Source organism: Solanum verrucosum, unplaced genomic scaffold (genome assembly GCF_900185275.1).
Source record: "Solanum verrucosum unplaced genomic scaffold, falcon-dt-bn FXZP01000153.1, whole genome shotgun sequence".
Lineage (NCBI taxonomy): Eukaryota > Viridiplantae > Streptophyta > Magnoliopsida > Solanales > Solanaceae > Solanum > Solanum verrucosum.
The window spans coordinates 2,015,653-2,087,741 of NW_026020426.1; the positions used below are offsets into that span (position 1 = coordinate 2,015,653).

A 72,089-nucleotide genomic window follows, 5' to 3' on the forward strand; every position below is an offset into this window, starting at 1 on the left:
TCCTAATTTTGATTCTAGCATGGGTTCTTGCATTAAATGATTTCTAATGATGATTTATGTTATTATTGATGTTTATAGATGGTTTTAAGAAATAAAATTTCATGAACCCATGTCTTTGCAAATTTCCTAAAGTTGGCTTATGAAGTGGGGTTATTGTTTATGATTGAATGATGATAGAATTATGCTTAAATTGAGTTGAATAGTTGATTTCTATTATTACCTATGTTTATCTATTGTGAATTATTGGAGAGTTGAGGAATGATGATTGTAGCTTTGGAAAAGGGTAAGTTGGCCTAACTTCATTGTTAATGTAGAATTGATATAGAATTGTGATAGATTGATGTGTGATCCACTTATGGTGGAGGTGTCTACTTATGGAATGTATTATGATTATGGCCTTGAATGAATTATATGAGGAATTGAAGTGTTGACATGATATCATATATGTGAATGTGATGCAAAGGATTGTGATGAGGTGTTTAGGTAATATTCTAATTGGAATTACGTATAACTTTAAAATGAGATGAGGGATATATATATATATATATATATATATATATATATATATATATATATATATATATATATAGGTGTATATATATATATATATAGGTGTATATGTATGCATTTTGGGCAGCACACAAATTTTTTGGGCAGCACCTTTGAAGGACAGTTGCCCAAGGGATAAACATCACTTGTTTGACTATATATTTTCACCCCTCCTTTAGTAATTTCGTTTTCCTTAAGCCTTTAGAACCTTAGAAACTTATCTAAATAGATTGTTCTTCAAAATCACAAGAGAAAACTTGGTTCTTTTGGCTGGAATTCGAGACACACACTTCTTTTTTGGTAAATGACAAAATCTGTTTTCGAGCTGGGTAGTGTTTGGTATTTTATGCATATCTCGCGATGGAGAACTTAGTTTGCAATGAACAAATATGATTTGGAAAGCTAACTCGTATACCTACAACTCTTAGGTTTATGTAAAATGATAATTTAACTGTTATGGATACGAAATATGGGACGCAACACAGGGCAAGTTCTGCCCAGATTTCGAAAACTGAAATCCTGCATGTTCAGCTGTAGTGTTTTGAATATATCTTTTTGTACAAAATGTATTTTGTGGTGATTCTTGTTTGTTTGCAACCTTAAGAGATGTAGTTACATCTTTCATGAAGGTTATAAAGTCTAATTTTACCGTTTTCCTGTTCAAATCTAACTTGCGACTTGGGGTACCAGGCTGGACAGATTCACTGTTTTGGGAGCATATTTGTATTTGTACATGCTAGACTTACTTGCGATGATGATCCTGTTTTACGTCGACATTACTGAGCTAATAGAAGTTAAATAAGTTATGTAATTATATTTTTAAGGTTATATATACTCGTGTACAAGCTGAGAACCTTGATACGTTGGTCGGGCTACGGTTTGAATTCTTGATGTTTTGTCGGACTGTTTCTATGCTAAAGCCCGAGGTTTGTGTATAAACTTGTACTTGTACTCCTGTTATTTTCTTGTATATTTGAAGGGTTATCTTGATACCTTGGCTACTTTTCTCACTTGGCATTGTCATGTTGGTATCCCTTAAGGCATTAAAGATGCCTGTGTAACTCGCCCACTTGTACGGATTGTTTGATCACCTAGCACTCTTGTTGGGACCTTGTCCTTCTTGTGGCTGTGACTTTGTCACGCTTGGCATGCCTCTTGATTCGGATCACTTGCCATCTTGACTCTGGATTTTTAGTCCGTCTTATGAATGGAAGCTGTCCATTTTAAGTACGAACTAGAAAGCCATTTTTAATATGGTTCTTGGTTCTCTTGATTATTGGGCTTTGACCTTTCTTGATATAGGGCGTCGACCCTTGTTGATACTTGCTCGTGCTTGGTGTGACGACATGATGTATATATTGGGCGAGTCTTGTTATTGAATCTCTTGGAAATTGGTGCTATGAGCATTCTTGACACTTGGATCTTTAAGTGTAGAACTTGATGCCCTTAATGTGAACTCTAGTTTACTTGATAGGTTCTACACTGTGTAGGTAGTAGTATGGGATGCTATCTACACATGACACGAGTAGCCTTTGATGGTGCTAAAGTGAGTTCTCTAAGTCTATATGACTAAAGTGTGAAGTCCCTTAAATGCATGAATATGTCCTAAATGACTTTAAATAAGAATGTTGACTTATTGTCTAAATGATTTGTTGAATGAATAGCTTATGTTAATGAAGTGAGTTACTTGGTATGTTACCTTGAAGCATGATGGTTCTTGTCTATAGTAGCCTTGAGGAACACTTAGGTGTGTATGAAGAGGTTGTATGGGAGGCCATTTCATGTCTCACTCAAGTGTGTCTTAGGGTAACTTTAGATAAGGGTCCTTGGATGATGAAATGAGTTACGTGGTGAAAATGTTGAGTATGTCTATAATGTGGTTAATGTCTTATATGTTGGTTGTGTTCTATAATATGTCTAATATGTCAATGTTCATAAAGTTTTACTAAAATGGCATAAGGCATGACTTTCAACCAAATGTCCTTTTTAGCATGTTTTTGCATGGTTTCCATACTTAGTACTTAATTGTGCTAACCCCTTTCTTTCCTTTTGACTAAAGTGTAGGGATTTGGAGATGTTGATATTCCATGGTGGATGGATAGGTTTCTAAGATGTTTGAAGATGAAGACTTGGTGAGTCCTTATACATTCGAGGACAATAACCAGCATGTTCCTTTTTGTCTTGTAGTTTTGTTATAGTTTTGAGTGGGCTTAGTCCCAATGTTGTATTCAAGTATTAGATGGTTTTGAGACATCATGTATAAAGTCTAGAAAGTCTTCCGTTTGCTATATTTTTTTTTTATGAAATGTTTTCTTGGTAAAGAAAGTTTTTAATTCCTTATGGTTTTAGTGTCTATGCGATGAATGAATGTTAAGAGGCTTGTATTAGACCTCTTCGAGGTCGAGTACGCCGGTTACGACTAGGGGGTGCTCCCGGATCGTGACAGAGCACCCCAAGGCGATACACTAGGTCTGATGAATCCCTTACCCAAGAGATCCTGAAGCTGAACACTAAGCTCTTTGAGCTCTACAGGAGCTATCCGATATGGCGGAATAGAAATAGGTCGAGTACCCGACTCAAGCTCAATCGGAAAATCAATATTACGATCTGGGGGTAGGCCAGGTAGGTCGGTAAGAAACACATCTAAGAAGTCACGAACAATAGGAACTAACTCAACCGGAGGGACCTCCCTACTCACTTCACGCACATAGAGCAATATGATAAGTATCCGCTAGCCACTAGCCTCCGAGCTCGAATAAAAGAGATAACCCCAACTGGTGTGCTACTACGAGATCCATGCCACACCACCAGAGGAATACCAAGAATGGCTAATGTAACAGTCTTAGAGAAGCAATCTAAAATATCGTGATAAGGGGATAACAGTCCATACCCAAAATCAAGTCGAAATCAACCATGTCAAGTAATATAAGGTCAGCCCGGGTGTCACACCCCTAGATAGTAACTAAGCAAGATCAAAATACCTGATCCACTACTAAAGACTCACCCACGGGGGTCGACACACTCAATGACGCTACCAGAGGCCCAGAAATCTTACTCAAGAGAGAAGCATAGTAAACAGAAACATGCGAAAAGTATAGCCCGAATCAAATAAAGCCAAGGCAGGCTGCTAGCATAAAAGAATCGTACATGTGATAACATCGTCTGATGGCTCAGCCTCCGCCCTCGCTGGAGCTGCATATAAATGGCTATGTATGCCTCTGCCCTAACCATCAAACCTACCTCCTCGGGGACCACCTCATATACCCTGATGACCACCTTTACGGTCTTGACACTGACTACGGCCTCTAGCTGGAGGTGCTGGTAAAGTTGGGGGAACTGCCTGAGGAGCGGGAGCAATCCGACCATGCTGAGGGCAGTCCTTGGTCCAATTACCCATCTCACCAAACTCGAAGCAACCCTGTCGAGGGCGAATCCCAAAAGAATGACCATTATTGCCTGAAGAACCCGACCGAAACACGTCGCGGCCCTAACTCAAACTGGCCTCACTCCGACCACCATCTAATGCCTGAAGAGAGGACTGGGTAGGCCTGCTAGACTGACCCTATCGAAACCGTCGTCTGGTCCTGTCATGATAATCCCTAGACCTGGGGCGAAAGTCATTGTAGCTTCCCTCATGCCTAGCCCTCTTCTCGCTACCCCCTTGGGCCTCGCGACGAAGATGCTTCATAGTACTGGCATGGTCAACTACGTCTAAAAAAGATCGACCCGAAGAAACTAAGGACTAGATCTCAAGCCGAAACTGTAATCTCAACCCACAGACAAAGCACTTAACCCTCTCCTCCTCTATAGGTAATATTATCTTTGCATGACGGGATAACTCGTGGAACCTAGTCTTGTACTCTGCCACTAATATGGAGCCCTGCTCCAACCTGTAGAACTGATCTCTGGGGAAGTCTCTGACACTACGAGAGATGAACTTGGCCAAGAAGGCCTCAGAAAACTCATCACATGACACCGGTGGAGACCTGACTATCCTGGTCTAAATAAATGTGTGCCACCACTACCTGGCTAGCCAATATAGCTGGTAAGAGATGAAGTCGGGCCCTCTAGACTCCACTAGACCCAAAGTGCGAAGCCTCTCATAACAAGTAGTAAGAAACTCGTGGGCACCCTCATCCACAGCCCCAGAAAACCTCGGTGGTGTCAACCTGAGAAACACACCAAATATCTTCTAGTCCTCGAATGGCATAGGTATGTCCGCTTCCAAGGGTTGTACTCTTTTAGGTGGTACCTGGATCTGAGGTGCTCTCACTGGAGGCTGATCCTGCGGTACTGGTGCTGGTGTAGCTGGGGAAGGTTGCTGCTGCATACCCCAAGTAAAACTAAGAGCTGTGAAATAGCGGCTTGGAGATCTGGAGTCAGAACTGGTCCGGGTGGCGGCTGGGTAGGCCCTAACCCCACCGACAGAGCTGGTATATGAGCTACTGGAGGTCCGCTACTGCTATGGATCCTTTTCTCTCACTTGGGTTGGTGCCCGAACCAGCATTGGAGATCAACCCCTACCCTGTGACGATCTACCGTGCGTACGAGCCATCTTGTGAAAAGATTGAAACAAGAGAGATATTAAGGAACTGATAATTGACATGATGCACGATATGATATAAAAAAAATAGAGAAATCTCCTTAGGGCACCCTATAGCCTCCTAAAGATAAAACACGGACGTTATCACGTCTATCCGTAGGACTCTACTAGGTCTAGCTCTGTACAAGTGAGACCGATGAACCTAGGACTCTGATACAAACTTGTCACGACCCGATTTCTCGAGTCATGATGGCACCTACTATATCTCACCAGTAGGTAAGCCAACCCGTAACCCAGATCATCAAATAATGAGCGTAAGGGCAGAAACTAGCGAAAACAATAATCTAAACAAGAACAACAGGGTGGAAGCAAACCAAAATAAATATATACAAAAATCTCTCCTAGAAAGACACTAGTACAGAGCTATCTAATAAAGAGTACAAGTCTCAAAAGTGGACGACAACGAAGTGTGTCTCAAAAGCAACAAAACTAGCTAAAATAAAATAAGGATACATGACAAACCCAAAACGTCAAGTGCTCACCCTCGTCTCCAAGTCACAACTACAAAAGAAGGCTAAAACTAATCACCGATGATAAATGGTACTGGGACCTGCATCACGAAATAGATGCAGAGTGTAGCTGAGTACCAAAACAACAGGCATTCAGTAAGCATCAAAGGTCGACTGAGCAAAAGGGGTAAAAACAATAAGAAATGATAGAATCTAGACACAGAGAGGTCAAAGCGGATATGAAAAGAAAGCACACAAACATACCAGAAATAAACTAAGTACAGGTAAACTAAACCTAACTAGACCCCATAAGCCCAGAAGGTACACTCGTGCGCAAGTTTAAAAACCTAAACGAACCCCCATAAGCCCGACAGGTACACAAAATAACTAAGTCTACTGAGAAAGAAGAAAATCGGGCTCCTAGCCCAAAATAACCAAGATAACCCATCAGACTCCACCCAGCCAGCAATGCACTCCCAGCCCAGCTAGAAAGAGTGACCCAGGGGCACCCAATAAAACAGTCCACTCCCATCCCAGCTAGAAAAAGGGACTCGTGGGTAAGGTAGATATCGCGAGTCGTCCTACCATGCAGTCAGCTCCAACCCCACCTAGAAAAAGCAACCCGAGGATACCCAGCCAGCAGCACACTCCCAACCAAGCTAGAAAGAGAGACCCGGGGGCGATCACCGAGTCTACCCAGTCAGTGATACGCTCCCAGCCCAGCTAGAAAGAACGACCCCAAGGGTAATGGTATCTCCAATAGGATCCAATCCAGCAACAGCACCGTGGAACGCCGTCCACTCCCAAAAATCACAAAAAAGGCCCCAAGCCTATACAATCTCAATCTCACGCCTCTAGTGATGCATCGAACCTTTAATAACGCATAAGAACAACAAAATTAGATGGAGAAGATACAGAAGTGCAACAACCAACGATAGCGCCTAATCTAAGGCTCAAACTATTAGACTCAAGTCTGCTACTCCAGTCTACAAAGAGCTAAGTCATTCGAACGAAGTCGGCAAAAAGTCAAGGCTATCCGGCCCATACGGGTCATAAGTCTAAGGGAACACTAGCCTAACCTAGACTAAGGACATAATGCTTACAGTTGACAATGAACAAAGCATGCAACACATAACATACAAGCATACAATAACATTTAACACTTAAGCATGTGATTCTACTAACCCGACTAACATGGTACTACGCCCAAAATATGGTCAATCAATCCTAGCACATGGTATCTAATCAAAGTAAACTAAGAAGTTGGTACCCACCCTAATTCACTCCAATCCATATGCTTTTATACAATTAAGCTCAATCTAATCGAAAGAAAGATGTGGCCTACCTTAAGACCGATCGACCGCGCTCCACATCACTTTGTCGAAGCTTTTCCTTCCCGAACGACCTTTCAATGTTGTCACTCTATCAAATAAAGGATCATAACATTAGTACGGTCGTTTAGACACAAAAATCACAACAAACGGAGACGGGTTAATTTTGGAGTCAAAACAGGAATCATGGGACCCGCACCAAACTTTTCGTATTTGACTCCGCTAAGAGACCCAAAATAGTACCTCCAAACTTGTGTTCCGAAATGGAACACAATTCAAAGCTCAAAAACCAGCAAAACCCAACATGCAAGAAAACCACACTTTAATCAACTTAAAAGAAAATGTGCAGCAATCTAAACTCAGAATTTAAGAGAATCGAATGATGCCCAACACTCCATGACGTATCCACGATAATTCCCAACTTGTGGGACTTCAAATCACCCAAAATCGAGCTAAAATGACCAAGATTTCACCAATTCAAGAAAGCCAAAAATAAGAACTCAAAAAGGGTACAACAGTCTAGGAAATCATGAATTTTACCTCGAACAACGTAAACCCAACAACTTTCGATCGATCAACAACAAAGACACTGAAAAAGCGAATCTTTTGTACTTCGAATCACCTTATTCGGTTGAGAGATGAGGGAGATATGAGGTTTTAAAGTTTGGAAAAAGCTGCTGATTTTTCTGCACTAAATACACCAGATTTCAGCCTATTTTTCAAAAATTTAAAAACTCCGATGGGGTGCTCTGAACTCGTTCAGAACCCCGTGCACGCGAACAAGATATGCAACCGTACCAAATTCGATATTCTGAACTCAATTGCACTATCAAAATTTCCATACGAAGTCATCTTGACAAAAAGTGGGTCTCACACCCAATCGTCATTTTAAGTCAAAAATCACAAAAGGGCTCGAAAAATATTGGAAACCTCGGGACACTAACGAAGGGTCAATCTAGACAAAAATTGACATTCCAGAGCTAACCGCGTGACGAAATTCTCATCCGAGTGTGTTTACTCAGAATGTTGACTAAAGTCAAACTTAGACTTAAACTTAAAGTTAAAACGCCAAATCGCACCAACTCACACTGAAAACCTCAGGAGTCATGCCAACCATGATACTAGCCTAAAATGACACTTCTGGAGTTGATGGAATCATTATAATTGGATTTTGATGTCATCTTCTTAAACTTTTGATCGAAAAGGATCGTTCAAGGTTCAAAAGCTCCAAAAACACTAAAACTCACACAATAACCAAACAAACGACCAGGTGACCGAATTGTCAGTCCCAGCAAGTCATAAATGACTTGGGGTCGCTACTGGAATGCTCTAAACGACACACAGAAGGTAAAACACAAAAATGACCAGGAGGATCATTACAGTTTTTACCGTAAAGATTTAGAGGCATTATTTGTATGGTGTTCATGTAGATGCATTTACAGACCACAAGAGTTTGTTATATGTGTTTAACCAGAAGGATCTAAATCTTCATCAAAGAAGGTGACTTGACTTATTGAAAGATTATGACATAAATGTTGTCTATCACCCCGGTAAAGCAAATGTGGTGGTGGATGCTCTTAGTCAGTTATCGATGGGTAGTATTGCTCACATTGAAGATAATAAAAAGGATTTTGTTCGAGATGTTCATAGATTGGCCCGATTGGGTGTTCGTTAGTTGACTCTGCGGTGGTGTTATGGTTCACAATGGTTCAGAATCATCTTTTGTGGCGGATGTGAAGGTCAAGCAAGGTCTTGATCCAACTTTGGTAGAATTGAAGGAAGTGGGGATTAAAAAATACATAGAGGCTTTCTCCCAAGGGGGGATTATGTACTTAGATATCAAGGTTATTTGTGCGTCCCAAATATTGATGACTTGAGAGAGAAAATCTTGTCAAAAGCCCATAGTTCTCGATATTTCATTCACCCGGGAGCCACCAAGATGTAATGTGACTTGTGGGAGATCTATTGGTGGAATGGGATGAAGAGAGATATTGTGGAATTTATGGCTAAGTGTCCTAACTGTCAACAAGTGAAAGTTGAGCATCAAAAGTTGAGAGGTTTATCTCAAGATATTAGCGTTCCTACTTGGAAGTGGGAAGATTTGAACATGGACTTCATTGTTGGTTTGCCTAGCTCTCACCCAGCGACAACATGAATCAATTTGGGTTATTATAGATCGGATGATGAAATTGGCTCATTTTATTCCTGTCAAAGTCTATTATTCGGCGGAGGACTATGCTAAGTTGTATTTGAAGGAAATTGTGAGTTTGCATGGAGTGCCCTTATCCATTTTCTCAATTCGTAGTACTCAATTCACCTCTTAGTTTTGAAAATCTTTTCAAAAGGGTCTTGGCACTCATTTTAAGCTTAATATTGCCTTTCACCCACAAATTGATGGGCAAGCGGAGCGTACAATTCAAACTTTCAAAGATATGTTAAGGAATGTGTAATTGACTTCAAGGGTAATTGGGATGATCACTTGTCTTTGATCGAGTTCGCATACAACAATAGATATCATTCAAGCATCAATATGACTCCATTTGAGCCTTTATAAGGTAGGAGGTGTATATCTCCTATAGATTGGTTTGAGATGGGTGAAGTTGCCTTGATAGGTCGCAAATTGGTACATGAGGCTATGGAGAAAGTTAGTCTTATTTGAGAGAGGTTGAAAACAGCTTAAAGTTGACAAAATTCCTATGCCGATGTGAGGATAAGAGATCTTGAGTTCAAGGTAGATGACTGGGTCTACTTGAAAATTTCATCCATGAAGGGTGTGATGAGATTTGGGAAGAATGGAAAGCTTACTCCCCGATATGTGGGCCCATATCAGATTTTGAGGCGAATTAGCAAGGTTGCTTATGAACTTGATTTGCCTAATGAGTTGGCATCGGTGTATCCAGTCTTCCATGTCTCCATGTTGGAGATCCTACATCTATAGTTCCCTTAGAAGGTTTGGGAGTTAAGGAGAATTTTTTTTATGAGGAAGTTCCGGTTGAGATTTTAGACCGGCAATTTAAGAGGTTGAGAAATAAAGAAGTTGCTTCTGTGAAAGTTCTTTCGAGGAATTGGTTAGTTGAGGGTGCTACTTGGGAGGCCGAGGCCGATATGATGTCCCGTTATCCTCATCTCTTTCCTTCCAATCCTCCTCTAGCTTGAGGTATTGAGTTCCTCATGGTTTACTCTTTTGGTATCATGTGTCTTAGATATTCCCATGATTTCTTCATTTAAGCATGATTCATGAAAATATTAAATTTTGAGAAAATGAGTTTACTTGATTGATTTGTACATGTTTATATGCATTTGCATATGAGTTGCATATAGACTTAATGATATGATGCCTTGAACATGCTTTAGCTTGGAGTTGATGTTTCCTCCTCGGATATGTGTATTATTGTAATTGCATTCATGTTGGGTTGTTAGATTAAGTTCCCACCCTCCATACGATATCTTGAATATCATTCGAGGATAAATGTTTCCAAGGGGGAGATAATGTAACACCTCGTATTCTAGAAGGGGAAAATTTCAATTTTTTCCACAAACCTGGTGCCAGCACAGACGACACCACCCACGACTTTAAGGTGGGACGACGGTCCGTTGGTGGTGGCGTGGGTGGTGAGTTATAATTTTTTCAAAATGTCAAGTTTTAGAAGTTTTTCGATTGTTCACCAGGACGGTCTGTCGTTCCATGTACGAGTCGTAGGTAGGGTTCATAGGTGAGTCCTGAAAGTAAAAAGATTTTTAGAAAAAGAGTTGGGACCTACGATTGTGGTCCACTGTCAATCGAAGGACCCGCGTGCCGTAGGTGGGCCCGTGGTTTGGGGGTCCCAAAGACGAAGTCTATGACCCCAAACGACAACCAACCAGAACGGTCTGTGGTCTAACCAATAGACCGTCGGTCTGGTCGTCGATGGGTGTCGACAATTATTTTCTTAGGGGCTTTTGGGTCTTTTCCTAATTATTCTAGCCTAATACTCTGTTGTTTTATCCTTCACCTAAAACCCTATATAAGTGTTTTTAACCCCAAATTTCCCCAATTGAAATCATTCTCTCAAATTCCTAAAAGAAGAACAAATTTTCCTCTCCAAAATATTTCTCTCTAGAAAGCTTGAAGAAGGAGTCAACCTAGGGTTTCAAGTCAAGCCTCCAATTCCACCATTGAAGGTAAGCTCTTGGCATTGAGGTATGATAATTTTTATCTATGGAGCTCTTTCCTCCATGGAGTTCCTAAATTCTCCCATTTACAAAGTTAGAAATTCCTAATTGAGTTAGGATTTTTTTCCATGTCACGGGTTCCTTTCAATGTTGACTTATTTAATTGATTTATGAACTTTTATGCATGAATTGATATAATCTCATGATTTTAAGATGGCTCATCATGAACCCATGATTAACCCATATTTTCTAGATATTGATGATTGAAAGTGGATTTTGAACTATGAAAGGTGAATTATGGAAATATGCATGTTCTTATGGAATTGATGAGATATGATGTAAATTGCTTTGAGAGTATAATCATATATGTTGTTGGTGTGGTTAATTTTTGTAAAAGGATTTCTCACATAACTACCTCATGCATGAATATGAAAGGTTTTCTCACATAAAGGATTCCAAGGTTGAAAGGTCTTCTCAGCTAAAATGAATCAAAGTTAAAGAGTTATTCTAATGAAACCTAGCTTGGATTGTTTACTTAATTGTACCTTTCCATGGATGACATATGACTTAGCTTGGATTGACAATATGACGTTCCCTTTCATGGATAATAAGGACAAGTTAAGAAAATGACTATTCCGTGGGATTTATGCTTAGCAGAGGATATTGAGATGGAAGCTCTCTCGTTAGTAGAGGTCGGGTTTCTAGTAGCAGTCTCCTTATCCCATACCTATGTGCCCCAATAGGATGATTGTCTTAGATAAACATTAGCTAGTGGATCCACATAAGTTAGAAGTTCATGGTCTTACCTTGGCAAGTAGGACACCTCTTTTTGGTGTGGGGTAGACACCGAATTTCGTGTTGATAGCTCACATGGTCTTATATGTCGGTTAAAGATAAATCTCCCACAATAATGAACTAAGGTTACTTCAAGAAGTATCTCACTTGTGATTTAAGATGATGTCAATTGGCATTGACCTTGTTTTATGACTTATATCTTCTAGCCCTTTTTATATCATTTTTAGTTTGGTCATTGCATACCATGAAGATATCCCCTTTTTAAGCATGTTTTCAAATATTTTATGCATTGCTATCATACTTGGTACATGTTTGTACTAACACATACTCTTGCCTACATTTCCCCAAATGTAGGGACCGACCTTACAGATTCACACTTCCGTGGCTAGGGATCTCATATAGAAGCTTGAAGATTGGTGAGTCCTTATGTTTCGAGGACCGAGCTTTGGTTTTCCTTTTGTCTTTACTTTCAGTCTTGAACTTGATGTACAGGCTACGCCCCGATCATTTCTTATATACTAGATGTTTTTGAGACGGTGTTTAGACTTCCGCTTTTCTCTATAAAACTTACCTATGTTGAAACTGTCTTTTAAATCTCTTATATTCTATTATCTTGTATGATGAATGCTAAGTGGCTTGTATGGGGCCTCTCCGGGTCTTATACGTCATGTTACGCCTAGGGGTTACCTTGTGTCGTGACATAGACTTTGGATAAAAACCCTAACTTTGATCTTATTAAATAAAATTGTAGATATAGGGCGTGAAGAACTAAGTTCCTCACTATGATAGCCTTACATGCCTTGAACGCTCTAAATTCTTAAGAATCTTTAGAGAAAAAGATATCTAAGAACTTTTTCTTGAACCTTAGAGGTGGATTTTCTTGAAAAGATATGGATTTCACGAGTAAAAAGGTATTAATTGGTGTTAAGATAAATAAAATTATGAAATTCTATGGTCAAATCTTACATTGGAGGAAGTTAGTTTCTTGAGAATTTCTCTTCTAGGGTAAACTTTTGAACTAGAAATGTGAACTACGTCTTTGGGGGAGTTATTAAGAGTCTTTTGATGCACACTATCGCGCTAAAAACGTGGCAAGCACTTAGCCAGGTAGCAAGAAGGCAATAGCCACTGCCTCAGTGCGATATCGTGCAGAAGATGCCTCTGACACTCAACTGATGCGTAGCTCGACAATGTACATTAAAATGGGCATAACTTCGTGTACAAATATTAGGTAGATGAAAGGTTTATTGTGTTAGAAAGAAGACTCAAATACCTTTAAATCGATAGGTATATCCTCCAAATATCCAATCTAGAATCTAATTCACAAAGAGTAAAAATGAAAAAAAGAGAGATTTCATTCCATAATTTTTCTTAACTTGGATCACTTGAGAAAGTGAGGACTAATCAATCCAGCGATCTCAAGGAATCCAACCCGATCTCTACCTCCGAAAATCTTCTTCAACTTGTCATCACAGATTATGACCTTCTTGTCCTCCGGATCCTACAAAGATAATCCACATAAGTTATATATATACTGGGTCTGCCTCCAACTATCAACCTGACCTATGTTGCTCGGACACTTCAACAATAATGTGTGCTGGATCCTCCAAAAGTTATGCATTTTGGAGGGTCTAAGCAACATAGAACTTGACTATGTTCTGGTAAACAGTTTGACCAACCGAATATGAAAACAAATATCATAAAAATTGCAGATAGATTACTCAACAACTGTGTTAAATGTCAAGGTTGAAGTTGTACAAAGGACATAGTCACACAACATCACCAGGATTGGGTTTAAGAGGGAAGTGGAAATAGATAATAGATAGATGCAGAATAATAAGCTTGGCACTTTCTTGATTAGGGGAAGTTGACTGCACGAATGAATTCCAGGCATCACGCTCAATTCATAACGGATATTGAATGAACCCAATGCATAATAAACAGACAGCATAAAAATGGTTCACATGGAACAGCACATAGCCTCTCTTTGATTAACCAAGGCAACACCATTGATGACAAATTGAGACGTCACTTCATCTTTTCATTTAATGTGTATATCATTTGGAAACCCACGTACAAAAACAAAGAGAGAGAGAGAAAGAGAGAGATCATGAACATAACTATTGTCTTGTCTCAGGCAAACTAGGCTCTGGGCTAGAAAGAAAAGAGCTACAAATTCATAAACAGTTAAAAAGTCAGTGATTCATCCTCAGCAACTACAGAACGAAACGTAAATGATGCAGACATTATCTTTTAGGAAAATATAACCCGACAACATGTTACTGAATCAAGGGACAGAATTACCGATGTCAATTACACTAAAGTAAAAAAGGAGTTACTATGATTCTACTTGAGAGTAAGAAGATGCATATCACATATTCACGCAATAACCAACTTCGGAAGACTCATTTCATAAGCACCAACATAAATTAAAAGAGGTTAAGAAATCATGTGAGTGGGCATTTAACAAATAAGCCATAGCAGAAGTACGATATATGCAGTTACGTGAAAAATGCAAATGAAAAGAACCTCATGAGCACAATCTGTGTGAACCCCATGTGATAGATAATCAACATACCATTTGGGAACCCTCTTATGTGTGCACCTAGCCTGGGCTCAGATTTTGTAAATGATTTGTCCGAATTATTCAGGATTTGCATAACAGACACCAATCAAAAACTAAGAAGCGTCTCATTCTTTCTAAGTGTCAAGGAGGCATAATCAAGTAAAATCCCCTTAGGCTACTGCTAACCACCAGAACGAAATAATTTACAGCACATATGTTCCAAATAAAATCCAAAAGATGCCCATTAATGCAACAATAACAAGAAGATACATACATATCGAATTATCAATCATTCAATCAACTACAGTCAATCCAAAACTTGTAGCAGTCAATTATATTAGATTCACTCTAATTGGACGCCTTTCATTCCAATAAGGACAATCAACTTATCATTCCAATACTGATATTTATCTTTACTTGTTATTTAATAATCTTATTTTATCTTTTACCTGCCTTTCAATATAGCATCTCTACCCGGCACACTACTTTCGTGTAGATTTATCTTTCAAATTGTTGGGTTAAGATGTAAAACATTATGTTACGACAAAAAACGATAGAGTTATCCAAATATTATATTTATTAAAGCAATACAATACGATACACTATGAAAAATGAAAAATGTGTAACAACCATCCAAAAACAGAGAGTAATTGGTATACCTGAAGGTTGTGTTGTTTGATGTGAGCCCAAATGAACTTGAGTGCTTGAGTCCGAGGAATCTCCGGAAGTCCGCCGAGGAAGGCCTGCATTTCCGGCGAAACTCGACCTGGCTTCATTATGCCTCTGGGTTCTCTCTTCTTTGACTCCGTTGTAGCTGGCTTCGCAGAGCCGGCGAATGTCGCCACCCGTAGATTACCGGCAAGTCTAACAGAAGAAGAAGACGACGACTTCAAAAATAAGGCCGTTTGTACAGTCGAGAAAGCTGAGAAAAGTCCTAAAGACACCGCCATTTTTTTCTTGTTTACTGAAACTGTGGCTTTTGGGAGTTTGCAGAGAGGAGTGTGCTCTTCAAAATTGAAAATGGGGGTTTTCTTTTGAGAGTAGATAAGAGAGGCCAGGGTTTTCAAAATCTCAACTGTATAAAAAAAAGAAAAAAAAAAAGGAATATTTATTTAGATATATATTTTCTCTATTCAATTTTACTTGTCACTATTTAATTTGGCACACCCATTAAAAAAATAATTATTGATATATATGTTTTATCAAACTAATCAAACTATATCTATTAATTGGTGTTTAGTACTACCTCTTAGGAAATAATTTGGAGAATAGTATTTAATGCTAAAAGTAAAACATGAAAAAAAAAATTGTCTTGTTTTTATATGTCAAAAGTGACAAATAAAAATGAAAATTTATTTTAGAAAAGACATAGATAACTAGTAAAAGTGAACGAAGGGAGTAGTACTAATAAATTACATCCAATATTAATAAATATATATACTAGATAATTTTTTCTTTATACTTAATATAATAAAATTATACTCCCTTCATTCATTTTTACTTGTTATATTTGGATTTGGTATACATATTAAGAATTTGTATACTGTAAAAATATTGTTTAAATTTTAAAGCATTTTTAAGAAAATAGCATTTCAGAAAAGTGTTATTGAAAAAGAAAGTGCTTTGATAGCAAATTGTTGTTGACTAATATTTTTTTAAAATATTTTGAGAGTTAAATTATGAAAAATAACAAGTATCAATGTACTTTTAATATTAAGATTACTTTATAGAGAGAAATTATTTTAAATAATTATTATTAAAAAATATTTTTATGAAATTAAAATGTACATATTTAAAATTTTAATCAATATTATACATGATAAATAAAAAAACAAATAAAATATTGATATAATATAAATATGATGATTTAAATATAATTAGAAATATTAAGTAAAATAAATTCAAAACCCCTGCCATAAATTAAATCATTACATATGAAAAAATCATCACAAAATCCAAATCACAAAAATTCACAACGAATTTCATCCTTAATTTATCACACAATATTTTCATAATAGTAAAAATCTGTCTTGTAATTCTGAAGGTATAACTAGAGGCTCATTTTCTTTCTTTGTGATAAGCTTCATTAGCATGATATTAATGCCTTCATCCTACAAAATATTTTTGTTACCAATTTTTTCTAATCCGACAAAATAATACGCAAAATAATATATAAGATTGGGTTATTGGTGGCTCCGATAAGGGCTTTAGGTTGAGATTTATGTATGACGTTATTGTTGAAAGTGAAAAAAAGTTGTGGGAGTTGATAAAGAGCAAAGGAGAAAGTGTAGAAGGATTTCTTCATTATTTTTTTTTCATTTTTTTCTTGTTCATCTTTTTCTGATACCTATGAGTTCAAATTTTTAATGTATACAGTTGTTTTTGTTTCTTAAATTAATGTATAATGCCTCTGTTTTAGCATTATGATACATTACAATTTCATCAGGCACAATGTATTGTTTAAATATTAGTTTTGATACATAACCTTTATTGAAACACAAATTAATATGTATCATGTTCATAGTTATGTATTTGGTACATAACCATTATAAATGTCGTTAGCTTTTACTATCAGATACATACACCAAACTTATTCAACTAGAAGGTTATGTATCTGTAGACATTATCAAATATTATTGTGGATACATCAACACTAATATTTTTGTAAGAATATCAATTTGTATCATAATAATAGTTACGTATATGACACAACATTGGTAAAACAATTGGTTGATTTTTTTTATTTTTTGTTGTTTATCAAATTTGTGTGTCTCATGTCTTTAATTATTTATCTGATACATAATTATTACCAATTGTATAATCTACCATGTATCAGTTGTTATGTATCTGCAATCTTTAATTTTTGTACAGACTTATTCAAATTAGAAGGTTATATATATGTACACATTACTCAATAAATACACTTGATACATAAACCATAATGTTCTATAGCTAAAACATTGTGTATCAAATTAATTGATATATATATATATATATATATATATATATATATCAAATTCAACAGTTTTCAAACTTTAATACATGTATCATATACATATCAACTCATCACTGTGTTATGTATCACACACACAAAAATGGAGTTAATATCTTAAAATGTCACTCAACTTTGAGAATTTATCTAGCAAAGTCATTAAACTTTATTTTGTATCAATAAAATCACTCAATTTAGGTCTTTGTATCACTAAAATTACTCTACTAAATTTATCATTAAAAAAATTGACATAGCAAAATAAATTATTTTATGCCATTTAAATATAAGCTCCATGAATAAATAATTTTTTTTTAAAAATATCATCATGATTTTTTTATGGACGAATTTAATTAGTGAAAATTACATAATGAAATTACTATATATTTAAAATTTGAAATGTATTATGATGAGAGTTTTCCTAAATAGAAAAATAAGAGAAAAGACCCATAAAAAAATTGTCATGACATATAAGAAAATGATATAGTCATTGGCGAGTAAAGGATCAAAATTGTCCTTTATGTTTGAGCAAAGGATCAAAGTAATCCTTGTGTTTTAACATGGAGCACAAATAGTCCTCCATGTTTCAACAATTGGTACACTTTTGATACTTTTGCAAACAGCCGTCAAAATCTTAACGGTGCTTTTCTTTTTACACGTGAGAAAGGTTTCCCGCCAAAACTCACTTTTTCTTGTCTCTTCGTTTTCCTTGTTAAACCAAACTTCTCTTCCCTTTTTGCTTCAAATCAAACCCTATAATCTCAATTTTGTTCTGAATTTCATTAAAAGGTTGATCCATTTTGTGAAGCAACTATGTTGTTAAGTCACAACAATGATAGAGAATCAACTCCTACTTATGGTGAGAATTTTTTTCATCTCTAGATCATTGTTATTGCTTTTGAAAATTATCTATTCTAGATTTGAAACAAAAACGTGGTAGGTTGATTATTATATCATTGCTCTAGTACAGTTGCTCTTCATAATTGGAGTTAAAGTAAGTGTTTGTTCTTCTGCATCACTTTCTAGTCACAATTTTTTCATGAGATGTTGTAAAAATAAAAGAAAAGCTTGATCAGACGTTCAACTGAAACTATATACCATTAAAAACTATGGGGAATGGTTCAATTCTTTCGATCTTTAACCTGATGTCTCGATAAAAAAGTTTTTTTTGTAGAATACACTTTAACCCTCTTATTGATCCTGAATCTAGAGATTAGGATATTGAATGGTTAGATTCAAAAAAGAAACTACAAAGTATTAAGTGGTAAGAAACTCATGATAGTCTTACTATTCACAAATAGTATTAGGATCAATGGTGAAACAAAAAAAAAAACACTACAGAAATCAACCAGAGTGGCAATGGCAATAGAATTTGGGTTGTAAGAAGTAATAAGATCCTCCTGCATCTGCAAACGAACTATCGAATCTCAATGCCAGTGAAGGCATGGAGCTAGCTACGTTGCTAAGGGTCGTTATAGCAACACAAGATGGTGCACCTAGAATGGAATCTGTAGTGTCATAGTTCACAAAGCTAGCGCACACCGATTTCACTGTGATCAGTGATGCATTCTTCAGTAGCTCTAGCTTTGTGAATTATTAAGGCGACCCCAAAAATCATCATTATATATCTATTGGAGAACCTTCAAGATTAAGAGAATGATTTTACTTGAACAAATTTATCGATTATAATTTTTTTAAAAGTAAAAATCAAATTCCCGAGATCTCTGATTTGATGTACTATTTTCTGTTTATATAATTACGAGCATTAAATTTCTTTATTTTGAATGCAACAGTATTATATTTGATTATTAAGTTGAAGCATTTTCCATTCGTTAGTTTGTTTTATACTTTTGTAAACTACAACACCTTATGTAATATATTCTTGTTTTTTTTTTATTTCAGACCCAGTACTCGAAGATTCATTTGTTAGTACAAAAATATATCATGGGGGTGTCATGAGACGTATTTCAGACAAACATTACATAAATGGCAGCATAGACTATATTGATTACATTAATGTGAACACGTTGAATCTTCAAGAGTTTAAAATGATGGCGGAGATTTGTGGATATGCATCTGATTCAATAACCTTTTGGTACAAGTGTGGGAAGTATGGTAGAAGATGGAGACTGATTTCTATCGATTTTGAAGCCTATGCAGTTAGCATAAGTCTTCGAAAAGAGGATGTGAATGAGATTTACTTCAAGCACTTGGACTCTTATTTTAAAATGAGGGATTATACCATATCAAGAAACCATTGAAGATAATGACAAGGAACAACTTACACATGAAAATTCATCTGGTGATGATTTTTGTAATTTAGAGGCTGATTTATCTGACGATGAGTTAGTCAATGGCCATGAGAAGACAAAACATAGTATTCTTGGTGAAATAGAGCCTCTTAGTGTTGAAGTAAATAAAAAGATGGCAGTTGTAGAGGGAGATTCTGATTGTTGTGATTCTAGTGACACAAGAAGTTTGCATAGTGATTCTGAAACTGAGAGCAACAATTATCCTCAATTTAATCCAAAAATTGATGGAGATAATCCCATATTAGCTCTAGAGTTGACTTTTGGAAGCAAAAGAGAGTTCAAGGATGTTGTAGCAATACATGAGATAAAAAAAAGGAAAGTATATCAAGTGGAACAAGAATGACAAAGAAAGAATCAGGACAAAATGTATACATAAAGAGTGCAAATAGAAAATTATGGCATCCAAAATGCAACGGGACAAATCTTTCCAGATAAAAACATACGATTCTACACATACTTGCAAAGAGTGGCACCATGAAAATAGAACAATCACATCATCCTTCACTGCGAGAAAATACCTTAATGAAATTGGATCAAATAGAAATGGTAGCTTGGATGATTTTAGAGATAGAATGAGTGTTGATCTAAGAGCTAAAGTGACTTTATCATAAGTTAAAAGAGCAAAGAGGAAGGCCATTTCGCTTCTCGATGGTGATAGTAAAGATCAATTCAAAATGATGTGGGACTATTGCAATGAAATGGATAGGACAAATCCAGGAAGTACTATTCGTATGAAGTTCACTGATAATGAGGTTCCTGGACAACCATACATATTTCAGAGAATATACATTTGTTTTGCTGCTTGCAAGTTCGGTTTCAAGGCTGGTTGTAGAAAAATAATAGGAGTGGATGGTTGTTGGTTGAAGGGTCCAATGTACGGAACTCAATTGTTATCTGCAGTTGGAATTGATGGTAACAATAATATATTTCCCATTTCCCACGCCATTGTTGAGAAAGAAAATAAAAAGACATGGACTTGGTTCTTGACTTATTTGGCTAGCGATTTGGATATACATGAGGATGAGGCTAGTTGGACCGTTATGTCCGACAAATTAAAAGGTCTCATTGAAGCTTTTAATGATATTTTACCATATGTTAGTCATAGATTTTGTGTGAGACACCTTCATAACAACTTTAAAAGGGCAGGTTTTGGTAGCTTCTCATTAAAAAAGGCACTCTGGGCTGCTACAAAGGCTACTATTGTGCAACAAGCTATTGTATGCATGAATCATATGTTTGAGTTAGATCCAAATGTTGTTGCTTGGTGTAATGAAAAAGAACCTAGTCAATGGACAATGGCTTATTTCTCCTCAAATGCTAAATCAGACATGTTGTTGAATAACGTGTGTGAAGTATACAATAGCATGATACTTGATGCTAGAGACAAATCAATTTTAACACTTTTGGAGAAATTGAGATATCTACTCATGGCTAGAGTGCTAGCTAACAGGGAGAAAGTAGAACAATGGAATCTAGGTGATGTTTGTCCCAAGATTAAAGATATATTGCTTACAAATCAAAAGGCAGACGGAGAATATATTCCTAAAAAGTCAATTCAATGGAACTGTGAAATTACAAGGGCTAGTATCATGGATAATTGGGCAGTGGACTTGGATAAGAGAACATGTAGTTGTAGAAAATGGAGTCTCACTGGAATCCCTTGCAAGCACGCAATTGCAGCTATTTGGGCATCGAGAAGACACTCTTGATTATGTCCATGATTCCTACAAGGTGGAAACGTATCGAAAAATATATGAGAATGCAATTTTTTCGATGAATGGCCCGCAAATGTGGCCAAAATCTAACAAACTTCCTCCGTTGCCTCCAAGGAGGCGTCAAACCATTTAGCCGGGTTGGGGGTTGGTGAAGTCGGTATTCGCGAAGGAAGAATGCTCTTCATCTCCCATCGCCGTAATTATCTCTGGAAGTCGCCCCTACAACCCCTTGACTCCTGCGGGCTACGTTCGAACGAAACGAGAGTAAGGCTTTCTCCACGAGAGAACAGACTGACTACTTGGAGAGGGGCGCCTAGTTAACGGAGTTCACGAGGAAGCGACGTTTGACAAGTACAAAGAGAGGAAGAAAGCAGAAGAAGATAAGAAAAGAAGTTGATGAAGTAGGAGCAAGTCGAACAACGATGAAAAGGAAATACTAATCTCTAATTGTAGTACTTGCCACAAGTATGGTCACAACAAAAGGACTTGCAAAACTAAAGATGTGCAGCCTGAAACTACTTCTTCTGTTCGTGATAAACTACCTGTACTATCTTTTAACATCATTTTTGAATTATTTCATCATTTAATTATCTTTAGCTAATATAAAGTATATATAAAAATTTATATATATTGTGCATTCAGGTTAGACGGAGATGTTCAGAAGTTCAACAAGAAAATATGAAACGGAGAGAAGTAGGACAAGGAGAAGAAATGAATTCTTCTTGGGAAAATTCACAACAAACCCAACAAAGTGGAGTTACATTATAAGAAAATACAACTTTTTTGGGTAAAAAAATGGATCATTATGTGCTTTTCATGTTTAAACTATATTTTGCTATTGTTTTTCAATTTCTTTTATTTTTTGGTGTAGTTTCTGCGCGAATATGGTGCTATTTGGTGCAATTTTTGTGTTGTTTTAGTGCGAATATGGTGCTGCTATTTTGGTGCAATTTTGGAGTCTGTTGTTGGAGCTTTTCTCGTGCAGTTTTGGAGTTGTTTTGATGTTGTTACAGTTGTTGTTTTTGGTGCAGTTCTAGTGCTTTCTGGTGGTGGTGTTGATGCAAGTTTAATGCTGATTTAGAGGCTATTGTGATGCTGCTGTTTTGGTGTAATTCAAATGTTGTTTTGATATTTTTCTGGTGTAATTTTGGATCTTTTCTGCTACTATGTTGGTGCAACCATAGTGTTGTATTAGTGTGAATTTCGTCCAGCTATTTTGGTTCATTGTCAATACTATTTAGGTGCAATTCTAATGTTATTTTGATGAACTTTTGGAGCTATTTTGACGCATTGTTGGTGCTCTGCTGCGATTTTGGTAAAGGTTTACTAAAATTTTAGTGTTGTTCGTTCTAGTACAAATCCGATGTAGTTTTCAGCATCAACACATATAATATCAAAAATTTCAAGCCAACTTCTCAACAAATTGAAGCCAAACATACATTACGTATCAAATCCATTACATCGCAAAAGTAAAAAGATACATTTTCCTATACTACGAGAAAAACATATGCTTCTTCGAGCTTACTAATTACATTGCAAACAAGAAAAGATAGAATATTGAATTTTTCCTAATCGTTTTCTCTTCAACTTTCAGGCTTTTCTAAATTCTCGCGTGCTTCTTCGAGCTTACTAATATTTAGAATGCATCCGTCATAATTGGAACAAGTAGAATGGACCAAAGCTAAATTATCACTGGGACAATTGATCGAGCACCTCGTGTGCAAGAAAGTTGCTTGCAGATAAACAAGACACCAATATGCATAGCACCTTCCTCGAGTTTAAACAATCTATCACAGAGGACATAGAAGAAGACTCGATGACCATAAAGACTGATTTTACTCTTACTCTTGTCGTAGACTGATACATTCTTCAAAAACAACAGATGCAACTGAATAAGTTTTACTTCTCCAAATAACAGTCTTTATTTTGATTTTATTTGTTTCACAGGGGAATCAAAGTTATGGAATTATGGATATCTGAAGGAAAAGAAAGGGAAGATTTAGTTGACAATGGTGGAAACTTTTCTCACGTGTAAAAGAAAGCACCGTTAGATTTTTGACGGTTATTTGCAAGAGTATAAAAAATGTACCAATTATTGAAACATGAAGAACTATTAGTGCTCCATGTTAAAACACAGGGATTACTTTGATCCTTTACTCAAACATAAAGGACAATTTTGATCCTTTACTTGTCATTGGCTTAATAACTGCAACTATAAAATTGTTGCGATCCTTCAATTATAAAACTTTTGACGTCTTAATTAAAAAAAATTGCAGAATGATAATATCAATAATAATAATTATTAGGGTAGCGTCCGTCGTGATACATTTTAAATTTTCAATACATAATAATATTATAATATTTATTTCACTTATTAAATTCATTCATAATTTTTTTTGATGAATTTTCTTTAATTTTATTTATATGTGGAGTTAACATTGACAAATTATTTTTCTATGTCAATATTTTTTAAATAATAAATATAGTTGAGTGATTTAATTGGTGCAAATGTCTAAGCTGAATGATTTTATTTATACAAAAAACAAAATTTAATGACTTTACTAGATAAATTCTCAAAGTTGAATGACCTTTTGAGATATTAGCTCCACAAAAATGTTATTTGGGAAAAATTACATGTATAATGTATCTTTTATATACAATATTTCTCAAATAAAATAAGATAATGTATTTATGCACTAACTTTTAGGCATGATACATAAAGTCGAATTTATACTAAATGTATGGAAAAAGGCATAAATTTCTCCTTGAACTTGTCTCGAAAAGTCAGTTACACACTAAAACTATCATGGTGACCTATTACACACATATACTATTCAAAAGTGAATTTTCTTACCCCCTAAAATTGACATGGCAAAAAAATAAATCAAAAATAAAAAAAATAGGCGTGTCAGTTTGAAATTAAAGTTAAAAAATAAATAAATTAGAATCCTCTTTTTCACCCCCACCCCCCACACCTCTTCTTCTTCAAACCCCGCCCCTTGTCCTCTTCTTCTTCATTCTTTATTTTCATCACACTTCTTTATTTTTTATCACAATCTTAAAGCACAAATTTTTTGATTCACAATTAGGTTAATTCTCATAGATTTGTTAGTGAATAATTATATTTTATCTAGAAAAAATTTGATTGATTGTTTCTATCTTTTTCCATTTTTTTTTTACTTTGTTAAAGAAATTTTGGTTGTTAATCAATTTTTGGGTTTGGCGGTAATAGCAACTTTATGGGTTTGGTGGTGATGGGTAGCGGGTGACAAACATTAAAAGAGGTAATTGAAGGTGGTGAAGAAGAAAACATTGATATTGATAATGGTGGTGGTGATATTTGGTGTTGGGTGACAAAGAAGAAGAAGAATTGAAGGTGATATAATGGTGGTGAAGAACAAAATCAATAGTGAAGGTGAGGCCGAATATGATTTTCTGATGAAATGAGAATTGAAAATGGATGGGATTAGTGATGAAGAAGATATAATTATTAGAGAATCAAACCAATTAATTAGGGCTTAGTTAGAGTAAAATATAGTTAACAAAAGAAAAGAAAACAAAAAATTATAATTTATGTCATGACGTTGATGTAGCGTTGATGTGGCAGCGAGTGTAATACGCCACATAATGTGAGAATGATGTTACGCGTCTCAGGGTGGTAATAAATTCACTTTTGAGTAGTTAAGGTGTGTAATAGGTCACCGTGATAGTTTAAGCGCATAACTGACTTTTCAGAACAAGTTTAGGAGAGAATCTATGCCTTTTCCCCCTAAATGTATTGATACATAGTAGCTACTACACAATAATGCATCGATCTCAAATCTAACTTCTTATGGGCAAATAATTACTTATTGAATGTAGAAATAAAGTACTCATCAATTTAAACAAAATACATAAATAGTAATGTATTGATAAAACTGTCCATCTTGGAAACACAATTCAAAAAAGGGTTACACAACATTATAAAAGATATGGATGATCCATCAAATCTATGTATCACTTCAACTTTTTAATTTTGTTTGTTGTATCAATGCATATCAGATACATTGAAAATCTAGGATCTTGTTTCTCTACCTCAATGATGTATCGAAACTTCAAATTTTTTCTCAACTCACCGATCTTTAATTCAGTTGCAATTGCTGATTTGAGATTCACAAAATCAATATTTTGATCAACAACAATTTCGTCACTTTTGTATCGTTCATACCTCACCTTACTTTTCTAGATTCCGAAAAGTCTGAACAAGATCGATAGGTTCATGTTGTATCAGTACAATTTGTCGACAATTTTGATTCAAAAATTAAGATTTTTTTTGGAAGAATGAGAAGAAGAATTTTGAATTTTGAATTATGCTAGTCTGTTACAACTTACAATTTTCCAAGGTTTGAATCCCATTGCCAATTTTTCCCGTTATTTTCTTCTACTATGTATCAGATTTCCAAGTTTTTCCTCATCTCATCGATCTCCAATTCAGCTGCAATGGAGGATTTGAAATTCACAAAAGAAATTGTTCGTCCGACATCTATTCCATCACTTTTGTATAATTCATAACTCACCTCGCTTTCCCAGATGCCTGAATATCTCAACAAAATAGATATATTCATCATGTATCAACTATTGTTTTCGACTTTTTTGAAACTGTTACGATTTGGAAGAGATTTGAGAGAAGAAATTTGAATTACTATGATTTGGGAGAGATTGACATCAATTTGATTTGGGTGATTTGAGTAACTGACATTTAATTTTCTTTTTAATCTCAACAGACAAGTTGTCTAATGCATCAATAGTTATGTATCCAGATGAATGAAATGTATCCGGATGACACAAATTTGAATGAATTTTTGTAAATTTGAAAAAGATAAGGATATAATGTAATTTGCTCCTTACACTATGTGATTTCTAATTTTTTTTACTAATTTTATACCTGAAACTTATTTTCTATCAATCCACAGGACATTGTATAAATGATACTATAAAATTAATACATACTAAATAATTTATTTGGTGACCCCAATTATCCTTTACACGTGTAGTTAAGTATATGGACCTTTTTCCTTTTACTCTAAGCTGTTTGGGCCTAATAAAGAATATCCAGGGCATTGCTAGCTGTATCATTATGGATTGGAGGTTAAATCTTGCATGGTGATTTGCCATAATTAATAATTAAACCATCGAAATTAAAAGGATTTACAGATAACTTGTCTATTCAACGTTTCAACTAATTAATAATGATGACACATGTACCTATAATATTGACTTTTATACTAAGGTCAGCTAAATTTAAACTTGCCATTAGGATGCTATTTTTCTCATCTTTGAGGTTAATTTGTTTGAGCTCTTAACAAAAATTTTTGACATAAAATATAATACTTCATTTTTAATTATATGTCTTAGTTTGATTGAATAAGAAGCTTTAAAAAGTAAATAATAATAATAATAATAATTAAGTGTTGTAGTTTTAAACTAGAGTTATGTGCAGTATATATTAAAATATTTTTAAATTCTAAATATGTTATGTTAAATGTTAAAATTTAACAATTGCTAAATTATGAAAGATGTATTTAAAAATAAAAAATAAAAATAAATAATAATATATATATATATATATTATAAGACAGATAAATTAAAACAGATTAGTAATATTCATTTATTCATGCCACAGAGGAGGATTCATGAAAAAAATTGGGATGGATTATCACAGCTGTCACCACTTCTTTATGATAGTAAGTTTGTATTTAGATATGTGATATAAAATTATGATTTTAAATTAGTGTTTAAATATGCAATATAAAGTCAAGATTTCAAATTAATATTTGGATATGTGATTTGGGATCATAATTTAAAATCATACCAAGTTCTAAATAAAAAACATGATTTGGGATTTCAAATAATGAACAAATGTAAAACTTGAATCATAAGTTTATATTTCATAAGAAAAGAGGCATCAGTTTTTATTTTACAAAAAAAGACTCATGTTCAGCATGAAGAGATTGTTTGTACCATGCGAAAGAATTATCCTAAAGAATAACTAGTTATTACTATTGTTAACATTTATTTATTAAAGGAACATGGAGATGTGTGATTTATCAATGTTGGAGCTTTAGGATATTCTAATATCTTGTTTATGAACTATAAATTGTTCTTTTGGTATGATTGTATAAGAATCGGAGAAATTTTCATCGTTTTCATAACTTGTGGGATTTTCATGTTTATGAGGAAAAAAATATAACTTAAAAAACTCAAATTACATGTCCAAATAAAACTTTAATTTCATTTCAATATGAAATTTTTTTGAAAGTGTCACATTAGACTGAGAGCCTGTTTGGCCAAACAATTTGGAGGCCGAAAGCATTCTTTCTAAAGAAAAAAAAACTTTTTAAAAATTAAGGTGTTTGCCCAATATGTAAAATATTTTCAAGCAAAAGCAGAAGCATTTAATATCTTTTTTGATTTATCTATACATTACATTGATTGAAAATTTTAATAAAATAAAAGTAAAAACTTAAATAAAACATTTCATAATAGATATTTATAATTTATCTTTAAAAAATAATCTTAACATTAAACATACTTATCCTTTTTTATAGTATTTGATATTCAAAAGCTTTAAAACTCCTTACAATGAATTAAGCAAACACAAACTATTTGTTTCTAAAAGTGCTTCTCTAAAAGGCTATTATAATAATAATTCTTCGAGAAAACAAATCAATTTTTGTAACTAAATGAATATGCTGCTTTCTTTATCCTAATTTATATGACGTCTTTTCATTTTCGAAGAGTCATTTTAACTATATACTTTGAAGCAAAATTAAATAGATTAACTTAAACGGGAAGAATGTAGTGCTTAATTTAAAATGATGGGCAATGAGAGCTAGAATAATAAATATGAGAACCTGATGAACCTAATTATGATAACAAATAAAACTATTTAGGTATAATCATAATGCAAACCTCATGATTTAGACTTTTTAAAAAGGTCTCTCACTTAATAAACTTGTCTGTTGCTCAGGATTATTATCATCGTAAAGATTTTTATTTTTGTTTCGCTGTAGAGTGGAAATAACTCCCAAATTGACTAGTTTTAAAATTAAATTGAATTAGATCAACTCAATATTTTAAAATTATATTTATCTTCTCATATTAAAATATATTTTAAAATATTGAATTATGAAAAAGAAAAAGTAGTGCATAAACTGAGAGAGAGTAAAGGGAATTACTTTGGAAGCAAAATGGCTTGAGAATTACGTTGAATGATCTTCCTTTCTTTCGAATCAATACCAACCATTGGGCCACCCATTTCTTGTTCATCATTCATGCTTTCTATCTGCATGAAACTATTTCTCACAAGGAATAGGAAAATCAATTTAATTAAATAAATATTTTTATCATATACATAGAATTTGTAAAACTCATATATACATTCTAAAATGTAAATACACAAGGAGAAACGAGCAAGAGAAGAGAGAGTCGGTATATCTTAGATACATGCAAATCACATTTGGATACAATATATCTGAAACAAATTACACCTAATTTGACTCGCGTGTATTTGAAATACATATATCTATTCCATCAGATTTATGAATCTTGAACAGTATAAATGTATGTAGGGAAACCGTTATTTCAACATGTAATTAGCAACAATAATACTGTCGATACAAACAGAGCCGTATGCAGCGTTTTGGCCACATATCATATGATTTAAGTGTTTTCGCCACGCATGTCGAAATCCATTAAAAATAAATACACATTTTAAAAAGATACAAAAGGTTAAAAGTTAAAGCTTTAAGACTAGATTCATACAACTTAAATCTTGAATTCTCATCGGGATACATTAATATGCCAACAACGTAGAGAAAAAAAAGACAGCCCCAACAAGAGGCTTTGGTTAAGTAAATTGCAATACAAGGCCTAGCCTAGCTAGTCGATAACTCTTTAGTACCAACATAAGATAACAACATACATGTAATTAGTATTTGGTAGTCACAACTCACACTGTTACTACATATTAATCCTAGAAATTGGATTTGCCACCTTTCTACTCTTTCTTTGCCAACCTTCAAATATATACCATACTTCTTTTAGAAAATCCCTTATATATTCCCTTCCCAAACCTCTCTTTTCCCAAGCAGCTACCAGATATCTTCTTTCACATCCTTTAATTTCCTCCTCTCCATTGTCAAAATGATGGGTAGGAATAATGCTGTTTTGTTGGGATTTATTATCTGCATTATCGTCGCTGGAGTTGGAGGTCAAGCACCTCCAACACCTCCTACTAACCAAGCACCACCTACACAGGCACCACCAACACAGGCACCCCCTACTAACCAAGCACCACCTACACAGGCACCACCAACACAGGCACCCCCTACCCAAGCACCACCTACACAGGCACCACCTACTAACCAAGCACCCCCAACACCTACTGCCCAAGCACCACCAACACCCACTAACCAGGCTCCTCCAACACCCACTACCCAAGCACCACCTACACCCACTACCCAAGCTCCCCCAACACCAACTACCCAAGCTCCACCTACACCCACAGCTTCTCCTCCTCCAGTTAACACCCAAACGCCACCGGCTCAGCCACCCCCCACAGTTTCATCCCCACCTCCTGTAGTAACTTCTCCACCACCAGCACCTCCTACTCCTACTGCTTCTCCTCCTCCACCAGTGAACTCTCCACCTCCTCCGGCAGCACCTTCACCTGCGCCACTTGCATCAACTCCTGCTCCAGCTCCTGCGAAGAAATTGACTTCTCCAGCACCATCTCCTTTAGGATTTAGTCCTCCCGCTGGAGCACCAGCCCTAGCCCCGAGTCTTGGAGCTTTATCTCCTGCCCCTTCAGCTACTGATCAGGTACATGCGCATTTTATTTTCCTTGTTAATCATTTAAAGTTAAGAGGTGATTCCACACTTTAAAATTAAAGATATAAATCACTAGTTAGTTAGCATCCCGTACGTTGGATTTACAGACTGATTGCATGCTTTAAATACATTTAGTTTTAGATATGATCTAGCTCTAATTAAATATGTTTCTAAATTAGACAACGTAGTATAGTGAGTAATTATCTGTAACAAAAAACTGATATGTTATACCTAGATAAAGATGTAGATGTAATCTATACAACTAATTACAGGACTCTTAATTTTTCATTTAAAATGCAATGCACCAAACATCCGGAAAAACAAAGACAAAAAAACCCGGTAATTATATGATTTTCTTTGTTTCCTAGTTCCTTTACTTTATTAAACCGGTAATCCTATTTAATTAGTAACCCTTCTTAAAAGCAATTATTTTTGTAGTCATTTCTTGATATTTGGAAGCATGTTTAATTTGCAGAGTGGAGTGGAGGGCCTGAAGATGTCAACAATTGTTGTGAAAAGCTTGGTCTTAGGATGGGGTCTACTCTGCTTTCTAATGTAGAGCTCTCTTTTCATCCTGCATCATTTGTTTTAGTTTGCCTCTATATGTATGAATTGCTATCTCTTTATTTAGCTTAGGATGATGATGATGATGGCCCATTTCCTTGCCTGTACTTGGATTATATATTCACTTTGATTTTTTTGGAGGATCTTGTTAAGGGGAGCTTAATTTTTGTATTTTGAGAGGATTGTATTTTAATTGAAGTTTCTATATATTGTTTTATATATTCGTTCTTCTCCCTTCCCCCACAATTTTGATGCGCTATCAAACTAGATTCTCAGACGCATTTAGTATAACGAAGTGGAAGTCATTTCCTTTGAATCTATTTAAGTTATACATACTTATAGTGTAAGTAACTTTTTATACTAATCTATGATATAACAGGTTCATTATGATTTTTACCAAATTACCAATATTATGAACACATTATACTACTATTGTAACTATACTTGCCCTATACCTCATAGGCTCATACAATATATCTGTTATTTTTCTATCCAACCAAACAATAAAAATCATCATGAAAATGATCTTTGAGGCAATATATTTTCCATTGTAAAACATTAATTCATGATCCAGAAAATAATTTTCTTTGTGGAGAATATTTTCCTATACAACAATCGCATGATGGACAATCACAATAAAATGAGCAGCAAACAAAAAATTCCTAGCCCGATTTAAAGGAAAACAGTGGTGTATTTTATAAAGCAATTGGAGAGAACATTAACCTTCAAATTGACTTTTGAGTTCAGCATTGTGAGACTTCTGCAAAGCCAGTTTCATTGTTAATTCATGCATCTGCAAGTGAAGAAACAGAATTTCTGTAACATCTCACATTTATCACCTTTAAAGCAACCATCATAATTTAACAAACCTGGAAAAAACAAGCTAGGCAATTTGGTAACCAATGAATAGACTAGCCTCTTCCATCTCTAAATTCAGTGTTTGAACTAAAAAGAATTTCTTTTTGTATCGGTAGTTTTGAACTAAAAGAATTTTATATTTTATACTTCACACATCTAGAAAATCATCTAATACCTTCCTTCATTAACCTGGTTTCGATCTCTTCAGTTTCCTCAAACAGCGTCCTACATTTAGCCATTAGCATCTTGCCTATTTTGCTTTGTGGGGTAAAATTGACTGCAACAGTGTTATCTTGAAACTCCTTCGCTTTCTTATCCTTCTCCTCAACAAAATTCTGGCATCAAACCAAGAAAAGATATAAGCAAGAATGCAATCAGAGCCAGCAAGTCCATGAAGGAACAATGAAAAGGTCAAACAAACTACATGCGAAAAGCATCCAAAAATTTAAGCACCAAACATGGTTAAATTTTGAAGGAGCAATGGAAAGGTCATATAAACTACACATGAAAATCATCAAAACATTTAAGCAGCAAGCATGCTTTATTCATTGGCAAAAGGACGCATCATCTGAGCTATTCAAAAGATAACCAAGAACATGTCACCAACAGAACCGTGCCCCAGCAAATTAAGAATTCCAGCCAACAATCAAAGTTTATTGGAACTATGATCTCCTCTCCTTACATTTCAGCTTGAAATTAAAATCAATGTCCAGATAACTTACCTTCAGTCTAATGAACTCTTCATGAACACAAAGGTTTATTCAGAAAATCATAGTGCTGTTCTCAGAAGAAAAAAAAAGTAGAAAGGAAATAAAGAATAAAAATCCAGAAAGGTTTTTTGTAAGTTGTAACTTCTAGATTTCTGGATAATTAATGGGACCAATTATGCATTCCCTGAAACTTTGGTCTTAGTATCATCTGTTCTCACATAACATGACGATCTATTAGGCCATCATCAAGCAAATTCAAGTTTAATTTAAATCTTATAGAAACTAGCAAAGGGGACATACGGCGTGTGTGCATGATATGCTTTTAGTAAATTCAACTAGGAATGACTAGAACTTCTAAAACTAGGACAGGGGAATAGAAAATAGGAGAGTAGATATAAGATGCTAATGTTGAGTGTGGGCATACCTGTCAAAGGAGAATTGAAATACAAGGAAAAGAAAAATAGTGCAGCTTCACCAATTGATTACAGTAAAAGAAATATGTCCCTTAATAAGTCGTAAAGACGCAAAGAAACAAGTGGCCACTGAGGACCACATCTTTTCGTAAAAATTTAAAACCCAAACTAGCTAGTAGGATCTACATTAGGGTTAGGCAGAATGATTCAAGCAGATAAGAGGTCCAGCCCACCATTTGCAGTTCCTAAGAGTATTCTATCTTATTGGCTGGTTTGACGTTAGATAAATGCTGCTCTTACCCTCCAGTTTCTTTCTCCTCCATTACTCTGGATGCGAAAAGTGAAACTTGCATCTAAAGTATCAACAAATAGAAACACAAATAAAGCCATTCCTATACATAATACCCCTTTCAAACTTACAATTTACAACCCTAATTATGTTAGTTTTCTATTTTTATGGAGGGTGGCCAGGTGGGAGAAGACTGACTTCTGATGGCTGACAGTTCTGCAATACACGTCAAACTACTTGAACATTCTTTCATATTTCTGCAACATTCAGCATTAATGCTTAACTTCCCCATAACTCATGGAGCAGCAGCAGCAGCCAATAGCATCATAATCGAAGTCTAGCCGAACTCCTAAAATGCTACTCCCGTACCAAGCAACACACAGTGTGATACAAAACAAGCTACATACAACACAGAGATTACAAACATAGGACCCCTTTTTAAAGGAGCAAAGTGGACAAAATCACCAAAACAATTGAACAACGCCAGGGAATAACAAACATTCTCTCTCTCCCCCTCCTTTTTTGGGCTTCATATTCCAGAGCATACAAACAACAGATTTATGAGTAAGAAAATATACTACTACTACCTTGTAGCATAGATGGCAGCTTGAGTTGAGCTCTAAGGTCCCGAACTGCAGACTAGAACATTCAGCAGTAGGAAAAGTAAGAAGAAAAATTTGACCAGCACATAGTAAGGAGAAAGCGATAAATTGCATGTATAAATGGCAGCTTGAGTTGAGCTTTAAGGTCCCGAACTGCAGACTAGAACATTCAGCAGTAGGAAAAGTAAGAAGAAAAATTTGACCAGCACATAGTAAGGAGAAAATGATAAATTGGATGTATACATTTTAAAACAAAGGCAACCAAAGATAAGGGGGAAAAACACCCAACATTCTATGCACTACAAAAAGGATTTAAAAAACAATACACTTAACATGTAGCAACATTCCATTGCCTTCTTACTCATCCTCTCCACACCTGAAGATGAGTAGTGATTTTCTTTTTATTTTGTTGACATAACCCCCAAAGTTTCCCATTTTCTCTCCTCTGTACCTTTAGGACTATAGCCACTGGATTACTTGGTAGAGCACCCTTTTGTCTAAAGTTGAGGGCTTGAGAAATTTGGCCCATTTGCACTTCAAGATTGCTGATGGAAGTCGTGAGAGAAGCCATTTGAGCATCCGTTTGGGTACTTTTGTCCATCATTTGCTTGAACAACTTTCAATCCGACTCATTGCATTACTTGGTTGGGAGAATGTTCCTCCTTGAGATTGGTGGTAAGGAGGAAGTGCATGTGGTTGCTGGTACATAGGGGGGCTTTGAGATGAAGAGTGTCTCATTTAATGTGTCTGGCGTCACCCCTTACAGCTTGAACTAAAGCCTAAGAATCTTACTTATGTCCTTGATGTCTGTTGCATCATCAATTATAAATAGCTCTCCATTAATCAGGAAATATCAGTTAGCTCTTTAGCTCGAAGTCAGATTGTTCAGCCTTGTACCCCTTTCAGAATTTCATCAGATTACCTTCTATAAGGCTTGAGATGATAATTTTCAAATTCTGAACCAAAAGTTATTGATTCCTCATCAAGCCTTTTTTTTAACCTTCTCCAAGTCCTCAGCATATTGGATTGTATTAAGCCTCTATAAAGTGTCTCGAAGGTGACCTTCTGTGGCAGCAATCCCTTTTCTATCATTTCCATAAAGAATTCACAGGCTGTTTTCCATTTTTGTTTCTCACAAAATCCATGAATCAACAATGTATATGAATCCAAATCAGGTCCTGCTCCAGAATCCTTCATATCGTCCCAAATATCTCTTGCCAGCCCCATTCGACCTAGTTTCAATAGCATCCCCAACAATATGTTGAATGTACTCACGCTAGGTGAGCATAGGGAACCCTCCTTCATTTTCCCATACAACCTCAACGCACCATCGGCATCCTTCCTCCCTTTGAACTCTTTAAAGAAACAATTGTAAGTTGTGGATGTGGGAGTCACCCCATTAGAAACCATTTGCTCGAGTAACAGCTCCGCATCTTCAATCCTACCACAAGTGCAGAGACACTTGATAACTGAGGTATATGTCACAATATTCAGGCATATCCCTTTGCGTTTCATAATCCTTAATTTCTCAAGTGATAACTCGGGCTTATGAGCCCGGCTATAGACATGTAGGAGTATGGAATAGCTGGTCACATCTGGTTCCACACCTCTTTCAGTCATTTCTTCAAACACCTTCTCTGCCTCCCTAATTACCGTGTCAAACCTACCATCCGGATGCAAACTCGCTCTCCTGCAAATTCCATTCAATAACACATTGTAACTTACCACATTCGGATCAATACCCTTATCCAACATCTCCCCAAGAAACCTCCTAGCCATCTCTATATTCTTCACTTTACACCAACCATAAATCAGAATAGTATAAACCTTACAGTTGAGCTCCAATCTCCATTTTTCTTTATTAAAAACTTCAGTAGCCACTTTAACATATCCATATTTACAAAGAGTATCAAGAAGATAACTAAAATACAATTTCCATACTTCATCTTCACCGTATTGATCAAGAAATACGTGCATTTCACTGAAAGTCCGAATAGCTTGGCGGGTAAAGCCAGCAGAGATAAGCCTACGGATCAACACATAGAAAGTAGTGAAATCAGTTTTTACAGATTTCTGGTCCATTTGAATAATAAGCTGCCATGCAACATCGAACTGGCGGACTTTGCATAAAATGTCGATGAGGAGATTGTAAGCAGTAGGGGTGGAGGTGTCGGAATTGGGTTGGGTTTGGGAATAGTGAAAGAAGGAAAGGGCAACTTTAGAAGAGTTTTTGAGTCGGATGAGAGTCTGATGGACAAGGAAAGGGGTGAAGGAAATGCCATGGAGCTGAAGAGAAGATTCCATGGCGTGAAATGGGTTGTGGTGTTGGATGAGTAACTGAGAAATTAAGTCGGCGTCGTTTGAGGGTTCAAATTGCGGAAGTTCCGGCGGCATTGGCTGGAGTTGTGAAGAGCAAAAGAAGCGGAGAAAATGGACGGGGGTTTTGGGGAAGAAGAGAGAACGGAAATCCAATCGGACAAGCATTTTGATCGAGCAGGAAGATAGATAGCATAAACCCTGAAATAGTACAATTACATAGTCAAATATGAGTAAGGGGGTTAAAACAAGTTTTGAAGGAAAAATGATGTAAATACACATTTTATTTTAATCTTTAAAAAAAGTTATTATTTAAAAGAATTTCAAAAATTCCTCTCCAATACATCACTCTTTTCACTGATACATCATAACCCCTCTCGGATACATCCCTCCCCTCTCTCAAATACATCTCTCACCTATGTATCCAGATGTCTATTGATGTATTCGAAAGTCCAGTGATGTATCCGGATGTCATATCCCCTCTCTGATACATCCATCTCCTTTTGGATACATCCCTCACCTATATATCTGAAAGTCCAATGATGTATCTGGAAGTCGTGATATATCAGATAATTCATAATTTTAAGGATTTTTTATAATTTGAAAAAGAGTAGTTAATAATGTAATTAACTCTTTACACTGTGAAATTTATGTAATTTATACTTTTAAAATTGATGAAGGTGACAATTTTGACTATGCTTTATAATTATTTGAATTGATATAAAATTATAATTCATCTTTTTTTCAACTCCAAATGTCCTGATTTTTTTTTTTTGACTTAAAAATTGTAACGCCCCAAAAATTTCTAAGTTAAGACTCGAATCATTCTTCATTTACTTGTAGGGTTATATCGGGTGATTCTTAAATTGCCCATATGTGTAAAGGTAAATTCTTTAGTGTGAGAATGATTCTGGATATCAATTAAGGTAACTAGAAACTCCTAGCACAAAGTTGCGTTGAAAGTTTCCTTATCGATTAAGTTTTGACATAAGATTTTACTTAGGTCAACTTAAAACAACCATATCTCTTAGAATATAAAGAGTTACGTGACCCATAACCTATCAAATTAAAGGTATTTGAATCATCTTTCGAACGTCACTAATTTCGCGTCAATCCAAGTTTTGAGTAAAAAGTTATGACCATTTTAGTAACCTGATACAGTGTTGTGACGAATTAGCTGACGAAAAAACATTAAAAAGGGTCATTTTTGTCTTTTTACCTCTAAGAAAACCCTAAACGAATTTCTTGACTAATTATAGACCCAAAACAATCAGATTTTGATCTCTTAATCCATCATTCTCTTCTCTCTCAAACCCCAAGGCAAAACACTAAGGAAAAAACAAAGTAAAAGACTTCATTCATGATTCTTCTTCAAGGTAAGTTTTCCTTCAAGAACTCCATTCTTTCCAACTCAAATCCTCCATACAATTATGAATCACTAATGAAAAGCATAAATCTTGGCCATAGAGATTTCAAGAAACTAATTCAAGAATCTCGAGAAAGGTTTTCTTGATTGTTTACCTTCAAGCGAGGGTTTCAATGCTTCTAATCAAGTTCTTCAAGGCATGTAAGGCTATCATAGTGTTGGACTAGTTCGTCCACACGCCCTACATCTACTTTCAAATCAATAAAAGAGTAATCTAGGATTCTATCCCCAGATTTGAGTACTCTTGAGATGAGTTGATTTTGAGTTCTTGAGTTCCTAATTCTTTTTGAAATTCTATTCCTAATTATTGAATTGATATATGTTATGCATTGAGATTCTTAAGTTGACTTGTTCATGTCTATATTTCGGCATGAACCCTATGAATTGAGTATTCTTGAGATTAGTAGTATCGTTGAGTTCCGAGTTCTTGAGTCTTGATTTCTGAGTACTGAGTTCCATATTGCTATTATGTCACGACCCGATTTCTCGAGTCATGATGGCACCTACTATACCCTACCAGTAGGTAAGCCAACCCGAAACCCAGAACATTAAGCAATGAGCAAAAGGGCAGAAACTAGCGAAAACAATAATCTAAACAAGGATAACAAAGCAGAAGCAACCCAAAATAAATATATACAGAAATCCCTCCCAGAACCTGGAAGTCACTAGTACAGAGCTATCTGATAAAGAGTACAAGTCCCAAAAGTGGACCACAACAGAGCGTGTCTCAAAGACAACAAGACTAGCTAAAACAAAAGAAGGAGACAGAACAAACCCCAAAACGCCAAGTGCTCGCCCTCGTCTCCGAATCACAACTGCAAAAGAAGGCTGGAACTAATCACAGCTGGTAACTGGTATTGGGACCTGCATCACGAAATAGATGCAGAGCGTAGCATGAGTACCAACACAACAGGTACTCAGTAGGCATCATAGGCCGACTGAGCAAAAAGGGTAAAAACAGTAAGAAAGGATAGAATCTAGACACAGAGAGGTCAAATGGATAAGAAAAAAAAGCACACGAGCATACCAGAAACAAATTAAGTACAACTAGACTAAACCTAACTGGACCCCCATAAGCCCAGAAGGTACACTCGTACACAAGCTTAAATAAAACCTGAACGAACCCCCATAACCTCGACAGGTACACAGAAAAGCTAAGTCTACTGAGAAAGAAGAAAATCGGGCTCTCAGCCCAAGTAACTAAGATAATCCATCAGACTCCACCCAGCCAGCAGTGCACTCATAGCCCAGCTAGAAAGAGTGACCCTAGGGGGCACCCAACCAAACAGTCCACTCCCAGCCCAGCTAGAAAGAGGGACCCGTGAGTGAGGTAGATATCGCGAGTCGTCCTACCATGCAGTCAGCTCCCAGCCCAGCTAGAAAGAGCGACCCGGGGACACCCAGCCAGCAGCACACTCCCAGCCCAGCTAGAAAGAGAGGCCCGGGGGCGATCGCCGATATCACCGAGTCTACCCAGCCAACGATACGTTCCCAGCCCAGCTAGAAAGAACGACCTCGGGGGTGAAGGTATTTCCAATAGGATCCAATCCCACAACAACCACCGTGGAACGCCGTCCACTCTAAGAAATCACAGAAAAGGCTCCAAGCCTATACTATCTCAATCCCACGCCTCTAGTGATGCACTAAACCTTCGAGAATGCGTCGGAACCGCAGAATAAGAGGGAGAAGATACAGAAGTGCAACAAGTAGCGATAACGCCTAATCTAAGGCTCAAATTATAAGACTCAAGTCTGCTATTCCAGTCTACAAGGAGCTAAGTCATCCGAACGACGTCGGCTGAAAGTCAAGGCTATCCAGCCCACACGGGTCATAAGTCTAAGGCAATGCTAGCCTAACCTAGACTAAGGCATACAATACAAAGCATACAAGCATACAATAACATTTAGCACATAGACATGCAACTCTACTAAACCGGATAACATGATACTATACCCGAAATGTGGCCAATCGACCCTAACATAAGGTATCTAATCAAAGTAAGGTAGCAAACTAGTATTCACCCCCCAATTCACTCCTATCGACATGTTTTTACACAATTAAGCTCAATCTAAAATAAAGGAAAGCCGTAGCCTACCTTAAGGCCAACCGCGCGCTCTCCAAATCACTTTACCGGAGTTTTTCCTTTCCGAACAGTCTCAAAACGCTGCCCCGCTATCAAAAATAGAGTCACAACGTTACTATGGTCATTTAGACACCAAAATCACAACAAACAGAGACGGGTCAATTTTGGAGTCAAAACGGGAATCGTGGGACCCGCATCGAACTGTCCGAATTTGACTCCGTCAAGAGACCCTAAACAACACTCCAAACTTGTGTTCCAAAATGGAACACAATCCGAGGCTCAAAACACAGCAAAAACCAACAAGCAAGAAAACCCACTTTAATCAACTAAAGAAACCCTACTGCAGCAGCCAAAACTCGAATTAAACGAAAATCAAAAGGTGCCCAGCACTCTTTAAACACTCTACAACGAAGTCACGACAATTCTCAACATGTGGGACTTCGAATCACTCAAACCGAGCTAAAATGAGTGAGATATGACCAAAACAAAAATTCCAAAAACAAGGACTCGAAAACAGTACAGCAGTCAGGTTTTTCGCGAAATTACCTCAAACGGGAACCCCAAACCACTATCCGAGCTCACCAACGCGTTGCCCTCGAAAAATCTCACAACTTAGCCTTTTGAATCGCCCAAATCGGTTGAGAGATGAGAGAGTTAAGAGAGTTAGAAGTTTTGGAATTGTTGCTGAAAATCTGCATTATATTGCAGATTTTCTGCAATTTTTCCAAAACTAAAAACCCCGACGGGGTACTCCGATCTCGTTCGGAACCCCGTGCACGCAAACGAGATATGCAATCATACCAAATTCGATATTCCAGACTCAACGGCGCAGTCGAAATTTCCATCAGAGGTCATTTCGATAAAAAGTGGGTCCCACTTCCAAAGGCCATTTTAAGTCAAAACCCACAAAAGGGCTCGGAAAGATATCGAAAACCTCGAGACACAAAAGAAGGGTCAATCTAGACCAAACTCAACATTCCGGAGCTAACCGCACTGACGGAATTCTCATCCGAGCGTGTTTACTCAAAATGTTGACCAAAGTCAAACTTAAGCCAAAATTCAAAGGCTAAAACGCCTAATCACACCGACTCACACTGAAAACCTCGGGAGTCATGTCGACCATGCTACTAGCCTAAAATGACTCTTCCGGAGCTGATGAAATCGTCAGAATTGGATTCCGATGTCATCTTCTTGAACTTTTGATCAAAAATGATCGTTCAAGGTTCAAAAGCTCCAAAACACAAAAACTCACACCAAGACCAAACGAACAACCAGGTGACCGAACTGTCAGTCCTAGCAAGTCGTAAATGACTTGGGGTCGCTATAGGAAAGCTCTAAACGACACACAGAAGGCAAGACACAAAAATGACCAAGAGGGTCATTACATATTAAGATCCCTGAGTTGAGTCGTTCATGTCCATAATTCCACATGAACCCTATGAATTGAGTCATAAATTTTGAGTTTTTTTTTTAGAAGCCAGCATGTGAGTTCTTAAATTGAGTTTTGAGAAAAGAGTTTTCTAAAACATGATTAGTATGACAATCGAGTATGCCATTAATGTATGAGCAGTATGGTATCTAGATACACCATTAATGTTCATGCAGTATGACTTTTCGAGTCATCAATTATAACACCTCGTTATTTGAAAGAACTATAAAGAGCTAGAATTAGAAAGAGTCGTTTTTGGAAAGAATGAAAAATCTGAAAATTTGGTTAAGTTATGTTAAGCTTGAGTTTTTGGTCAACTTCAAACGACAATAACTCCTAGCTCAAGATGGGTTAGATATGCTTTCAGGTACCGTAGGAAAGATCTTGGAATTATCTTTCCAACGCCACCGAGTTTGCTCAATTTTGAGTTTGTATGAGTGAGATAAGCCCATTCGAAGTTGGGCTATTTAGAAAAGGAAAGTCAAACCGGATTTTGGAAGGGTGTTTTGGTCTTTTCCATACCCAATTAATTAATTTCATTTTTTTGTAAGTTATTTGGGGTCTAAACTAAGTTAGTTCAGTTTACGTAATTAAGAAATACGCTAGGGCTTTGAGAGAAGAGAAAAGAAGAGAAAAGAGGAGAAAAGTCAAGGTGTTCTTGGAGATTTCTTGCGAAATTGAAGTCTTTTCGACAAGGGTTGATCCCTAAAGAGGTATGTGAGGCTTTCATAACGTTGGGTTCGTTCACCCACGTGCCAATCATGTTTGTTTCAGTGAAATTCGTTCCTAGAAAGTTGAAAGTATGATGTTCTTGAATTATGTTCTTCAAGTTTGCTTTAGTTCTTGAGATTTGATGGGATTGTGGAGTTCTTGATGGATTCGTATCGATTTAAGAGTTGTTTTGAGTTACATTCTTGGGTATACATACTGGGTATTTGAATCTAAAGAGGAATTGAGAAAAAGAATCGAATTTAGGTGAATTGGGGGTGAGAAAAGAAAGAAGGAAAAAGTCGAGCAGGTTTTGGCACACAAGTCCACGTCACAGACTTGCTCCCCCAGTGTAAAAAAATCACCTCCGCGTCACAGAGAGGACGCGAACTCCTCTTTTTCAAAATTAATTTTCGTGATCAAATATTTAAATGCATCTTCTCGTCGCGGACTTGTTTCCAGACAGTGATTTCTTGATCGTTTCTCATGTTTAACTATTTAAAACACTCATATACATCATGATATCTTTCCTATCACAAATCACCATCCTTGAATCCATAAATTCAAATTCAAGAAAAGTTAAGAGCCAAGTCTAGAGAGTTCTTAGAGTCCGTTTAAGAAGTCTTTTTCAAATATTTAACTTTGTTTTAAGACTTAAGCTTTGAGTTGAGTAATTAGTAAGAGTAAAGTTCTTTTTCTTCAAGATTATATGGGAACTAAGTATTCCCAAGAGTTAAAATGTTTTCATCTTTGAGCAAGAAAGGAAACACTGATTTCCAAGAGAGCTTTTAAGCTAAGTTTTGAGTAATGATCTCAAACGAAAGAAAGATTTTTGTTTTAAAAACATATGAGCTAAGTATATTTTTGGGAGTAATATTGAGCACCGATATAGGGACGCGAGTTCATAATAACTCAAGTCTCCATAAACCATGTAGCCATCATGGATAGAAAAAGATCATACTTTTTAGATGATTCCTTAGTTCTTTTTAGAATAGACTAGTTGATCTACTTAGTTAAGGCGTTCAATATGACGACAAAGTATAGGACAGTTTTGGCAGCGTGGGAAAGACTTTGTATCACCGCTTAGGCTCATAGTGGTGATTGTCGGTTATAGAAACTCCCACAATAATTATGTTACTTTATTATATGAGTAAATTGAGTTGTTATTACATCTCTTTAACAAATTGAATTGCCACCTACTGTTTTAAATGCTTGGTATAACTGCACCATATTATTGTTGTGTACTTTGCATTTGAGTTGAGTTATTCATAAGTTGAGTAAAGCCAAGGTAAGTATTTCTTTCATATTCATTTCAAGCTTATGTCATGGTTAGTTTTCCCCTCGCATACTCATACATTTAATGTACTGACGCCATTTGGCCTGCATCATTTTATGATGCAGACACAGGTAACCAGGATCAGCATCCAACGCCTCGTTGATCCAGTTGAGCTTAGAGTCAGTTGGTGAGCCTCCTTGCTAACTGAAGGACTCATTTTACTTTGTTTTTAGTATTTCAGTTGTTAGGATGATCGGGGGTCTTGTCCCGACATCCCTCTTTGTTTTAGAGGCTTCATAGACGAGTAGCTATAGTTCATTAGTGTTTCCGTTTTCAGTTGTATACGTTTAAGACTTGAGTTGCCATTTTGGCTAAGTTTAATATTTCTTTAAGACATTGCATAAGTTATCCTTTTGAGACTATTTCTTGTGTTTAAGTCTTCCGTTGAGTAAGTAAGTCAGGCCAAGGGTTCGCTTGGGGCCAGCAAGGGTTCTCGAGTGTCAGTCCCGCTTATGGTGTAGGCTCGGGGCATGACAAACTTAATATTAGAGCACAAAGTTTAAGAGTCCTAGGGAGTCTGTGAACCCTTGTCTGTAGAGTCCTAGTTATCTGTGTGAAGTGCGCCACATCTATAATTAGGAGGCTGCGACACGTAGGAAATTACCTCACTTCTTTCATACTCATTTCGTGCGATAGAGTTCATCTCTATAAAGTTTCTTTCTAATTCGTGCTTGCACGTTTTCAGTTAATCATGCCTCCACGAAGAGTTGTTCGAGGTCATCCTGCTAGGAGAAACGTTGAGGAGCAAGGGGTACCTAATGCACCTAAAGTGCAACCCCAAGGAGAAGTCACGAATGGTGAGTTTAGGGAAGCGATTCGAATGTTGAGCCAAGTTGTGACTAACCAGGTTGGGCAAAAAAAAAGAGCTAGACAGGAAGTGGCTGATACGTCAAGGATCCGAGAGTTCTTGAGGATGAGTCCTCCAAGTTTCACTGGTTCAAGCACTACTGAGGATCCATAGAACTTTATTGAGGAGTTGCAAAATGTATTTGAAGTTATGCACGTTGCCGATGATGAACGAGTAGAACTAGCTTCATATTAACTGAAGAAAGTTGCTAGGACTTGGTTTGACCAGTGGAAGAAGGGTAGAGCTGAGGGAGCACCACTTGTGAGTTGGACTTGTTTTGAGGAGACCTTCTTGGGGAGTTTCTTCCCCCAAGAACTGAGAGAAGCAAAGGTACGAGAGTTTCTCACTCTTAAGCAGGTTTCACTAAGTGTTCATGATATGCTCCAAAGATGGTTGTGAATATGAGAAGCAGGATGAGTCTTTTTGTTATTGGGTTATCCCGTCCGTCAAGTAAAGAGGGCAAGGCAACCATGCTAATTGGGGGACATCGATATAGCAAGGTTGATGGTCTATGTGCAGTAGGTTGATGAAGAGAAGCTGAGGGATATGAAGGAGTTTAGAAACAAGAAAGCGAAGACAGGGAATAAGGCCGGGCAACAGAGGAATAATGTGAACCGCTCTTCTTTCCAACAAAAGCAAAAGGCACCTGCTCCATCATCTGCTAGTGCACCTGCACCCAGAAACAAAGGTGAGTACAATAGTCAATTCACAGCACTTCAGAGCTAGACCTGCAAAGTCTCAGGCAAGTGTGGCACAAGGAAGTAACTGGGCTCCTGCATGTGCTAAGTGTGGTAGGACCCACCCAGGTAAATGTCGCGATGGCTCCACAGGTTATTTCAAGTGTGGACAAGAGGGTCATTTCATGAAAGAGTGCCCTAAGAACCTCTAAGGTAATGGAAATCAGAGCAATAGAGCCTAATCTTCATCGGTTGCTCCATCGGACAAGGCTGCACCTAGAGGAGCTACTTCCAGTACTGGCGGAGGAGCAAACCACCTTTATGTGATCACTAGTCGTCAAGAGCAAGAGAATTCTCCTGATGTTGTCACTGGTATGATCAAAGTCTTTACTCTTGATGTTTATGCTTTGCTAGACCCAGGAGCAAGTTTATCTTTTGTGACTCTTTATGTTGCAAATAATTTGATGTTCTTCCTAAGAAACTTGTGAACCCTTTTGTGTTTCTACACATGTTGTGGAGTCTATTCTAGCTGAGCGAGTATATCGTGATTGTGTCATCTCCATCAATCACAAGAACACCATGGTTATTTAGTTGAGTTAGGAATGGTATATTTCGATGTCATTCTTGGTATGGACTGGCCTCATGCCTGTTATGCCTCCATTGATTGTAGAACTCGAGTTGTTAGGTTCCAAATTCATAATGAGCTAGTTATAGAGTGGAGTAGCAGTTCAACAGTGCCTAATGGTCGTTTTATTTTGTACCTTAAGGCGAGGAAGTTAGTTTCCAAGGGGTGTGTCTATCACTTAGTCTGAGTTAATGACTCTAGTGTTGAGATACCTCCTATTGAGTCAGTTCCAGTTGTGAGTGAGTTTCAAGAAGTCTTTCATGATGATCTACCCAGAGTCCCACCTGAAAGAGAAATAGACTTTGGTATAGATGTCTTTCCCGATACTCGTCCTGTATCTATTCTGCCATATAGAATGACACCAACAAAGTTAAAAAAGTTAAAAGAGCAGTTGAAAGATCTCCTTGATAAGGGTTTTATTCGACAAGTGTCTCACCTTGGGACGCTCCGGACTTATTCGTGAGGAAGACCCTCAAGAATAAGTATCCTCTTCCGAGAATTTATGATCTTTTCGATCAGCTTCAAGGTTCCACCTGTTTCTCTAAGATAGACCTCAGATAAGGCCACTAATGAGTCCATAGATTGGACTCATCTAGGGCTTTATTTTGATATAAATAATGTCCTCAAATGCTTAGTTTGTCTCAATATCTGATGAAAACTCTTAAGTTTCAGGTATTTGAAGTTTTAGTGGAAGCATAGACACCTAGGCGCGAAAAAGCTGAAAAGAACGAAGAAGCTGAAGCTTGAGTATGGCCAAGCAAACTTGGCGATTCGCCGAAGGGACGTACTTCACCTTTTGTTCCAGTACGCGAAGCCCTGAAGGAGCAGGATCAAAAAGGCAATAAAAGGAGCATTCAGCATTTTGCCGAATAGATCCGCGAAGCAGTACTATGTCACCCAACGACACAGAGCACGACGATGCTGAAGGCTAGTGCAAGACGGCGATGAACTACACCAAAGGGTGAATCGCCGAGTTAATCGGCGATTCCGACTAACCTCGCCGAATGATCCGCCAGCACTATTTTCTGAAGTCTATAAATACTAAAATTTTTATTAATTTTAGAGAGTCGAACATTATTATAATTTTCACAATAGAATAGTACTTTTTTGGTATTTTTCTCTCAAGTTTGGAGAGGGTTTTGGGAACTTGAAGAAATGAAACATCTTCTCCAAATTGGAAGTGGGTCTTCCCTATTCTTCTTCCTTTGCTTAAATCAAGGTTTAATTTCTTATACCCACTTGATTTTAATATCATTTAGGTGTATTTTGTTATTTCTTGATGTGTGGCTAAAAAACCCCATTCTTAGGGTGTGATTAAGCAAATATGTGTTGATATTACTGTTGGGTCTTGCTTGCTGATAGACTAGATGTAGTTTAATGGTGATTTCACCTAGTGGTTATGGTTTAATCTAATGGGTTTGTAGTTGCAAATACAAAGCCACCCATGTGTTTTCGACTTGCCCGAGAGGGAGGTCGCGAAACCAAGACCACTAGACTGATGACCTAAGAAGTGGGTCGACATGAGGTTCAACCCGAGAGGGTGAGCCCTAGTCCCATATCCTAACACTCAGTTCTAGAGAGTGAGTGGGGTAAATCATAGGTTGGTCTTCATGCGACAAATGGGTGTCTGAGAGGAACGCATTTGAAACGGGGTAAGTTGCCCAAGAGGGAATTTATTTCCATCTAAAGCTTAGCCTAGTCACTATTATCTTACAAATTTCCTATCAAAAGCATATACCCAACTACTTATCTCAACTTTTATTGCGGTCACACCCCAAGAACTATTCCCTATACTTGATTTTGTTGTTTCTACTACTTGTGACAAAATCCCCAATTGATATTTGACACTTTTGTGTCACCCCCTTTAATTTACTATGTTTTTACTCGTTAATGTCTTTAGCTACGACTGATTAGAACTAAATTTTATTTTTCTATTAATTCTCAAAACCACTCCCTTAGGACACGACCCCAACCTTTAGTTGGGTTACTATATTATCAGTGATCATAGACACTCGTACCTATGTTAGTGTCATTGGTCACGATAAGCATCAGCTACCATCAGTTGAGAGTAAGGGAATGTGATATTCCAAAGACAACATTCAGGACTCGTTATGGTCATTATGAGTTCTTAGTTATGTCATTTGGTTTGACCAATGTGCCTACCGCATTCATGGACCTTATGAATAGAGTATTCAAGCCTTATTTAGATATGTTTGTTATCATGTTCATTGATGACATATTAATCTATTCGACGAATGAAGAAGATGCTGGTCATCTCATAATAGTTCTCCAAACTCTAAAGGATAGAGAGTTGTATGCCAAGTTCTCTAAGTGTGAATTTTGGCTTGAGTCTGTGGCATTCTTAGGCCACATTGTGTCTAAAGAGTGAATTAAAGTTGATACCCAGAAAATAGAGGTAGTGCAGAATTGGCCTAGACCCACCTCTCCAACTGATATTAGGAGTTTTTTTTGGGATTGGCTGGATATTATAGAACGTTCATAGAGGGGTTCTCGTCTATTTCGTCTTCTTTGACCAAGTTGACTAAGAAAACAGTGAAGTTTCAATGGTCTGAAGCTTGTGAGAAAAGCTTTCAGGAATTGAAAAAGAGGTTGACTACTGCCCAGTTTTGACTTTACCAAAAGGTACTCAAGGTTTTGTTGTGTATTGTGATGCATCTAGAGTTGGTTTGGGTTGTGTGTTGATGCAGAATGACAAGGTTATAGCTTATGCCTCCAGACAATTGAAAGTTCATGAGAAGAATTACCCAACCCATAATCTAGAATTGGCTGCCGTAATATTGGTTTTGAAAATATAGTGTCATTATCTTTATGGTGTTCATGTGAATGCGTTCACAGATCACAAAAGTCTTTAGTATGTGTTTAGTCAGAAAGAGCTTAATCTCAGACAAACGAGGTGGTTAGAATTACTCAAAGATTATGACATGAGTATTCTATATCATCCAGGTAAGGCTAATGTGGTATGCTTTGAGCAGGTTGTCTATGAGTAGTACCGCCCATTTTGAAGAAGATAAGAGAGAGTTAGCAAAAGATGTGCACATACTTGCACACTTAGGAGTTCAACTAATGGATTCCATAGAAGGAGGAGTTGTGGTGATGAATGGGGCTGAATCATCCTTAGTGTCAGAAGTGAAAAAAAGCAAGACCAAGACCCTATTTTGCTTGAATTGAAGGCAAATGTTCATAAGCAAAAAGTATTGGCTTTTGAACAAGGGGTAGATGTAGTTTTCAGGTATCAAGGTAGATTGTGTGTACCAAGAGTGGATGAACTTCAAGAAAGGATTATGGAGGAAGCTCATAGCTCCAGATATTCTATCCATTTGAGTTCTACAAAAATGTATCGTAACTTGAAAGAAGTTTATTGGTGGAGTAGTATGAAGAAGGACATTGCAGAGTTTGTTACTAAGTGTCCAAATTGCCAAAAAGTTAAGGTAGAGCATCAAAGGCCCGGTGGCATGGCTCAAAATATAGAACTTCCAGAATGGAAGTGGGAAATGATCAATATGGACTTCATCACAGGTTTACCAAAATCTCTTAGGCAACATGATTCTATTTGGGTGATTGTGGATCGAATGACCAAATCAGCCCACTTTTTGCCGATAAAGACTACCCATACATCAGAAGATTATGTTAAGTATTATATTCAAGAGGTAGTTAGACTTCATGGGGTGTCAGTTTCGATTATTTCAGACAAAGGTGTGCAATTTACTACACATTTCTGGAAATCTTTTCAAAAAGGCCTGGGTTCAAAGGTGAACTTAAGTACTGCTTTTCATCCTCAGATAGATTGTCAAGCAGAGCGCACTATTCAGACCTTAGAGGATATGTTGAGGCTTGTGTGATTGATTTCAAGGGGAATTGAGATGATCACCTACCTCTCATTGAGTTCGCTTACAACAATAGTTACCACTCTAGCATCCAGATGGCTCCTTATGAAACTCTTTATGGGAGAAGATACATATCTCTTATTGGATGGTTTGAAGTTGGTGAAGAAGGGTTGATAGGACTAGACTTAGCTCATCAAGCTATGGAGAAAGTGAAAGTCATTCAAGAGAGGTTGAAAATAACGCAGAGTCGTCAGAAATCCTACATTGATCTTAGGAGAAGGGAGTTAGAGTTTGAAGTAGATGATAGGGTATACTTGAAAGTTTCACCCATGAAGGGTGTTATGAGATTTGGTAAGAAGGGGAAGCTTAGTCCCCGGTATATTGGCCCTTACAGAATATCCAAAAGGGTTGGTAATGTAGCTTATGAGTTAGAGCTACCTCAAGAGTTAGCAGCTGTTCATACGGTATTTCATATTTCCATGTTGAAGAAGTGCATGGGAGATCTTTCACTTATCACACCAACTGAAGATATTGGTATCAAGGATAGATAATCTTATGAGGAGATTCCTATTTAGATTTTGGATCGCCAAGTTGGCAAGTTGAGGACCAAGGAAGTAGCATTAGTCAAAGTTCTTTGGAGAAATCAGTTTGTTGAGGAAGCTACTTGGGAAGCTGAGGAGGATATGAAAAAGAGATATCCACATCTCTTTGAGCCAAGAGAAACTCCAGATCAAGGTACTAATTCTCTTCTTAGTACACTTTAAATTATATGCTTGATGTGTTATAGTTGCTTGTTGGGTGTTTGGGTTGAACGTTAAGTGTTACACCCTTAGCCTACTGAGGTAATCTCATTCGAGGAAGAATGTTCCCAAGGTGGATATATTGTAACACCTCGCTATTTGAAAGAACTAGAAAGAGCTAGAATTAGAAAGAATCATTCTTGGAAAGAATGAAAAATCTGGAAAATTGGTTAAGTTATGTTAAGCTTGAGTTTTTGGTCGACTTCGAATGACCATAACTCCTAGATCAGGATGATTTAGGTGTGCTTCTAGACACCATAGGAAAGATCTTGGAACTATCTTTCCAACGCCGCCGAGTTTGCTCAATTTCGAGTTCATACGAGTGAGATATGCACCTTCGAAGTTGGGCTGTTTAGATAAGGAAAGTCAAAACTGAATTTTAGAAGGGTATTTTGGTCTTTTCCATACCCAATTAATTAGTTTCGTTTTTTGTAAGTTATTTGGGGTCTAAACTGAGTTAGTTCAGTTTACACAATTAAGAAATACTCTAGGGCTTTGAGAGAAGAGAAAAAAGGAAAAAAAAGGAGAAAAGTCAAGGCGTTCTTGGAGATTTCTTGCGGAATTGAAGCCATTTCGACAAGGGTTGATCCCTAAAGAGGTATGTGAGACTGTCATAGCATTGGGTTCGTTCACCCACACCCTAATCATATTTGTTTCAGTGAAATTTGTTTCTAGAAAGTTGGAAGTATGATGTTCTTTAATTATGTTCTTGAAGTTTACTTTAGTTCTTGAGATTTGATGGGATTGTAGGGTTCTTGATGGATTCGTATTTATTTAAGCGTTGTTTTGAGTTAGATTCTTGGGTATACATAATGGGTATTTGAATATAAAGAGGGATTGAAAAAATAATCAAATTTAGGCGAATTGGGATGAGAAACGAAGAAGGAAAAAGTTGAGCGGGTTTTGGCACGCAAGTCCACGTCGCGGACTTGCTCCCCCAGTGTACAAAAATCACCTCCGCGTCACAGAGAGGACGCGAACTCCTCTATTTCAAAATTAATTTTCGTGATCAAATATTTAAATGCATCTCCGTGTCGCGGACTTGTTTCCAGACAGTGATTTCTTGATCGTTTCTCATGTTTAACTATTTAAAAACACTCCTAGACATCATGAGATCTTTCCTATCACAAATCACCATCTTTGAATCCATAAATTCAAATTCAAGGAAAGTTAAGAGCCAAGTCTAGAGAGTTTTTAGAGTCCTTTCAAGAAGTCTTTTGCAAATGTTTTAACTTTGTTTTAAGACTTAAGCTTTGAGTTGAGTAAAGAGTAAGAGTAAAGTTCTTTTTCTTCAAAGATTATACGGGAACTAAGTATTCCCAAGAGTTAAAATGTTTTCACATTTGAGCAAGAGAGGAAACACCGATTTTCAAGAGAGTTTTTAATCTAAGTTTTGAATAATTATCTCAAACCAAATAAAGATTTTTATTTTAAAAACATATGAGCTAAGTATATTTTTGGGAGTAGTATTGAGCACCGATATGGGGACACGGGTTCATAATAACTCAAGTCTCCATAAACCATGTAGGCATCATGGGTAGAAAAGGACCATACATTTTAGATGATTCCTTAGTGCTTTTTAGCATAGACTAGTTGATCCACTTAGTTAAGGCGTTCTATATGATTGCAAAGTATATGACAGTTCTAGCAGCGTGGGAAAGAAGCTGTATCACCACTTATGCTCATAGTGGTGGTTGTCGGTTAGAGAAACTGCCATAGTAATTATGTTACTTTTTTATATGAGTAGATTGAGTTGTTATTGCATTTCTTTAACAAATTGAATTGCTACCTACTGTTTTAAATGCTTTGTATAACTGCACCATATTATTGTTGTGTACTTTGCATTTGAGTTAAGTTATTCATGAGTTGAGTAAAGCTGATCTTAGGGATATTTATATGCCTAAGTTGTCTATATTGACCCATGAATTGATTAGATTAAGGAATGATCTTTAGTTGTTAACTTGATTTTTGGTATAACTTGTGATTATTGTGCACTAACACACATGATTAGTTGTTTCAGGAGCACTCAAAGGAATTAGAGTTGGAATGAAGAAAGAAGGAGCAAAGATGTGCAAGAAAATGGCCAAGGCAAAAACCACCGGTGGTTGGCACACTGGTTGGCGCGGCGCGCCACTAGTGGTACTTCAGAGACCCTCCTCAGGCGCGCTAAGAGGTGCGACGCGCTAATGAGAGGACGTCAGAGTCAAGTGAGACGCGCGCTGAGAGGCGCGATACGTCCATATTTTGCTGACTTTGCCAAGTTTTAAACATTAAGTAGGATTCCTAATTTGAGTAGTATTTGTTCCCAACTTTTCCTACTATTATAAATAGATCCTTAGGGCTCCATAATCGTGTTCAACTTTTGATTGAGTGTGCAAGAGCAAGAATTCAAGTTTGTAATAGGTTTAATCCCTTAACTCTTCTATTTTCTAGAATTTACATGAACTATTGTAATTTCTTGTTTTCTAATAGCATGAGTGGCTAAACGCCCTAGTTTTGGGGTTGTAGCTACAAATTGATTGTTCATTATTTAAGGCTTGTTGAATTAAATCTTGGTTGTCATTATAAGTTACTTCTATATTCTTGTTTTAGTATTTTATGCTTGCGCACCATAAGATAACTTTAGTGTCTAATCTTAAAATTGAGAGAGGAGAGATTAGATAGACTAGAGAATATAGTGAGCTCGGTCCACCCATTAGATTGAGGTGATTAGTGTTCAGGAGTGACGCCCAGATGAACACCTTGCTTGGTTATGAAATAGGATGAAATCTTAACGCTCGCCAGTTAGTCTATCTATCCCCGCTCAATGATGCAGTTAGATAGCTGACTGGGGTAGGCGACGAGAGGTGTATAACCCGAATCATACTATCAACCCTATAAACCAGTAACTTGACAACTGAAGTTAATTCTAAGCTAATATTATGATACAAGATATTCAGTATATGCTGCAGCCCTGGAATTGCTTTTAACTTTCTTGAAACATTATATCAAAGTTGTTCACAATTAGTTACGTTTAATTAGTGCATACTTATTAGTAGATAAACAATAAATCATCAACTCTTGAAAAGGTTACTTTCTACTTTTAGTTGTAGAATTAAGTGAATATAAGTTGATCATAAGTCCCGTGGGAACGATAACTCGTTTCTTTAAGAATCTATATTACTTGCGCGACAACGTACACTTGCGTGTATATTGGGGAACAACAAGTTTTTGGCGCCGCTGCCGAGGACTTAGAAATTGGTTTATATTCAATCTTATTAAGTCTACACTTAATATATTTAGATATTAATTACTTGATCTTAGCTTGCGTATTGCAGGTACTTGACTTTCAGGTCTGGCTCGGAAAAAAGATCTTGTCGAACCTTACAACGAACCGGAAAGAGTTTTACGCCAGCGCAGAAAAATGAACCAGGGACGCCAAGGAGAATTGGGGTTAGGTATTCCGGGAAACTTTGATGATGATAATCAAGACAACGTGAATAACCCAGAAAATGTGAATAACCCAAGGAACCCAAATAACCAAGGAGTACCACCGGTTGTTCCCGCAAGACCAGTCCGTGATGTGGCAGTCCCACTCATAGCCAACTTGGCATCCAGTATTAGGAAACCTCTACCGGGGGGTAGATTTGAACTAAAGCAGAGCATGGTATAGATCCTTCATACTAATGGAAAATTCACTGGTCTCCCCCATGAGGATCCTCAAGTCCATCTTAGGACTTTCATAGACATCACCAATACATACATCCCAATTGGAGTCTCATCAGACTATGTAAGGTTGACTTTGTTCCCATACTCATTGTTAGGAGCTGCAAGACGTTGGTTAGACTCTGGGCCACCAAACTCCATCACCACTTGGGATGATCTAGCAAAGAAGTTCCTAAGTAGATTTTTCCCATCCAAGAAAACCGCGAAGTTGAGAGGGGAGATAATAAACTTTGGTCAAAAGCAAGGGGAGGACATGTACCAAGCATGGGCATGTTTCAAACAAATATTGATTGCTTGCCCACACCACATGCAAACCAATGAGGTACTTGCTCACACTTTCTTTGAAGGTTTAGACTATAATACTCGTTCTCTTCTTAATCGTGCAGCAGGTGGACAAGCCCTATCCATAACGAGCAAAGAGTTCTTCGCCCTACTTGATAAACTTTCAGAAGGGAACCAAGGGTATGAGGGGGAAATGTCTAGAATCCCTACCCAAAAGGCTGCAGGGATCTTAGATGTAGACCAAGCTACTGCCATAAATGCCAAATTAGATGCAATGCAACATAACATTACATTGCAATTTAAACAAATATCTCTAAATCAGACTCCGATAAACATAATACAACAGGCCAGAGGGGGTGGTAGAAGATGTGTTAGTGCGAGTAGGTTCATTGATTTTTTCGGTAGATTTTGTGGTATTAGACTTTGAACTCGATTTTGAAGTTCCATTCATTTTGGGACGACCTTTCTTGGCCACGAGTAGGGCATTGATTGATGTAACAGCTTGTCAACTAACCATGAGAGCACATGATAAGGTAGAGGTATTTGATGTTTACCGCGCTTTAAAATTACCTTCTATTTATGAAGAGTTGTCTGCTATTACTGTGGTTGATCGCATAGTAGAATCACAAGTAGTTGTGCCTGAAGATCCTTTAGAAAGAGTGTTAGTGGGTCATGAGATAGAGGGAGACACTGAAGCTCAAGAGATTGAATCATGCTTAAATCTAGCACTAGTACACACTCGTAGGAATCAAGTGGAGTCACTAGATCGCGAGTTGGAGGCCCAACCAAAGCCATCAATAGAAGAATCCCCTACGTTGGAACTAAAAACTCTGCCGGCTCACCTAAAGTATGCCTATTTGGGTACTAATGAAACCTTGCCTGTTATACTTTCTGCAGAATTGTCTGACTTACAGGTTGATGTGGCATTGAGGATCTTAAAGCGGAGGAGGAAAGCAATTGGATGGCAAATGGCTGATATTCATGGGATTAGTCCGGCTTTATGCATGCACAAAATTTACATGGAAGAGGATCACAAACCCAAAGCACAATATCAACGTCGACTAAATCCTGTGATGAAAGGAGTGGTAAGAAAGAAAGTCATAAAGTGGCTAGATGCTGGAATTGTGTACCCAATCTCTGATAGTAAGTGGGTAAGTCCAGTACAATGTGTTCCCAAGAAGGGAGGTATGACAATGGTAAGGAACGAAAAGAATGAGCTAATTCCTACTAGAACAGTGACCGGGTGGAGAATTTGCATGGATTACCGAAAACTAAATGATGCTACCCAAAAAGATCACTACCTCGTTCCCTTCATTAATCAAATGCTTGACCGACTAGCAGGGCAGAAGTACTATTGTTTCTTAGATGGATATTCCGGTTACACCCAGATCTTGATTGCACCCGAGGATCAAGAAAAGACCACGTTCACTTGTCCTTATGGCACATATGCTTTCAAGCGCATGCCATTTGGACTTTGCAATGCACTGACTACTTTTCAAAGGTGTATGATGGCCATTTTTCCATTTTTCATAATATGGTGGAAGACTTTGTTGAGGTGTTCATGGATGATTTTTCTGTCTTTGGGAAGTCTTTTGAGGTATGTCTCCGAAATCTTGATAAAGTGCTTGCTAGATGTGAAGATACTAACTTAGTTCTAAACTGGGAAAAGTGTCATTTTTTGGTAAGAGAGGAAATAGTGTTGGGACACAAGGTGTCTAAATCTGGTTTGGAGGTTGATAAGGCTAAAGTAGAAGTTATTGAGAAATTGCCCCCTCCCATTTATGTAAAAGGTGTGCGTAGTTTTCTTGGTCATGCAGGTTTTTACAGGCGGTTCATCAAGGATTTTTCCAAGATTGCCAGACCTATGTGCAGTCTTTCGAAGAAGGAGGCGAAGTTTGACTTTGATGAGATGTGTTTGAAAGCTTTCGAGATACTGAAGAGGAACTTAATTGAGGCTCCCATCTTAATTGCTCCTGATTGGGGATTACCAATTGAACTCATGTGTGATGCAAGCGACGTAGTAGTGGGTGCAGTGTTGGGACAAAGAAAGAATAAAGTGTTCCACTCGATCTATTATGCAAGCAAGACCCTTGACTCTACACAAACTAATTACACAGTGACTGAGAAGGAAATGCTGGCTCTAGTATTCGCCTTCGACAAGTTTAGATCGTATTTGGTAGGTACTAAAGTGATTGTTTTTACTGACCATGCAGCTATTAGGTACCTATTTAACAAAAAGGATGTTAAACCAATGTTGATTCGATGGATATTGCTTCTCCAAGAATTTGACCTTGAGATTAAAGATAGGAAAGGTACTGAAAATCAAATAGTAGATCATTTATCTGGGTTGGAGGATTTTTCACAAGGTGAGCAAATCTGGGATGAGTTTTCGGATGAACAATTGATGGCATTAAATATCTCACAAGTGCCATAGTATTCAGACATTGTGAATTTGATAGTGAGTGGCGAGTATCCTCCGGGTGCAACCACCCAACAAAAGAAAAAGCCCAATCATGATGCCAAGTTCTATATCTGGGATGAACCATTCTTTTTCAAGCAAGGTGTAGACCGGGTAGTGAGGAGGTGCATTTCGGAGTCTAAGGTTTACCAAGTACTCGAGAGTTGTCATGCTAGCCTATATGAAAGTCACCATGGAGGAGAGCGCACTGCTCATAAGGTACTACAATTTGGTTTCTTTTGTCCCTCGTTATTTAAAAATTATATTGCTTTTGTGAAGGGCTGTGATAAATGGCAAAGGTTGGGTACTATTTCAAGAAGACATGAGATGCCGCTAAGCAACATTTTGGAGGTGGAAATCTTTGATGTGTGGGGTATTGACTTCATGGGTCCATTCCCGCCATCGAGTGGAAACCAATACATTCTTGTGGTTGTGGATTATGTTAGTAAATAGGTTGAGGTGGTTGCTCTTCCTTCCAATGATTCAAGGGTGGTGATAAAGTTCATAAAGAAGCACATTTTCACTCGCTTTGGCACTCCAAGGGCAATTATAAGTGATGGAGGTAAGCATTTCATTAACCATCTTGTTAAGAATCTTCTTGCTAAGTATGGTATTCGTCATAAGGTTGCTACAGCTTACCATCCTCAAACAAGTGGCCAAGTGGAGGTTTCGAATAGAGAGGTGAAACAAATTTTGCAGAAAACAGTGAATGCACAAAGGAAAGATTGGTTCGAGAAATTAGATGATGCGTTGTGGAATATAGGACTACATATAAGACACCAATAGGGACTTCTCCCTATCACATAGTATTTGGAAAAGCATGTCACCTTCCGACAGAATTAGAACATCAAGCTTATTGGGCAATTAAAAGGTTGAATTTAGACCCTAAGCTAGCCGGTAAAAAGAGAGTGAATCAGCTGCATGAACTTGAGGAGTTTAGACTGCACGCGTATGAGAATGCCAAACTTTACAAAGAAAAGACGAAAATGTGGCATGACAAGCACATAGTAGCTCGTACTTTCAATCTGGGAGATAAGGTACTACTCTTTAACTCTAGACTAAGGTTATTCCTTGGAAAATTAAGGTCAAAGTGGAGTGGTCCTTTCGAAGTGGTCAGAATGACACAACATGGAGTTGTTGAACTCAAAGATAAGACTGGCCTTACGGGCAAAGGATGAAACACTATTTCGGTGAAGGTTCAGATCGTGATCGAGAACCTCTTAAGCTAAATAATGAATGATCCAAGTTGCGTCATGTCGCGACGTTAAATCAAGCGCTACATGGGAGGCAACCCATGAACAATATGTAATTGATAGGTAGTTCATTTTTGAATTGTTGAAAATTTTGTTTTAGCATAGTTTCAATTCTTAGAATATAGGTTAGTTATAGCTAGATAGGATTTTCTTTCATTATTTGTAACTTAGTGTGTTAATTAAAAAATAAAAGGGGTCAGGCGCACTAGTTGGCGCGTCGTGCCTGGCGTCAAACGTCAGAGTGCTATCTCAGGCGCGCTAAGAGGCGCGTCGTGCTAGGGGTTGCACGTCAGAGCACCCTCTCATGCGCGATAAGAGGTGCGTCGCCCCCCATCGCGCCACCACCCAGATTTTTTAAAATCCGAGTTTCGACCCAGATACCCGACCCAACCCTCTTTTAACCCTTAAATCCTGCATTCCTTCCACATATTTTCTCAACCCCAACCGACCTAATTCCCAAATTCTCTCCAAATCCTTTTCTTCTTCATCTTCACTCCCCACTTTCCTCCATTAAAAACTCTCCTTCTTTCTCCACCTCTTCTTCTCCCCCATTACTCCACTAAATCTCCAACTTTCCCACTTCTCTTCCACTTCTAAACCATCATTCCCCCACCATTTTTTTCTTTTTCTTTATTCTCCTCACTGCTCTACCCGACCCCCCCTCTAATTTTTCTCATTTTTTCCCTTTCTTTACTTTACTTTTCTTGACAGTTTGAGATGGCTCCAAAAGCCAAAAATGTGGCGGGTTCCAAGCGGAGCAGAAAATGAGAAGCTTCTAGTTCCTCTAGTGGCCGGAAACCAGTGCAAAAATTTGGTAAAAAGGTTGTAGAAAGGTATGGGTGGGAATGGCTCGAATGCCAAATGGAAGCGAAGTATATGTGTGACGAATTTGTGAATGAGGTAAGGTTACAGTCGCAATTTCCTAATATATATCAGATTGTTCATGAGTTGGGTTTGAGGTTTATATTTGACAATCCGGGCGATTGCAATTTGACGTTAGTGAGAGAATTTTATGCTAATTGGCTAACTAAAACAAAATATAAAACTGTGCCTGTTAGGGGGAGAGATGTCAAGTTTTCTGCCTGAATTCTGAATGAGTTGTTAGGAACCCCGAATTGTGACCCTGATGAGTTTAATAACTTGAAGGATAAACCTCCTTATAGGGATATCCGACATACCTTGTGTGGAGTTGATTCCACTGTTAGGTGGGAGCAGAGTAAGGATACTGGGAGGCATAATACCCTCCATTTTGCTAACTTTAATCAGGTTGCTAGGGTATGGCTGAAGATAGTGTGTAGTGTGTTGTTGCCTGCCAAACATTTAACTGAGGTGACAAGAGATAGGGTGGTGTTAGTCTATATGCTGATGAAGGGAATGCCCATTAATGTTGGGGCGATCCTGAGGGAAAACATGATGAAATTTAGGAACAATTTGAGGTGGAGATTCTGTTATGGGGGTTGATCACCCGTTTTCTGAGGGCTGAGGGTATTGAAGAGGAAACAGTGGACATGACCGTGGCTTATCACCCAGATCTGATGGGTAAGTTGGTTGATGTGATCCGCACCAAGGCGCTAGACACGTCTCATGGACATGTCTTGTCTGCCTAAGAGAGGTAAGCCCGTGATGACAGTGTCATGCCAATAGTGTTTGGGATGGCGGAATTGCAGCTGCGGATAGGTGGCCGTCCAGTTACAGATGTGGAGATGGAGACCATGGAGGAGCACTACCCTTTGACTGAGAGTGCAACATTCTTATGCAAAACTGGTCCCGCTTTCTTAGAGCCTTTGGATGATGATGATGAGGCTATTATTGACGAGGCTATGGATGATGAAGAGGATGATGTTGTGGATGAGGAGGATGATGTTGTGGACGAGGAGGTGAATGCCTTGATGGTGTTTGATCACGGTGCGATGAGGCCTAGAGGCCCAAGGGTGTATTCCTCACCTAATACTTTGTTTTAATTGTGCACTGAGGACAATGCTTATTTTTAAAGTGTGGGGTGGGGTAATATGTCTCTGATTGTATATAGTTGTTTACTGCTTTATCGAGTCTAGTGTTAGTTTTTAGTTAAATTTTTTAATTTTTTAATTTTGGGTTCCTCAGCGTTTGTTTTCGGTACTTTTACTGAGGATTGTCCCTTTGAACCGATTAGGACTAGTTTATTGCTTTATTGAGTCTTAGAGTCGTCATAGGAGTGACAGTTCCCAATAATGGATGGATGACGACCGTCTTAAGGGAAAATTAGTCACATAGAAGAGTAGGATTGAGAAACCACCCTTGGCCTTTGGAAACTATGTCCGAAAAAGTCAGCCAAACGTCATGGGTAGTCACAAGTGGAAAAATGCAATAGAGTGTTAAACTTGCAACAAGCATGTGTTCTTAGTTTTGACTCAAAATAAAAATAAATGGGCTTAATTGTGTAATGATACCATAATGCAAGTTGTAGAAGCATGTTGGTTGATATATCTTCATATGTGTCATAATGCCATGTGTGGTGAGAATTGATTTGTTTTGCTTAACTTGATATCCAGAACTTGCCTTGTGTGAGTTGAATTAGTAGCTTGTATGACTTAAGGAAGGTGATTGAGACGAATATTTGAAATAGCCAATACTTAACTCTACTTGTATGCCTACCATTGAAATCATCCATAGTGAAGCCCCTTTGAGCCTTTAGTCTTGTTTATTGAAAAACTACATGATAAGCCGAAACCCGTTGTTTGATACCAAGTCTTTTGATCCTATAAAAATCCTTAATGCACTATGTTAAGAAGAAGGGTTGGAAAATGTTGGTTGATATAGCTAAGGGTGAATTGCTACATTGTGTGGAAAAGAAAATTCTGTTATGACCTAGTCCTTAGAGACAATGTGCACCTCAACTAAAATTGAGGGTGACTGATTTAGAACTATGCTTGAAACATTGTCCTTGGTCCTATCAAGGATAATGTGCACCTTACTCAGATGTTAAAATATAGAGTTTGGATGGCTAGTTCTAAGGCATGAAAAAAAATGATGGAAAAGAAATAAAGGGCAAATATGGAGCAACAAAAGGGATAAATAGTCGTGAAGTGTGTACTAGGAGGAAAGAAAATCTATAATGGAGATTGTTGGCAACATAATGACATGTGCATTAGGGAGGTGTAGTCGCCAAGATGATTCCTAAATATTCCCTCCCTTACCTTAAGCCGACATTACAACCAAATGAAAGTCCTCTTGATTCCTTGAGAAATATGTGCGAAAGTAATACTACACTATTGGCAAGCTTATGGTATGTTGAGAAAAGTAAGAACTTCTTTTGAAAGGGTGAGTTGATTGTTTGAAAAATAGGCCTTGTTGATAGTGCAAATTGCTTGAGTAAAAGGCTTTACTAAACAGAAACAAGTGAGGGCATTCATGGCATGTATACGATTATCTAATTGATGTGTTTGTATGAGTTTGCATTAGCCCAGAAAAATAATAAAAGGGTCATTCTTTGAGCATGTGTTTTACTTGGTATAAATGTTGTGAATTGTTGCATCCATTGTGAACTACAAGATCATGATTGAAAATGTTTGGTTGATTTTAAGGTGGGTTGATAAGTCCAAGGGTGGTGAAAAAGATTTTATAGTCTAGAGATTGTTTGAGGACAAACAAAAGTCTAAGTGTGGGGTAGTGATCTTAGGCATATTTATATGCCTAAGTTGTCTATATTGACCCATGAATTGATTAGATTAAGGAATGATCTTTAGTTGTTAACTTGATTTTTGGTATAACTTGTGATAATTGTGCACTAACACACATGATTAGTTGTTTCAGGAGCACTCGAAGGAATTGGAGTTGGAATGAAGAAAGAAGGAGCAAAGATGTGCAAGAAAATGGCCAAGACAAAAACTACCAGTGGTTGGCACACTGGTTTGCGCGGTGCGCCACTGGTGGTACTTCAGATACCCTCCTCAGGCGCGCTGAGAGGCGCAACGCGCCAAGGAGAGGACGTCAGAGTCAAGTGAGAGGCGCGACACGTCCATCTTTTGCCATTTTGCCAAGTTTTAAACATTAAGTAGGATTCCTAATTTGAGTAGTATTTGTTCCCAACTTTTCCTACTATTATAAATAGATCCTTAGGGCTCCACAATCGTGTTCAACTTTTGATTGAGTGTGCAAGATCAAGAATTCAAGTTTGTAATAGGTTTAATCCCTTAACTCTTCTATTTTCCGGAATTTGCATGAACTATTGTAATTTCTTGTTTTCTAATAGCATGAGCGGCTAAACACCCTAGTTCTAGGGCTGTAGCTGCGAATTGATTATTGATTATTTAAGGCTTGTTGAATTAAATCTTGGTTGTCATTATAAGTTACTTCTATATTCTTATTTTAGTATTTTATGCTTGCGCACCATAAGATAAATTTAGTGTCTAATCTTAAAATCGAGAGAGGAGAGATTAGATAGACTAGAGAATATAGAGAGCTCGGTCCACCCATTAGATTGAGGTGATTAGTGTTCAGGAGTGACACCCAGACGAACACTTTGCTTGGTTATGAAATAGGATGAAATCTTAATGCTCGCCAGTTAGTCTATCTATCCCCGCTCAACGATGTAGTTAGATAGCTAACTGGGGTAGGCGACGAGAAGTGTATAACCCGGATCATACTATCAACCCTATAAACCAGTAACTTGACAACTGAAATTAATTCTAAGCTAATATTATGATACATGATATTCAGTATATGTTGCAGCCCTGGAATTGCTTTTAGCTTGCTTGAAACATTATATCAAAGTTGTTCACAATTAGTTACGTTTAATTAGTGCATAATTATTAGTAGATAAAAAATAAATCATCAACTCTTGAAAAGGTTACTTTCTACTTTTAGTTGTAGAATTAAGTGAATATAAGTTGATCATAAGTCCCGTGGGAACGATAACTCGTTTCTTTAAGAATCTATATTACTTGCGCGACCACGTACACTTACGTGTATATTGGGGAGCAACAAAAGCTAAGGTAAGTGTTTGTTTCATATTCATTTCAAGCTTATGTCATTTAGTTTTCCCCTCGCATACTCGTACATTCAATGTACTGACTCCATTTTGCCTACATCATTTTATGATGCAGACACATGTAACCAAGATCAACATCCAACGCCTCGTTGACCCAGTTGAGTTCAGAGTCAGTTGGTGAGCCTCCTTGCTATCCGAAGGACTCCTTTTACTTTATTTTTAGTATTTCAGTTGTTAGGATGATCTGGGGTCTTGTCCCGACATCCCTTTTTGTTTTAGAGGCTTCATAGACGAGTAGCTATAGTTCTTTAGTCTTTCCATTTTCAGTTGTATATGTTTAGGATTTGAATTGCCATTTTGGCTAAGTTTAATATTTCTTTCAGACATTGCATAAGTTATTCTTTTGAGACTATTTCTTGTGTTTAAGTCTTCCGCTGAGTAAGTAAGCCATACCAAGGGTTCACTTGAGGCCAACAATGGTTCTCGAGTGCCAGTCTAGCCAAGGGTGTAGGCTCGGGGAGTGACATCAATGATTATATTATAATATGATTTTGAAATTTTTTGAGAAAGAGTTTTCAAGTATGAGTATAAGGGGACTATGTATTTCAGAGCCATTAATTTTTACATTGATAAAAGAGAAACTGAGATTTCTAAATGAGTTATGAGTTCAAAAGATATTTCGAGAATAGTTACCTCTTTTAAGAGGGTAGTTTGAGCAATTATCTCAAACCAAAGGAAGAGTTATGTTTTTAAACATATGAGCATGAGTATATATTATTAGGAGTAGTATTGAGCACCGATATGGGGATGAGTTCAGACAACTCAAAGTCCTCATAAGCCATGTATACTAACATGGGTAAAGGGTCATACTTTTTAGATGATTCCTTATTGCTTTTTAAGCATAGCTTAGTGGATCCACTTAGTTTAGGATGTTTTATACACCAGCAAGGTATAGGACAGTTTTGGCAGCGTGGGTGAGACGTTGTATCATCACGTAGCCTATAGTGATGGTTGTCGGTTAGAGAATCTCCCAATAGAGTTTAAGTGTATTTTTATATATCACTTGTTATGTTGAGTTCAAAGATGAGAAAGTATTTTGTAAAGCTTTAAATTATTTAACTCCCTTATTTCTTTACATTCAGCTTGAGTACATTGTTATCTATCGCAGTCCTTTCTTTTAGTTATTTGTTATTCAACTATATTACATACTCGTACATTCAATGTATTGATGTCATTCGACCTGCATATTTTAATGATGCAAATACTGGTTATTAGGATCCTCAACAAGAGTCTGTTGAGATCACTTCATCCGCTCGTCAACTTTCGAGTGAGGTCTCTTTGCTTTCAGAGGACTCTAGTTTTATGAGTTGCTAGTAGTAGCTCGTTTGAGGAGTCGTGGGTCTTGTCCCAACACTCATCTTTGTATAGTAGATGCTTCATAGATAGACAGTTTTGGAGAGTCTTTCAATTTTAGATGTTTTATTTAAAACTTATATTTCTTACCCATTATATTCAGAAAAGTTTTGAGATTCAGTAAACTGTTTTTAAATATTTCTTTCAATTTGATGCTTATGTATGCTCAAGTTAGTCTTCCACTTGTAGTCAGCCAGGATGAGGGTTCGCTTTGGGACTAGGAATGGTTCTTGAGTGTCGGCCACGTCTAGGGTGTAGGCTCGGATCGTGACAAAGATATTCTCAATATTAGCTTTCTGGCTCATATTTGTCCTTTCTTTTAACTGTTTATCTAAAGTAAAATTATTAAATATTTATTTATTATGTTATCTAATCTGATTGACTCAAACTTTAATCCTTATCAAATAAATAATAAAAAGGGAAACTTACATAAATCTCACTAATTTAGAAGCTAATTATTTAGATACACTCTAGTTTGCAATATTACGTATCTTTCTAGATTTTGGTGTGTCAAAATATGTTCAGATATGTCCGGATACATGTGTCTCAGGATACATGGGGTCTAATTTGTTCTAGATGTGTATCTAAGTGGATTCATATGTATCTGGGATACATAAAAAATCTTTATTTCCTCCCACGCCTCTTTCCCATCTCGCTCACTACTCTCTTTTGGAAACCAGATACATGTGAATCACACTAGATACATACCGATACATGTATCTAGTGTGATTCGCATGCATCTGGATACATAAAAAATTTCGTTTGCCTCCCTCTACATCTCGCTCGCCTCTCTCCCTATTTTAGTGTATATGGTAGCAAATATACATGTATCTAAGTATATCTTTCTCAATATATGGTAGGAAACTCTAATTAGTGGTAAGATACGTAATATTTTGTAAGTATAGGCGATAATAACATAGGGAAAATTTCATAAATAGCTTATATGTGAAACATAATCGGCCTCCTTAACTAGAGTTTGTATATTTATGTAGTGTAGCTATAGTTTTAATAACTAAACTGATTCACGTTTGTATAATTCAGATTTTTTAAAATAATTAATCCGACAGTTTTAGTCACAAAAAAGGAAAACAATCCCTTAGTTCATGGTTATTGTATCTAAATAGAATTTCTTACCTAATGTGACTTCTTCTTCTTTTTTATGAAAAAAACATGACTAATTATGTTCATGATATCGAAAATTCTTCAGACTTAAGAAAACAAATCCTTCGATTTCTCTCTTGCTTATACAACTAAAGGTAAACACAATAATGTATTTATTACGTTATTTTTAAGCTTCAAATTCCAAGTTTAAATAAGTTTGGTTTCAATTTATGATTAGTTTATTAATATGATATGAAAATGGTTGGTATGTAAATCAATAGCTGTTTGCTGAATAAGATATATACAAACAACAAATTTCATTATACAAAGTTGTGGGAATTGTATAATTATAACAGTTATAACGTATAATTGTTGTTTTATACAAATGTGTCTTAAAATTATGAAATATTTTATACAAATAAAGCATAGTATAAACCAACTACATATACATATAAAAAATACCTAATAAATTTAGTTATAAAACTATAAAATATTGGACTTGTGTAGCTCTAACTTTAAAAATTGTAAAATTATTTATTTATACAAATATTGTTTACAATTATGTAATATATAGATACAAATAGTTCATATTTCAACCCAGTTGTTAACTCATATACAAACAGACTACTGAATTAAATTATACATATACATATAAAGAACAAAAAAGCAATATCTCAAAATCTTTTGCTTCATGTTGATCCATTGCACCATAATCATCTTCCTCATGTGTTTTTGAGTCATTGTTACTTGAATTATTTTTTTTTTGTTTTCAGCAGTCATCAACTCAGGCTGATTTCGTCTATTTTCCTCTTCTCTTTTTTTCTTTGCATTTTTAGTTCCAATTTCTGAATGATTTGTTGAATCTTGATGGGTGATACCTCTTTTTTCCTTTTTGATGGAGACTGAAATCCATGATTTGACTTTATATGATGATTATACTGAGATATTCAAGATTATGGGTGGAAACATATGTAACAATGGAAAAATTCAAAAAACGTTATACAAATACAAAAACAACTGGCAAGAGGTTACAAAAATTTCCAAAAAAAACTGATTGGAGGTTACCTGGATTCGATTTTTTTGTTTAGTAGGGATGAATGAAATTTTCAAATTTTGAATTCTGATGTGGTTGAGTAAATTTGGGGAAATTGAGAGAATTTAGGAGCTAAATAAGTGGGTGTGATAAGAGAGGGTATTGTGATTTGTATAAAAGTAGAAAAAAAAAGATGACGTTTTGATACAAAAACGTGGGATCCGACTACAACCATTTTCTTTAACTATAACCATTTTATATAATTAATTTCATCTATAGTTATGGAGCATAATTAATTACTAAATGTTAGCTTAGTTACAATTTTCCCAATAATATAGATAGCAATGAAGTATGTCTAATTATGTAGTTTCTCTTAATAAAAACCACATGTGATTCATATTTTGACCCAATATGCTTGAAAAAAATATTCAAAAAAATTATTAATTTCATGATATCTTTCTATTGACCTATTTTATATCAACACCCAACTTGTCATGACCCAACTCATAATTGGGGATTCTACTAACATCCATATTTGCACCGTCTGATTGCCTATTAAAAGAGGATGATTATTTAATTACTATAAAATTTCTATCAATTATCCGATTGTCTTGTTCATACCTTCTTTTTATTCCTTTTCTAATATCTTATTCTTACTTAATATACCAGGGACTCAAATTTGAAACAAACTTACATGTTTATATTCTTTTTAATTTGTGTTATTATTATAATGGGGTGGGGATAAGAGAAAAAGTTTATTTTAATTTATTTTTGAATTTTGGGTACACAAAAAAATGCAGTAATAATACGTACTTGGTTGCTTAATTAAATCATCTTTTATTAAATTAATCATTTCGATATGAATGTCCTTGTTATTTTCTTCCCTTTTCTCCCTTGTTTTTGTCATAACTTGAAAAGAAAATTAATTTACTATAGAACCCAAAATGAGACCAATCATATGAACTCATATATCAAATTATTTTAATGGAGAGGGACCTAAAATATTCTTAAACTATGAGATTTGATATAATATTATCCTCCATCCATCTTATGAGTGTGGACATATAAATAAGAGTTGTTTTCAGTCAAAAGATTGATATCAAGGGGTATTTGGGGGCCAGAAGATGGACAAAGAATAGTTTTGTACCAATTCAAATAGTTGAAGAGTATTTTAAGCCCTTATCCGTTTTAATTATTCAAAATCAAAGCCTCACTTAATTTGGATTAAATTAAATAGAGAGTGAAATGTATTATTCAAAACTTCTTAATCTTCTATATAATATATAAAATAAATCTCCCCCGATCGTTGTCATGCTATTAAATATATGATCATAACATCAATACGGATGTTTTGACACCCATAAGACGGACCAAAAACGAGTCAAAAGCAAAATTATGAAATTCACACCTGAAATTTTGAAATTGACTCTGTCAGTTAGTTCCATTTATCTCAAGGAACTTTTTTCCTGAAAATGGGAACATTCCAAGCTCAGAAACTAATCAAAACAGCTCATGCAATAAAAACAACCAAAAATCACCATTATAGAGGTATGAGAGGTATTTTGGGATAAGAATTTACCTTTAAAACAACCCCCCCGATGATCCCAATATGTCGCCTCAACAAACAAATAGAGCCAAATATCAGCTCAATAAGAGCTCTAAAACTCAATTTATCGAGTTCACAATAATGCAATTGTGACTGAAATTCGGGACAAGTCTTTTAAATAAGACCAGTTAAATTAATTCTGCGAATGCGGGCCCATGGCCGCGATTGCGGTAGCCAACAAACCTGGGTCAACTCTGCCCTTCTCCGGGAACGCGGAACAGGCTCATGAACACGTAGGGTCAGGGACCCACACCTCTGCGAATACAGGACCAGACTCGTGAACACGGAGACCAATGTCATTGGCCTTCGCCAACGTAGTGCTAGCGCACGAACGAGCAGCAGAAATGGGGCTGCACCAACAAGTGTTGCTCCAGCCCATACTTGGAATCGGCAAACTGCCCCGACGGGGGGCTTGGGATCCATTCGAAACCCTGTACAGGCAAATGAACTATGCTCTCCCACCAAATTTGGCATTCTGGACTCAACGGTGATGTTGAAACTTCCAATGGGGGTTACTCGACAAAAAGTGGGTCCCAAACTCAAACTCTGTTTTAAGCAAAAAATCATGAGATGGCTCGAAATGGGCCTGGAAGCCTCGAGATCCGCACCAAAGGTCATTCTAGATCAAACTCAACGCGTTCAAGGGCTAACGAAGTCGCTATAATGTATTCTAAGGCCGTCTACCTGAGGTTTTGACCGAAGTCAACTGTACAAGGATCAGAAGCTTGAGAACACAAACCTCGCATAAAAACCAAATGAATGACTGATACCAACTGTTATTCCTAGTAAATCATAAATGATTTGGGATCTATATAGGAAAGCTGTAAACGTCAAAAAGAACTCAATAAAGAGGAAATGACATGAAGGGACATTAAAATGCGATGTATGCTTTAACTATTTCATGTCGCTATATTTCTTCAAATATACTATGAAGATAATGATGAAGAGAACATAAATAAAACATGCAACAATATGGAACATTTCAATAAAACTAGTTGTTTAAACACAAACTTATTTGAAACAATTGATAGTCGATAGATACAAAATAGGTCATTGATGCTTCAGAGACAAGATAAAGATATATGGAAGGCTTTACAAGTTGATTTTACTTTTTAAAACTAGAAACAACTGCCTTGTAGTCTTGCAATATTCATCTTCCATCCATGCAGAAATCTCTTCGATTTTTTCCAAAGTCCTCTCAAACATTTCATCTGCAATTTTACTTCCAAAATGTATGGTGAACATTTCTTCAGAACCAGCTCTTATGTGATTGATGAAACTATTTGCATCAATGCCTGACTGGGGATTTGCCAGCTCCATTCTTTCAATGCTAAAACATCCATTTTTCTCTACCACTTTAGTCATGTCTTCAGTAGAGGGAAAATATACTGGAAAATTGAATGAGTCAACCAGAGATTCTTCTACAATTCCCTGTATGAAAAAGAAAACGTGTCACATAAAATGGAATAGAGGTAGTGACAGAGCTAAATGTGGGGGTTCAATTGAATCCCCTAATCGAATTTGCAATTTTTTGAATTCACTTATTAGGAGTTTTGACTCCACAATTGAATAGAAGATCCAAGATATTTAACATATACTCTAGTTCTTTCGTTTAAAGTGTCTTACCTTGACTACGACATAAGAGTTTAAGAAAGTAACATAGACTTTTGAATCTTACAATTTTAAACTAAAAATATACATAAATATACCAAAATTTCATATTGTGATCTTAACCATGCCTTATAAAATGTTATAATAGAAGAGTTTACTAGATTTAGACGATGCCTTTTTATTTAAAGACAAAAGAACAAATGAAAATAAGATGGCACATAAGTTGAAAGAGAGAGAGTATAAGGTTATGAGTCGCTCACCTCATTGACCATATCAATAAGAATAGACTCAAGAAATTTGAGCATCCTATATGTCAACTTATAGTCTTGTCATGTGAGATCGACGTCATAATTACAAAATTACAAAATTTAGAAAAAGTAGCATAACATTTTTCTCTCTTTGAAAAACAAACTAAAAAGGAATTAGGATATAAATAAATTGAAACAGAGAGACTATAAGGTTATGAGTGGCTGACCTCATTGACCATATCAATAAGACTAGACTCAAGAAATGTGAATATCCTATATCCAATTTTGGAGTACTGTATTTCACTTGGAATAGCTGGCAAAGCAAGAACCATTAAGCCACCAGGAACAATTTCCTCTGCCCTTGCACTCAAGAATACTTCCATATCTTTGTGAAATTGAGCAACATAAGCATTCCATACTTCAATAGAAGCACCATCATAATGAATTCTTCTTTTATTCTTCATATCTTTTGGCATTTGGGACAACCATTGTAACGCATAACAAGAATACGCGATATGAAGAGAGCACGAGGGGAACAATCGTCCATAGAAAGAACCGGGAATTGCAGCTGCAAAATATGGCTTCTGATCGGAAAATAGTGATTTGAATAAGATATTGAAATCGTTCGTGATATGATCGTTGAAGAAAACTTGAAATTCGATTTCAGATTGAGAATGGTATTTATCTTTTATGGCCTCTACAATATTTTGCATTGCAAAAAATGTGTTTGGTCCAACTGAACATCCCAGGTCTACAATAAGAAATGTTTTGGTTTGTATATCGAAATTTTCAATAATTGCCTCTCTGATCATCCCTTTTGCATTATCTGCAGCATTTCTCTACAAATAAAATAAAATAAAAGTTTATGTACCATTGCAAGAAGTAATACTTGATGACTTTTATACATAATATAATTTTTCGATAAACAGTTCAATTCACTCAAGTCTATAGGTGATTAAAATGCTCCATATTTTCCTCTTCTACTTCTTGCTTTACATGAATTTAGACACATAATTCTACCTAAGTTCAGCACAAATTTATGTAACATAGGCGAGTTTGGAGCTCAAAATAATTACTTCACGTGTCTCAATTTTTGTGACATACTTTTCTGTTTAATTTGAAAATCGATCTTGATATTAGTCTATTATGTTCAAAGTCGAAGCGTGATGCTAATAATAAAGCAACAACTGGTACTATAAAGAAGTGGTCAAAACTAGAGAGTCTTGACCGATTTGCAGATCATATAATGTAGCTGAAAATGAAAACTGGAATTTTGAGATGTTCGTTCAAATAAGAAAAACTGAATGAAATTCATAAATGTCTTAATTTTATTCTCTTTTTTTTTTCTCATTTTTCCTCCAAAAAGAATGATACCATTATATATTAAGAAATAATTTAACTTCAAAATTTTAAAAATCTCCTTAATGAAAATATATATATAGCTACAAACTATATATTACCTGTAATAAGGAGTTTTTAGTGTCTAGATACACCTTCACCACCCTTCATGGGGAAAAATCGTGCCATTGAGGAATTTAAGATCTTTTAATTTTTTGCTTACAGACTTAATTTGCCAAAAGAAACTGCAAATATATATATATATATATAACAATTTTGCAAGCAAAGCCTTATTTATGTGCAATTAAAGACAATAATTTTGATATAGACATAAGATCTTATTCTTGATATGTTTAATCAACAGATTGCTTAATTATATTGATATATTTTCTTAAAAAATATATGTGATTACATGATGATTAAAACAATATACCCATAATCAATATTTAAATGTAACAATAATATAATACAACCACCTAACTTATTGCGCTAATTTACTTTGGTAGGCGTGCATATTAGATCTTATGATAACTTTTTTTTTTTAAAACCAAAATTTTGGTCCAAGTGTTTTAAAGTATATACAGTAATATGTTATTACAACAGTATTTGTTTGTTGTTTTTTCTAATAGTAGTTATTTGTATGTAATAGTGTAATTTTTCATTTTAATAAGGGAAAACGCATAAGTACCCCCAACCTATGTCCGAAATCTCAGAGACACACTTATACTATACTAAGGTCCTATTACCCCCGAACTTATTTTATAAATAATTTTCTACCCCTTTTCGGCCTATGTGGCACTATCTTCTGGGCTCAACGCGTGTTGACAATTTTTTCAAGCTATCTGGTTGATAGTGCCACGTAGGCCAAAAAGAGGTAGAAAATTATTTATAAAATAAGTTTGGGGGTAATAGGACCTTAGTATAGTATAAGTGTGTCTCTGGGATTTCGGGTATAAGTTGGGGAGGGGGTACTTATGCATTTTCCCTTTTAATAATGTCAGGAAGTCATGTCCTAGTTTTTAGGGGTAGCTATCTTATAAGTTATGTATTTAAACTCTATGTTAATGCCAGAAAATCTAAGTAGAAAATAATTTAAGTTTTTGAGTACTTTAACTCAAGAGATTAGAGACGAGCCAACACCATAGGTCATAGAAAGAAAATATCATATTTATCTTGCAGTGTCCTATAACTAGATCCATAACAGAGTAGCAA

The 72,089-nt window shown here is 36.5% G+C and overlaps 4 protein-coding genes and 1 pseudogene across 4 annotated transcripts; 2 read left to right on the top strand and 3 right to left on the bottom strand.

Annotated features, from left to right (window-relative positions):
* Positions 1–13,164: 13,164 nt before the first annotated feature.
* LOC125807206 (upstream activation factor subunit UAF30-like) lies at positions 13,165–15,472 on the bottom strand. The gene is made up of 2 exons (XM_049486932.1): positions 15,105–15,472; positions 13,165–13,380 (listed from the first exon to the last, which is right to left on the bottom strand). Exons 1-2 carry the CDS (start codon positions 15,393–15,395, stop codon positions 13,261–13,263), a joined length of 411 nt encoding a protein of 136 aa, XP_049342889.1. The 5' UTR covers positions 15,396–15,472; the 3' UTR covers positions 13,165–13,260.
* Positions 15,473–20,444: 4,972 nt separating this feature from the next.
* On the top strand, positions 20,445–22,542 carry LOC125807280 (uncharacterized). Its single transcript, XM_049486988.1, has 2 exons — positions 20,445–21,434; positions 22,333–22,542. The coding sequence occupies exons 1-2, from the start codon at positions 20,445–20,447 to the stop codon at positions 22,540–22,542; spliced, it is 1,200 nt and encodes a 399-aa protein (XP_049342945.1).
* A 7,445-nt stretch (positions 22,543–29,987) lies between these two features.
* Positions 29,988–31,113, top strand: LOC125807205 (classical arabinogalactan protein 9-like; the record flags this gene model as incomplete). Its single annotated transcript, XM_049486931.1, has 2 exons — positions 29,988–30,323; positions 30,808–31,113. Coding segments are annotated over 2 exons (420 nt in total), but the record flags the coding sequence as incomplete, so codon positions are not given.
* Positions 31,114–34,591: 3,478 nt separating this feature from the next.
* LOC125807211 (pentatricopeptide repeat-containing protein At2g13420, mitochondrial-like) lies at positions 34,592–36,264 on the bottom strand. The gene has a single exon (XM_049486937.1). The coding sequence runs from the start codon at positions 36,250–36,252 to the stop codon at positions 34,687–34,689; it is 1,566 nt and encodes a 521-aa protein (XP_049342894.1). The 5' UTR covers positions 36,253–36,264; the 3' UTR covers positions 34,592–34,686.
* A 31,255-nt stretch (positions 36,265–67,519) lies between these two features.
* On the bottom strand, positions 67,520–71,066 carry LOC125807281 (loganic acid O-methyltransferase-like; annotated as a pseudogene).
* Between the last annotated feature and the right edge of the window lie 1,023 nt (positions 71,067–72,089).

Coding starts and splice junctions, on each gene's coding strand:
- LOC125807206 (XM_049486932.1), bottom strand. CDS start 15,395: ATGGCGGTGTCTTTAGGACTTTTCTCAGCTTTCTCGACTGTACAAACG. Junction 13,381..15,104: donor TCAAACAACACAACCTTCAG/GTATACCAATTA, acceptor TTATCTTTGTAG/GATCCGGAGGACAAGAAGGT.
- LOC125807280 (XM_049486988.1), top strand. CDS start 20,445: ATGGATAGGACAAATCCAGGAAGTACTATTCGTATGAAGTTCACTGAT. Junction 21,435..22,332: donor ACGCAATTGCAGCTATTTGG/GCATCGAGAAGA, acceptor TTTTTGGTGTAG/TTTCTGCGCGAATATGGTGC.
- LOC125807211 (XM_049486937.1), bottom strand. CDS start 36,252: ATGCTTGTCCGATTGGATTTCCGTTCTCTCTTCTTCCCCAAAACCCCC.